Source organism: Nuphar pumila, chromosome 14 (assembly GCF_984573655.1).
Source record: "Nuphar pumila chromosome 14, dmNupPumi1.hap1.1, whole genome shotgun sequence".
In the NCBI taxonomy this organism is placed as follows: domain Eukaryota; kingdom Viridiplantae; phylum Streptophyta; class Magnoliopsida; order Nymphaeales; family Nymphaeaceae; genus Nuphar; species Nuphar pumila.
Window position 1 is genome coordinate 84879667 of NC_143262.1, and position 72089 is coordinate 84951755.

A 72089-nucleotide genomic window follows, 5' to 3' on the forward strand; every position below is an offset into this window, starting at 1 on the left:
GCCAAAACCTTAGTAATAATGTGGTAGAGTGCACTCATAACTGAAATCGGATGGAACCTCAAGATATCAGAGGTTGTCACGTCCTTCGGGATGAGAGAGACAATGGCTAAGTGCGTGTGAACCGGCAGCCGACAGTTGCGACGGAACTCAGCGAAGACATTGATAACGTCATGCTGAATACAAGACCAAAAGATACAGAAGAAATCCACAGGAAAGCCATTGTAGCCAAGAGCTTTCCATACTGAAAGACCATTGTTAGCCGAAATGATTTCAACATCAGCAAACTTAGATTGCATAGTTCTGGCTTGAGATTGATCAATAGCTCGTACAAGAAGAGGGCCAATAGTGTCATCGGCGGAGGTATGGGCAACATAAAGGGTCTTGAAATAGTGAGAAACCGCTGAAAGCATATTGTCGGCGGAGTAGCTGACTCCTCCAATGAAGATAGAGGAAATAATGTTCCTCCTGTGGCGGTGCAAAGTGTAGGAGTGAAAGAAGCTAGTATTGCAATCACCAGTCGTAAGCCAATGCACTCTCGACCGTTGTTTCCATCGAATTTCATCCTTGATCCGCCATGTTTGCAGACGCAAAGAAAGCTCAGTAGATTTGGCCTTTAAGCTTTGAATAGTCGAATTAGAAAGGGAGTCCGGGAAAGACATAGAATGATGAATGGTCAACATCTCTTGCTCTCAGGAATCCATTTGCTAGAATTTACTGATATTATGATTCAGAAGCCAAGCTTTGATGTCGCGGTTGAGGTGAAAAAGCTTCTCATGACACCAGACGGCGACCCTGACCGCAGTAGAAGGCTTGCTCCACGAATGGTAGACCACAGATTCGAAGTTCAGCTCCTTCAGGCACCACCTTTTAAAGACGAAAGTCCTTGCAGAGGTAAAACCTTCCCCCAATGAGTGACAACCTGGCTATGGTTCGAGACAGAATGAGGAAGCAGGTGATGTCAAGGAGGATCTCCAGCAGATCGGGGGAGACAAGCACTTGGTCGAGCAGCCTGTAGCACGGGCGAAACATTCTATTCAATCACGAGAAAGGCTTGCCGGTAGGAGAAACAGGGTAAAGTTGCTGCTATTGGACAAAATCCTGAAAACCCCGCATAGAGGTAGTCGGAGAAACGGGAGGATTTGAGTCATGAATAGACACCAAACAGTTAAAATCTCCCATAAGAAGGTGTAACTCTCCAAAAGAACCTATAATCCTACTCAAATCAGACCATAACGCTGGTAGAAGGAGAGGACGATTGGGGCCATAGACGATAGTGACCACCGCTGTATGGGTTCCCGCTTTCAAGGAAAGGGCAATCGAAAGAGAGAACAGGCCATCGTCGACTTGGGAGATACCCAGAGAAGGCTTTCCGAGAATAAGAATACCACCAGCGTAATGGACCGCAGGCTTAAAGAAAAAGTCTGCCCCTCTCCAAATTTCAAAAATGACAAAGCGAGAGACGTCTTCCATTTTTGTTTCACATAAGGCAATGAGATCTAGCTTTTTCTAGCGAATCCAGTTTGCCAGGAACAGATGCTTGTCAGGAGAATTCAGCCCTCTGATATTTTAGCATAGATCATTCATAACTGAAAGTCAGCAAAACTTTGAGGGGTGCGAGCTTTGGCTGAATGCCAAGGAGAACCACTAGCATGGGAGGCCGAGGGGTGCGGGTTGCAATGATGCCCTCGGCGGGCATAACAGGCCCCATCACCTGATTGATGGAACGAGCTGGTTGTCGGCATATGAAGAACGACTCTAGATTGGGTTGCCACAGAGGAAGGGAGAAGGTCGGAGACCGCAACAACAGATGCAAGCATGTCGCCTGAGATATGAAGCAGCTGTTGTGAGGAAAGAGAAACATCGAGAAGCCAGGCAACTTCATCAACTTCAATACCCAACGTAGAAAAGAGATAGCTTTGCCCTACTGTAGGATCATCACCCGCAGGAGATGAGTCTCTAGAGGTAAAACTAACCGACTCCTCAAACGAACCTTGGCCGACTGCCAGATGTGAAGGGTGACAAAACATGAAGTTCGCAGGAGGTAGGAGGAAAGGAGTCTACAAGTGGATCACCATGCAGTTGATAGCTCGATAGGATAGGGTATTGAAACTCATAACGTGAACCGCCAGGCCATCGAAATGCCTGCATGGGAAAAGGATGAAGTGCGAGTTCTCAAAAAACTGATGCTTATGAGAGACACACGTGTCTCCAGAAGCCGCCGCAAAATCGTATAAAATGGGAGCACGGGCGAAGGCATCGGCTGATAATGGCACAACGACCTTGACAATAGAGATATTGGAAATGTGAGCATGTAGAAACCGATGGTGGCAGACTGCTGGACATGAGTGTCATCATCATAGGTCGGATTCTCAAAAGTCTCGATAGTGCCAAACAAAGAGACTCTTTGCGGCTAAAAGGATCGAGAACTGAGAAACCACCTGCGTGGAAACACGAAGGATGGTGGATTTCAAAATAACGGGTTCTCGAGAGGAACACCAACATCACCATGTGCCGTCAAAGCACCTCTAGAAGGAGCGTCAAAAGAGCAGTTATCAGAGGTAGGATTTTCACAGTCTTCGAGAGCACCTACCAAAGACGATGATGGCGACAGAGAGGAGCAGGAAACGATTGGAGCACCGGGCAGGCTTGAGTGGCCACCGAAAATAGAAGATGACGAAGATGATGACGCCGCTGACTGCACGAAAACTTTTTTGGTAAACAACATGGGCAATGCAGGCGTCTGGTTGATCGAAACCCAAATATATCCGATTTTGAAAGCCTGAAAAGATTATTTGGGCTCATGCAGTTTGCCAACCTGCACCCAAGGAGAGAATGAGGCGTGGCGTCGGGACATCTGTGATCTTTCACTATCTTGACAAAAAAATCGACTTCTACTGTAAATACCGATTCGGGGGACTGTGGTACGCTTACTCTTCTAGATTGGATGTCGTTGAGAAATAAAAGAAGTGGCACAACGATGACATGCAACAGGCTTTCAAAAGTTAAGGAAGAAGCACTCGGCGCACCATCAGTCTCCGGGCTTCACGAGGTGCAGCTGAGCGCGAGAACAAAATTCAAAGAAAGAAAGTTGCCAAGAGAGCTTAACCTCCTGCCAACCTCGATCATCGCCCCCAATTAGGAGAAACCCGAAAGAAAAATAATGCTTAAAGCAACGTCTCCGTCGAGCAACACTGAAGAGGCTCCCTCCTTACAACACGGATGAAAAGCAGAAAAAAGCGAACTTGAAGTCACACGAGAAGAAAAAACGATCTAAAGAGAGAAGAACAGCTTGAACTAGGGCAACATGAAAACCCCATCGTAGGAAAGAACCCATCGTCAGAGAGAGAGAGAGAGAGAGAGAGAGAGAGAGATGCTTTCTTGTCCGAGAGCGGGAGGGGGTGGGCCGATCGATCGCCGTTCACCACCGCTCAACGTCTCTGATATCGTCTCTCTCTCCGGTGGTGGTGGAGTCGGTTATCCCAGTAAGGGATGGCGGAGGAAGAGGTGAGCAGCGCCATCAGCAGGCGGAGGGTCATCCTCATCTCCGCCGGAGCCAGCCACTCCGTCGCTCTCCTCTGTAACCTCAACCTCTCTCTCTCTGTTGTGGTGGCAATTGGGATTGTGTTCTTTTCGGCAGTGGTTTCGTTTCTTGTCGTTCTTTCTATGAAATGGTTACTAAAGAAGTAGTGTTGAGGGTGTGTAGAACGTGTTTGCTTTTGCTTTCTTTTTCTTTTTTTTTGGTCACGTACTGCTCAGTTAGGAGAAACGGTGGTGTTTTTGCGAATGTGGCGAGTTGGAATATCGCTTTTTTCTGTTTGATTTGATTTGGTGAGTTCTTGTTGGTTTCTTTGAGCTTGTGGGAGCGGAAACTTATCTGGAATTGATGGCGTATTGAATAATTTATTTGGTGGGTAGGGAAATTTGGGTGGGGATTGGTGTGTGAGATTTTCCATGGCTATCTCTGAATTCACTCTAATATACTCTAAATTTAGTTGAGATTATAGGATTGGTGCTTTCCGCATATGGTTAAGATAATGGCTAGCACTCCCACTACCTGTAGATGATTAAACTTTATCTGCAAGCAATGTGCAATTGGGTTTAGCCGTACATTGGAATTCCAATACCGATCACAATTCTGATGCTTGGATTGACTCAACATGCGGAATTTGCTTTCGAGCAGATTCCAATGCCCGAATCCAGGTTCCAACTTCGTAGGAAAGTAGGTCGGAATTCAAAAGCCAACTTGTTGTTATTGGGTTTTGTTTTTAGCAGTCCTACAATTATGACTTGGGACTTTTATTTTTCTTTTCGTTGTGCTTTCTATGGTTCAAATTTTGCTTTTTCTGCACTATATGAATTAGGAAATTCATTGTCAGCTTTGTAAGAAGTCTAGGGTCTTGATCTTGTGGATAATTTTCAGTTATTTACAACACCGATTGTAGTAAGAATAGTTTAATGATTGCAGCTGGTAATGTTGTGTGCTCTTGGGGTCGTGGTGAGGATGGTCAGTTAGGGCATGGTGGTGCTGAAGATCAACTTCTCCCAACTATTCTGAGTGCACTGGATGGCCATGAAATAGTGTCCGTTACTAGTGGAGCTGATCATACAACAGCCTATTCTGAATCATTATTGCAAGTATACAGCTGGGGATGGTAATCATTTTGCCATTTATGATTTATTCGCTGCATTAGTTTTTTTTTTCTTTTTCCCTACTGTGCAGTGCTATATTACATCGGTAATTCTATTAGGCCCTTCTACCAGTGTCGTATCCCTACCAGTAATGGGTACTCCTGGGTATTGGTCAACTAGATTTCAAACTTAACCCATTTTATCAATCTTATGATCCAATCAATGTGTAGTCTATGCCTGACATGAAAAGTATCTATTGCTAAATATATATTTGTTGGTCATTATTGATTAATTAACTGTCAGATTTAATTCTTTTTCTTCATGTTAATTTTGCAAAATCTTAGTATCTCCATCCAGTTTTTGCATCATCCAAAGGTGCAAAATATCATTTTATCTCTTCATTCCCAACTGTGGATTGAGGTGATGAAATTTAGATTAATAATTTGTGTTTTGAATGATGCCTTTTTTGTTTTGAAAGGAACATAGTTAGTTGAAATTATTGTAATGGCTTGAACTGGTGCTACATTGATCTGTACAACCTCCAATGAAGCTAAACTTCAGAGCAAGCACATGTATTTCAGAATGTTCATCTGTTTTGGATCTCAAGACACTGCTACTATTTACAACTATCTGTAAAGTTGTATATATTACACACACATACCTATATGTATACATAATCATGTATGTGTATGTATATAGTATATTTATTCTTATATATATTTTGTATATATTTTTTATAAACTATTTTTATTAAATTTTGTTTTTAATTTTTTATTGTAGCTAGGGCTACTAGCCATTAGGACTAGTCTAACGGCTAGTATTTCTAGCCGTTAGAATAGCCTAACGGCTAGTTTGGGCTGTTCCTTGTGTATATATAGGGGATTCTGACCCCTCTTGTATGATGCTTTCTTTGAGCATTTTACTCCCTTAATAAAATTAATTTTTCAAGTGTGTGTGTGCTCTCTTGTACCCTTAGTGGCTGTTGCTCTTGTGCTCTTGGTGGCCATTGTGCTTGTGCCCTAGTGGCTCATTTCTGCACTCTTGTGCTTGTGATTGTGACTTTGGTGCTGGTGGACTCATCTTATTGGTGCCGCTTCATTATACTATCTTCCTCCACAGCTTATATTCTTTTAATAATGCTTTAAGGCTTATATTTGGCTGTGTGATGAAAGCGACAATGTGTTGTGGCAGTGATGATGAATATTTGTAACTACTATTTGTGTTTTCAGGGGTGATTTTGGTAGACTCAGTCATGGTAACTCTAGTGATGTATTTATACCCTAACCTATCAAAGCATTACAGGGAATATAAATTAAGCAAATTGCCTGTGGAGATAGTCATTGCTTGGTAGTGACTGTACATGGTGAGGTCTAAAGGTAATCTTGCTGTATTGTCTTTCATGCTGCTAGAGATCGTTACTGTTTTATGTTTCAATCTTCTTATGTCAAAAAAAGCTTCTTATGCCAAATTTAGTTATGCTTTGTTTTCCAGTTTTTGGCATCATGAAATATTTTTGAAATATAATCTTTCTTATCAGTTGCATGTTTTTCAGCCAAACATGAATCTCTGAGGTTTTGACATGTTAAGTTTGTAAGAAGATGAGCTCCTTCAAGAATGTTCGCTAGATCACCAAGAATGGATACTCAAAGAGTTCCAACAAAAGTATCGAAATGAACACTCACATTCATATTCGAATAGGCTTATCACATGAGCATCAACTGAAAATTTTCATGTCCCATTTGAAACTCCACTTATGCATAAACTGAACATGCCAATAATATACAAAATATATCTTTTTTTTTTGTGCTTCTGCACCTAATGCTGCCCCCAGCCGAACAGCAGGTCGGCTGGGCCTGTTTCGCGACATAAACCAGTCCAGCCAAGTTCGACACAGAGTCCGACACTTGGACCGTGTCGAGTACCAAATCATGTTGGCGAAAGCTGTTATGTCTTAAACTGAAAAATTGGCTTGAGGCTTAAAAAATTAGTGCTAAGGTTAACCAGGATTGAGTGCAATTGCCGCCTGGGTTGTAACAGCTCGTGACCCTGCCCAGCCGAACAGTGGTTCGGCTGGGCTCATAGAACATGTTCGCAGGAACATAAAAACACAACATTTATACATTTTTTTTTTGAAAACTAGGCAAACTGGGCTGCCAGGCCTGCACCAGTCCAGCCAAGTGGCTGGATTGGGCCTGACAAAACCCAGTCTGGCCAGCCGAGCACTCGGCAGGGCTGCCAGGCTGCCCAACTGCAGTACACCTGCAATACTAAGTATATATAAATTTTTTTTTGAGCAACACTAAAAGTTCTTTTTTTTTGTAAAAACCTGCCCAAATACATGAGTCTTTTCAATTGAACACGTAGCTAAGAACGAATTCTAAATCAAGCATGCATACATGTACAAATTTATATTTAACATATGCATTCAACATGCATGTTTGCATTTAAATAAGCATGATGTGCAACCCTATACGAATTCAAAATCAGCTATGCTTATATGAATAACTTATATTCAGCTATGCCCCTATTCTTAACATACTTAGGTGGATATCTTTTTTTTTTGTTCAAAAACAAAGTATGGACATATGCATATTATACTTAGATGAATAGAAAGTATCATAAATATATGCAAATATGTACATACATGCATTTACAAGCTTCATGGCTTAATTATGCGTACTAGGGCATAATCATATTCATATATGCTCACCAAGAACAAATCAGAAAACACATGCATGCCATAAACATTTAGCTTACATGCATATGCTTATTCAATAACACATGCATATCCAGATTTCTCAACTACAACACCATTATACAAACTTTTAATGGAAATTGCATGCATACAATACTATTTCATCACATTTCTACATGCATCTAACGGTCCATAACATGGATCACCCATGGAAATCGATAATATCACAATGTAAACACATAACAAACTGTTTTTGCCATCAAATAAATTTTGTTTTAGCATAAAAATAGACATGTACAGAATTTTATTTTTGAAAAGATAAAAAAAAAATCAAGAACACATCCATGGAAGAGGATCCATGAATCCTCCTCCGTGTACTTTAGAGTAAACATCCATATTTACTCTGTTTTCATGGATTTTCTCAAAAACATTTCATGGAAATTGAATTCATGTTTTTTTTCTCATTCGAAACAAGAGAAAGACATGTACATTTACTGTAGATCGAAAAAGAAACAAAAACATTGGTGGAAAACGATAGATGATCGGAGAAGAAGCCTTCTTTTTCTTCCTCTTCCTCTCTTTTCCTCTCCTTCTCTCTCTTTTTCTCTCTCTTTCTTTTTTTTTTTTCTTATCTATTTATAGAGCTCTAGATGGGCTGGAGAAGAGAGTGCAACCCCAGCCAAACCTTTCTTCTCTCTTAGAGTTCCGAAAATTTTGAAACTCTTCAAGTGTTGACTTTTCAAATTTGAGTAATTTTTTTTAAATCTTTCTTAAAACTTCTAAGGCATGAACAAGGGCTCTATAAAGAGTCCTAAACTCTCTAAAAATAAATCTTGAAATTAATTAAAATTATTTATTTATTTATTATTTATTAATAAATAAATACCTAGAAGCTTCCAAAAATTATATTATTGAACTAGAACACTTCTAAAGTGATTTTATATGGGTTTAAGGGCTCTACTTAGAGTCCTAAACAATTATCAAATTAAATTCTTGGAATTACATTGAATTAATTAATTAATTAATTAATAAAATTCCAGAAGCTTCCAAAAATTACCAAATTAACTTGGGAAGCTTATTAACATTAAGTAACTCTAATTTAAAGGTTTTTGATGAAATTAAAGTTGGAAAAATTGTTGGGCATGAATTTGGATCTAGATCCAAATCCATCTAAAGAATCAAAATGGGTCTTCAGCTGGATTAAATACAGATTAATATGGGTCTTGGATAGAGTCCAAATCCATATTAGTTTGGATCAAATCCATCAGATCTGGTCCGATCCAAATCCGGATCTGAACCGACAAACTGCTCAATTTTTTAAAAAATACGATTTTCGAGCCAACTATTGCTCGAGTCATGGAAAATAAAATATTTTTACTCTCGAAATTTCGAGACGCATCCAACGATATATAACTCGTGTTTTGCTTTCGAAATTCGCTTGAAAATAACCCAAATTTTGCTTGGATTTAAAGGTAAAAAATAAAACTTTTTCTAACGTTTTAAGTGGCTCATTTTGGCCTTGGCAATGAGACCTGGGTTAAGCCCATACTCAAAAGCATCGGCCTAAAATCGAGAATCAAACGATTTTTCTTGTATAGTTAGCCAAATTTTTGAAAATCTCAAATTTAACTATGGGTGAAAATATGCGATATTACACCAACGGCTATTACTCCCCTTTGTAATCTATAAATAAGGGACTATTGTCCCCATTGTATTTCATCTTTTCAAGTGAGTTTCTCTCTCAATAATATTCAACATTCTTAGGCCTTAGTGCACTTTTTGATATTTGTGCCTTAGAGCACTTTGTGTTATTCTTGCCTTATTTGATGAGTGAATGTTCTTGTCAAGTTTTTTTTATAAACTTGATTATTTGTGAGGTTCTTTACACTTAAATCTGTAGATGTGATTTCAATCTGAAACACTGTTTTCTGTTATTATTAAATGGTTTATTTTGCTTTGTCAATTAGGATTTTCTATTTTTTTTCCTAGGCTGGTGATAGCTTACTACATGGCCATTGTTTTCCTGTTCTTTCATTGAAAAGTTTCTTCTTCATCATCTGTGTTTAACTGAACTTTTAACTAAATATTGAATATGTGGTGATCTGCTAACAAAACAGAAGTGAATTTTGTTGTCAACTAGTGTTATCTATAACTTGTTGGTTTAGTTGTTTCTGGTTGAAATTTCTGTTTTCTTTTAAGGAATATGGTTGTAAGTCCTGTTGATTCAATTTTCGCCATGTGGTGATTTTGTGCTTGTATGGACTCTGGAGAACTTTGTCAAAACAATTTATTTCTATTTTTTTTAAAAACAATACCAACAGAAATGAAGTCTTATGTTTATGTAGAAGTAAATCTTACCAAAATGGACAATGAAGCATTGTGAATTATATGTTTCTTTGATTTATAGCAATATAACATGAAGTTTCATATGTACTTTTCAAGTAAAATGACATAGCTTGTTTGATCATTGTGTTTTCTAACGAATAGATCATCTTAACAATTATACAGTTATTTCATGTTTTCCTTTTGAAGTGTTCCAATAACATCTTGGTTCTCCTCTGCAGGTATCTGGTGGTTGGCGACATACTATGGCTTTAACATCTAATGGAAGACTTTATGGTTGGTGATGGAATAAGGTCAGGAAGTTCTTGTTTCTCGTTATTATTATTAATTTCTTATTATTATTTTCTGAATCTGTTCATTCTTTTCTTATTCATCAGTTGATTTTATTTATTTGTTCTTATCTATGTCACATGGGTGCGCATGCGGGTGCGGGGATGCAACACTTTCAAAAAACTTGGGTGTGGGGGTGCGGCAAAAATATAAAAAAGTATATATATATATATATATATATATATAATTTGCATACATCTTCTTAGACAACTTATTGAGAGATATAGAGAGAGGGACAAAGATTTGCATATGATTTTTATTGATTTGGAGAAGGCATACGATAGAGTACCTAGGGATGTTCTCTGGTGGACCATGATAAAGAAAGGTGTTTCTCTCAAGTACATTAGTATAATTAAAGATATGTACGAAGGAGTAGTAACCAATGTTAACGGTTGGGTTATATCAAGGATCTGCATTAAGCCCTTTCCTATTTGCTATAGTGATGGATGAGCTTACGAGATCAATTCAAGAAAATGTGCCGTGGTGTATGTTGTTTGCTGATGATATTGTTTTGATTGATGAGTCTAGAGCTGGGGTTAATGCTAAGTTAGAATTATGGAGACAGACATTGGAAGCAAGAGGTTTTAAGTTGAGTAAGAGTAAGATAGAATATATGGAATGTCGGTTTAGTAAGCAACGAAGTAGTGATGGGAGTGTAGTGAAGCTTGGTGAGCAAGAAATACCGGTGGATGACTGTTTCAAATATTTGGGATCTATCATTCAAAAGTATGGAGAAATTGATGGAGATGTAAATCATAAGATAAATGTTGAGTGGATGAAATGAAAAAGTGCAACTGGAGTGTTGTGCGATCGTAGAATGTCATTGCGGTTGAAGGGAAAGTTTTATAGGACGACAATTAGGCCCGCTTTACTATATGGTACGGAATGTTGGGCTGCCAAGAGACATCATATTCAAAAAATGAGTGTAGCTGAGATGCGTATGCTTAGATGGATGTGTGGAAATACAATAAAAGATAAGATTCGAAACAAGGAGATACGTAAGAAGGTAGGCGTTGCATCCTTTGAAAATAAGATGAGAGAGAATCGTTTACGATGGTTTGGACATATTCGGCGAAGGCCTAATGATGCTCCAGTTAGAAGGATGGAGAAATGGGAAAATATATTAGTTAAAAGAGGTCGAGGTAGGCCTAAGACGACTTGGATGGAGATGATAGGAAAGGATATGAATGCTTTGAACCTCACCGAGGACATGGCATTGGATAGAAATGATTGGAGGAGAAGGATTCATGTGGAAGACCCAGAATGATTTTCTTTTTTGGTTCATATCGCCGACCCCAATTGTTTTGGGATGAAGGTGTAGTTGTTGTTGTTGTTGTATATATATAAGTTTTAAGTTTTAATAGTTAACCGCCTCGGCACCCTCGACCCTAAGGTCACCAGCAGCCTCCTCGTCTACATCGATCATGCCATCCACCTCGTCAAGTCCCAACAGGGAAGAGAAACAGACAGAGGGAGTGAGATTGAGCGAGAGAAGAGAGATGGAGAGATAGGGAGAGCAAGTGAGAGATAGAGAGAGCGATAGTGAGAGACAAAGAGAGTGAGAGACGGAGAGAAGAGAGACAGAGCGAGTGAGAGAGAGGATGTAGTGATACGTACCTGAGGAATGAGGATACCCTTCGCGGCTTCGACGGCTTTAGGTGGAGAGGTTGGGCGGAGAAGTCGTCGCCAGCGTCTGGGTCGGGAGGAGAGGTCGTCGGCGGTGGCGGCGGCGGCTTCAGGAGGAGAGGAAGGGAGGATTAGGGCAAAAAAAAAATTGCCCTAATCCTCCTCTCCTCAGACCATTTCATCAGGCATTTTTTTTAAGGTCCAAAAGTTGGACATAAATGACCCTGGGTGCATTGACTGCACCCAGGGTCGGGTTGACCCTGGGTGCCACACCCGCGTTGCGTTGCGTCGACACGTATGCGGCACCTGGTTGGCCGAATCCCTGTGACATAGGTTCTTATTTGAACCAAGGGAACTATGATGCTTTCTTAGACAGAATGCACCTTTGTAAATTCTTGCTCCTATTCACTTCTCTAATGCTTCTAATAATACTGCTACGAACTTGCCAACCATCCATAACATGTTTAATAATTATTCTAGAGTTTCCTCGCTCTGCATAATGGTTCCAAAATGCTTATTGACTTGACCCATAAACCTTTTTATGTCTGTATCTGATTTCTGCTTTTACTAGTGTTATTTCAAGAATGTGTTTTTGTGGATCTCTTGGTGGGTTTATTTTGTCAAAGACTCTTCTTTCTGGGTTCTTACTTCTTTCTAATCTTTCTCCTTAGTCATGGTTTTCTCAACTTTCTATAATACCACCTAGGCACCTCTTTTCTTTGATCTGCTTGATGGTCCCAACAGGCCTTCCCTTCCTTAGAAGCTTTCTAGAATTCTTACACATTTTATGTCATTTTTTTAGAACATAAGTAGAACCTACATGGTTGTGGTGTTAGAAAATCAAGGAAAGAATCAGGAGGAAGAAGGAAACGACAGAAAGGGAAGATGGGAATTGAGGTTCTATATACTGTTCATTTTTCATGCAATAAAGTCTCATGGGGTGGCTGTTTACTGAAATACCTTTGAAACTGTCATGTTTGACATGAAAAGTAGATTTGATTTGTACAAAAGTTTCACAAATGACCAAAATGCACTTCTCAATTACATAGTTTGATGATAGTGCCCCATAAACTTCTATTATTCAATTCTTCTATAATGTTCCACTTAAAAAATAACTACTGAGTATTACAAGAATACATAAACAAAATCATGCAATTTACAAAAATGCTACCAGATTGGCGCCACACATTTTACACCTTGTCTTTCACAATACTAAGCCTTCAATTATTTCTTATATAATCAAAATACATAGAATCCATATTGAACTTGAAATTGACATTTTTTATGGCCTAGCTATGGATGAACCTGGACTTTGATAGATTTAGTATTGTATGCTCAAGAATGCACTAGGTATCATATCCATCAATTAAGATACGGATTAATACTGCATACCTATTTGGTATTTCTTGATGACTGATGGCCACAAATGATTCTGTTGTTTTATACTTTCTAGTGCTTGTTCTGTTTTGCATGATAGTCTTGCTCGATAATGTGGATTTTTTGGCAACTATTTCATGATGGATGGTCATTTAACGTGCTTACAATTTCATATATTTTTTCCTTTTTTACAGTTTGGGCAGGTTGGTGTTGGTGACTTTGTTGATCATTGTTCTCCCCAGGAAGTCAAATTCCATCTGAACAGGTGCAATCTCTTTGATTTTTTTAACATGCCTGAGGTTTTTAAGTGAGTAGAATTATGTGTAGTTTGGTGCCTTATTTGTTCTGTGCTTTTCTTGTTTTCTCCTGTCAACAGAAAGTAATCCAGATCTCCTGTGGGTGGAGGCACACCTTAGCAATCACTAACGAAGGAAATGTATATTCTTGGGGTGTAGGGGTACGAGTGGTCAGCTTGGGTATGGTGATACCATTGACCGGTAATTTCAATTATCTTGAATAATGAGTTCTATGACCTGCCAATTATTTGACAGTCCATATCATCTTTTATGATTTGTTAGTTTAGTTTGTCCATAGGACTTATCTTGATCGACAAAAAATAGTTTACTGGTTGTCAATGCATAGTACTAGATGAATTGTACTTTATCAAGGCCTTTCTTTGGCCCATTATTTGATGCAGTTTATGTTGTCTACTGTTCAAGCAATCTGTTCAGATACTTTTATATGGCCAAGATGCTTCAATACATCTACTATTTCTTGGATGTCTGAATTTAATTGTGGTTTCTAAGAAGAAATTAGAACCTCTGTCCCATCAGGGCATGCTTGTTTATTCATTTGATTCACATTTCGTCATATCAAGATTTAACAGCTGGTATCTAATCTGCATAATGGTTCGATCAAGTTGCTTGAATTTAAGTAAACAAATTATGTAATTTTGATACACTACCTTACAGATTTTATGCTATTTGATTTGCTGTCTTTGAGATTAGAACCATAGGTGGCTATTCAATTGAAGAACACAGATAAGTTTCCTTACAGTAACTAGCTCCAGTGGGGCATGGTTGTGGTTCTTATTGAAGTTTTCAGTAAGAGAAGAAATTTACCATATAACTAGGTAAATATGGATGGTCTCTTCTCTTTTATTGAAAATTATCTGTAGTATCTTGCATATGTGAGACAATTACTCCTTTTCTCTTCTTCTTAGAGAATCTGATTGTTTCAATCAACTAAGGAGGTGGCACTCTGCTGTGGGAGAACCAGTTATGGATTGAGGGAACTATCCATAGGCCTTTGTTTGATTGAAGGCAAGTGTTGATTGAAATATGTGCACTGCTGAAGGTAAGATAGGTTTTTGTGAAAATATGCTCCTTTATCTCCGAAGATCTTCTACAAAAAGATGGTTAAGAGATTGGAAGGAGTGCATTAGCCAATTTGACAGTTCTTGGAGGTTGGATATTATTTTGTTGATGGAAGTTGGAAACTCTGTCCAAGATTTTGAATGCCCTTGATGTCTTCTTTATAATCGTTGTAATTTTTGAAAAGATTTTTATATGAAAAGCATGTGAAAACCAGACATCAAATAATAAAAACCGGTTCTCACTAGTGGATGAGACCGGGTCGAACTCAGGGAACGGGAATATGTTGTATTCAAGTACACAAGTCTAAACTAATCTTTATTGCCGAATTATGGAAATGTAAAATGTTCAGAAAAGTAAACACAACTAGCTATTACAACAAATGAATACCCTTCGCAGAGGGCGTAAAGTGCAATATTTACAAACCCAATTAAATTCCTAATTCTAAATTGAAAAGTAAAAAAAAACTTTATTCTTCGTACTTCGTGTCACGTAATCGTTTCCGCTCCAGTCTTGTGCAATCATGCACAATTCAAAGGAACACGAGCAGTACCACAGATAGAAAGAAAATTATACTAAACTGACTAAATGCTAAAAACATTGAAATATAGCATCAAAAGAAACTAATGAACATTAAAATGATATTAAACTAATGTTAATGAACTATGTAATTCTAAAATTAAGAGTAAAATAAAAGACACTAAGCAATTTTCACAAACCGAATTTACTGAACTAAAACTGAAAACATGAATCGGAATTGAAAGAAACAAAAACAACTAGAAATTACTTGAAATTGATTAAGAGAAACTGAAACATGAAATAAAGCAAAAACAGGAAATGAATATGTAAGAAAAACAGGAAAATTAAATTGTTGAAAAACAGAAATTAACTGCTAAAAGCTGGAAAATTAAAATGAACAAACAGGAATTCATTATTAAGAAAAACATGAAATGACTGAATGAGGAAAAACAAATTTATCAGAAAATAAAAATTCAGAAAGTAAACAAAAGAAACTCAGAATGTAAAAAGAATACAGGAAATGCATATTGTGAATCTAGAAACCTAACTAAATGAATCAACCTAGAATGACTGACTTCGAAACAGAAAATTCAGAACTTAGTTTGATGAATGCAAAGCATGAACTACCTAATGTAAAACAGTAAAATAGACAAGAAATTACAAAAGAAAATAGTAAATTCTTTGACACATTACTAAATTGAATTATATGAAACTGATTTGAAAAAAACAAAACAGAACATTACAGAGAAAGCACGGTTAATACAAAGACAGTCTATGCAATGACTCAAGCAAAATGCAGAAACAAGAAATAAAAACCTATGAAATTTACTTGCTAACAAATGAATTAACAAAATGACACAAAATCTAAAGAAAAATTCAACGAAATAACAGATCGGGCGATAAGAAAATTGAAATATAAACTATCTAATTTTTTTCTTTTCAGTTTTTTAGTTTTTCTTTTATTATGTTTGTTTTACAGACATAGCACAACCAATCATAAGAAGATTTGAAGAATAAGAAAGGAGAAGAAAAATAAGATTTATTGAAGAAGAAGAAGAAGTAAAAAAAAAACAAAAACAGATCGGAAGAAGAAATTGGATGAAGAACAAGAAGAGATGAAGGAGAAGAAGAAGAAGAAGAAGAAGAAGAGATTGAAAGAAGAAGATACAGAGAATGAAGAAGATTCGGATGAAGAAAAAGAACTGAAGAAGAATCCGATCAGAAGAAGAAGAAAAGAAAGATCTGAATCGGAAGAAGAAGAAGAAGAAGAAGATGAAAATCGGAGGAAGAAGAAGCTGAAGAAGAAGAAGAAGAACTGAAGAGAGGAGGAAGAAGAAGCTGAAGAAGAGGACTTACCGTGAAATGGAGGGAATCGGGGAAGAAGCGGCCTCCACCTTGTGCGCTGCTGCCGACTGAAGAAGCACCACCGGCTGAAGAAAAAGAAAAATAGGGAGAAAGGGAAGAAGAGGTAAGGAAGAACCGGTGGTGGAGAAGGGAAAGAAGAGAGGGAAGAAAAGGAAAAGAGGGGAAAAGAAATGGGTTAGGCGCACAGGGGAAGACGCCCCCCATTTCGTTTTTTCTGGGTTTTAAAAACAAGCAAACCGGTTCAAAACCGGTTTGCTGTTTGTTTTAACGAAATCCAAACCGGCTGGAACCGGTTTCTTTATTATAGTTTTAGTTTTCAGAAATGCAAACCGGTTCAAGCCGGTTTGTGTTATTATTTTTTTTTTCAAAAATTACAAACCATGTAATGGTTTGTTTTTATTAGTATATTTTTTTTTCTTTTCATTTTCAAAAATCAAGAAAACCGTATACATCGGTTTATTATGAAAATTTTCAAAAACAAAACTATTTATTTATAAAGAAACTTCAAAAATTAATCTAACTATATATTTTTTTCTTTTCTAAAAAAACAAACACTTAAAATGAATATAAAACTATTTTTCTCCATTTTTTATTTTTTTATTTTTATTTTTAATAAAAACTAAAACTAAACTACTATGACTTATAACAAAAACTAAAAAAATGTAAAATAAAACTATTTTTCATGCATTTTCTATTTTTAAATCATTTTAGCATATTTACTTGAAAACTATCATAAAATTGGGTTTTTGAAACATTATTTTATAAAATCATGCATATTTAAATGTTAATAAACCCTGAATTATATGCATGATCAAATACCCCCATGCTTATGTTTTGCTAGTCCTCGAGCAAACTAGAAAAATGCAAGAAATCAAACTATCACCTAACTCACTTTCGTAGGAATCACGGTTGCATTTAGCTCATGCAACAAGCCCTTTCAACCCCTGGGTTACCCCAGTGTACGAGTAAGGTCTCGTGAGGGTTTGCAGTGATGCTACCCACAAACATCTCTGTCATGTATGCATAATATTACACATTCTCACAAGCAGTAAGTAATTAAAGACTTTGTTTTCACAAATATTTCCTATTATTTCAAAATCGAAATATATTTAGAGTCTTTTATATACCACCACAGAAAAAGAATTTCTTTCACTTTTCTAACTATCACAATTATTTATGTTTTATTCTTAGAAAATCCAATAAAAACATATTATTATTTACTTATCCTCACTCATATGTTTTCTGCACAGGTTTTCTCAATCGCACTTCTAAGCACTGAACTTTTCTTTCTTTTTAAGTTCTTTTCTCTTTTTTTTTCTTTTCACATTTTTTTTTCTTTTTGCACACTTATTTTTCTCTTATAGCTTTCGTGTGGTCTGCTTTTATGCCTTGTGCGATGTTAATATCTTCTATACTTTTTCAATGTATACCAAAAGATATCAACTAAGACATAAAAGTGACTTCCTTCATTCACCTTTATAATGTGAGAGTCAAACATTTCAACTTGTATTTGTTCTCAGTTACTTAGGATCACGAAGTTTTCCACTCTCCTTTTCGAAAATGGAATTAAAAGTTTCAACTTACATCTAAGTTCCATCTACTAAGGATTGTGAAATTATCCAAACAACCTAACGCAGGCTTTTCTCACTTTTTGATCTCATTTTTATGCTTTTGTTCATTTGCTTAGTTTTTCAAAAATAAAACTGTGCATATTCATATTTATGATTCAAAATAAACTCTAACATGTATCTATCATCATTTCCTCGAAATCCACATAAACAACCATAATTTTTAGATCTATGTCAGAAAAAATTTTCGTGGGGCTTAAAAATCCTCTAAAAACATCAGATTTGAAATAACATTCATATAAGTTCAAACTCTTTCTTTAAAAATCTACTTTTCATGAGAGATGTGTAAACATGTGCAAGAACGTAAACAGAAATATCAAGGTGTGCAAACTACACCCTCCCCCATGCTTGAATGACACTGTCCCAGTGGCACTTCCCCATGCTTGAATGAAACTAAGTGAATGCACATGAGAGAAATAAATGAGGGAAAAGAGTAGAATGACCTAACATGAATTAAAAATGCACATTCTATGAATGTAATGAATGCAATGTATACATGACAAAACATGAAAACCATGAATGAAACAAAAACAACATGAAAAAGTAAAAACAAAATAAAATCTATAAATTCTAAGCAAATCTAATAATATACAAGATATGGGTTGCCTCCCATAAAGCGCTAAGTTTCACGTGCCCAGCCAGACGGATCCCTGGAAAAACCTTCATCGTCCATGAGATCAATGGACATGAAGTTAGGCTCAACCGGGCTCTATAAAGAAAAGAGTGTCATCTGTGACACTACGCACTTTGTTTCCATCCCTTCTACCTCCAAATTTAATATCATGACTCTCTTGACATGAAGAACGTAGATTAGTCTCATTTGAGAGACTGGTCAGGAAATGAGAGTCTAGGACCGACCAAGTATCAATGAATGCTACTTCAGACAAGTGGTGAATATGATCTAGCTTGACTTGGTCAAGCACCTTCTGCATCTGCACCTCTTGCTTACTCAAAACGATTGGTGATCCTAAAGGCTGAGGAAATGGGGCTTTATATGATGAAAATGTATGTTGTGAGTAAAGCCCTTCCTGCTGAGGTAATATGGAAATCGACTCGTCAGTAGAAGTGATATGGGGCTCATGAGTCGATTCTTGAGTGGAGTGACACGCCTTCCCATACTGAAGGGATGTAATAGATTTGACTTGCTCATGATGTGAATCAGTGGGTTGCAAGTCAAATGACATGGAATCCTCTCCCTTAGGGACAACAGATTGACTATGAAGGTTCCCCTGACTTTGCCTACTGAAAGTCTCAACCAATTGTCCCATTTGAGTCTCTAGCTTGGCTATTGACTGCGTATGGGAGCTCAAAACTTGTAATATCCTATCTTGGAAGGATTGACTAAATGAAGGCTCATGAGGATAGGATTGAGTATAAGCATGTTGGGCTGGGGGATAAACCTGTGGAAAAATAGGATGCGAGTAACCTTGTGAAGGGTTACTGGGTCTATATTGTGTCTGGGAGGGCTGATGGGATGGAAAAATAGACTGGTTTCGCCAAAATGAATCGGGCATGGGTTTAGCGAAACCTTGGGCAGCATTCACCTGCTCTTGAACGAATTCAGGATATAATGGTGCTGCCGGACAATCTGAAACACAGTGTGCAGGGCTAGCACATAGCTCGCACACTCTTTCTACTGGATTTCTCGAAGAATTGGCTAGGAATTGATCTAACTTCCTAGTCAATTGGTCAACCTTGGTACGCAATTCTAACTCGGACCCAACTTCAGAAATCCCAACTTTCCTAGGACCACTAGGCAGAGATGTAGTCCTATCGAACCGTGAAGACAAATTATGATGCATCGTGTTTTCACTCAAGGTCTCAAATAGAGACCACGCCTCATCTTCACTCTTGAGCATAAAAGTGCCCCCACAAGACGAATCAACCATTTGACGATGCTTTTCAGTAAGCCCGTCATAAAAATACTGCACCAACTGCCAACGAGGCACTTGGTGATGGGGACACTTGCGGAGAAGATCTTTCAATCTCTCCCAAGACTCGTGAAATTGTTCTCCCTCAATTTGAGAAAAACTGGTTATAGCTTTACGAAACTGATTCGTTTTGCCAATTGGGAAGTATTTTTTTTAAAATTCTCTTTGCATTCCTTCCCAAGTAGTAATACGAACCGTCTCAAGAGATTTTAACCAGTGCTTGGCTTTATCTTTGAGAGAGAACGGAAACAAGGTTAACCGCATAGCATCTTCTCCAAAATTATTGATTCGCACAGTCGAGCAAATCTCAAGGAATTCGTCGAGATGACGATATGGGTCCTCATTGCTAAGGCCATAAAACGAAGGTAACATTTGAATCACACTGACCTTAATCTCAAAATGGCTCGCTCCTACATCAGGTTTCATGATGCAGGAGGTGGGAGTATACGTATTTGGCATGAAGTACTCCCTCAAAGGACGGATCAATTGATGATCGTCAGCCATTGCATACACCTTGGAGTAGACCGGTGTAGCACACGTCCTAACTTTGGGTTTTCTACCTAACTAACGCACTAAGCGGCCAAACCACGCAAACCACAAAGTGAGTGAAAAAAAACAACAAAAACTAAACAAACACCACGCAGTTACACATAACAGAGATTATGCAAAGAAATATGAAATCTATGTGTACGGTACCAATCGTACACAGTCACCTCTAAGGGGATCCTAATAGGTGGGCTGTGCAGAAAAGTAAGCTCGTCTCTAAGATATGCACATACGTGGTTCTAAACCTAAATGCACACAAACACTAGGCAATAAAGTGAATACTAATATTACGCCGTTCCCCGGCAACGGCGCCAAAAATTTGATGTCTTCTTTATAATCGTTGTAATTTTTGAAAAGATTTTTATATGAAAAGCATGTGAAAACCAGACATCAAATAATAAAAACCGGTTCTCACTAGTGGATGAGACCGGGTCGAACTCAGGGAACGGGAATATGTTGTATTCAAGTACACAAGTCTAAACTAATCTTTATTGCCGAATTATGGAAATGTAAAATGTTCAGAAAAGTAAACACAACTAGCTATTACAACAAATGAATACCCTTCGCAGAGGGCGTAAAGTGCAATATTTACAAACCCAATTAAATTCCTAATTCTAAATTGAAAAGTAAAAAGAAACTTTATTCTTCGTACTTCGTGTCACGTAATCGTTTCCGCTCCAGTCTTGTGCAATCCTGCACAATTCAAAGGAACACGAGCAGTACCACAGATAGAAAGAAAATTATACTAAACTGACTAAATGCTAAAAACATTGAAATATAGCATCAAAAGAAACTAATGAACATTAAAATGATATTAAACTAATGTTAATGAACTATGTAATTCTAAAATTAAGAGTAAAATAAAAGACACTAAGCAATTTTCACAAACCGAATTTACTGAACTAAAACTGAAAACATGAATCGGAATTGAAAGAAACAAAAACAACTAGAAATTACTTGAAATTGATTAAGAGAAACTGAAACATGAAATAAAGCAAAAACAGGAAATGAATATGTAAGAAAAACAGGAAAATTAAATTGTTGAAAAACAGAAATTAACTGCTAAAAGCTGGAAAATTAAAATGAACAAACAGGAATTCATTATTAAGAAAAACATGAAATGACTGAATGAGGAAAAACAAATTTATCAGAAAATAAAAATTCAGAAAGTAAACAAAAGAAACTCAGAATGTAAAAAGAATACAGGAAATGCATATTGTGAATCTAGAAACCTAACTAAATGAATCAACCTAGAATGACTGACTTCGAAACAGAAAATTCAGAACTTAGTTTGATGAATGCAAAGCATGAACTACCTAATGTAAAACAGTAAAATAGACAAGAAATTACAAAAGAAAATAGTAAATTCTTTGACACATTACTAAATTGAATTATATGAAACTGATTTGAAAAAAACAAAACAGAACATTACAGAGAAAGCACGGTTAATACAAAGACAGTCTATGCAATGACTCAAGCAAAATGCAGAAACAAGAAATAAAAACCTATGAAATTTACTTGCTAACAAATGAATTAACAAAATGACACACAAAATCTAAAGAAAAATTCAACGAAATAACAGATCGGGCGATAAGAAAATTGAAATATAAACTATCTAATTTTTTTCTTTTCAGTTTTTTAGTTTTTCTTTTATTATGTTTGTTTTACAGACATAGCACAACCAATCAGAAGAAGATTTGAAGAATAAGAAAGGAGAAGAAAAATAGGATTTATTGAAGAAGAAGTAAAAAAAAACAAAAACAGATCGGAAGAAGAAATTGGATGAAGAACAAGAAGAGATGAAGGAGAAGAAGAAGAAGAAGAAGAGATTGAAAGAAGAAGATACAGAGAATGAAGAAGATTCGGATGAAGAAAAAGAACTGAAGAAGAATCCGATCAGAAGAAGAAGAAAAGAAAGATCTGAATCGGAAGAAGAAGAGGAAGAAGAAGAAGAAGAAGAAGAAGAAGAAGATGAAAATCGGAGGAAGAAGAAGCTGAAGAAGATGAAGAAGAAGAAGAAGAACTGAAGAGAGGAGGAAGAAGAAGCTGAAGAAGAGGACTTACCGTGAAATGGAGGGAATCGGGGAAGAAGCGGCCTCCACCTTGTGCGCTGCTGCCGACTGAAGAAGCACCACCGGCTGAAGAAAAAGAAAAATAGGGAGAAAGGGAAGAAGAGGTAAGGAAGAACCGGTGGTGGAGAAGGGAAAGAAGAGAGGGAAGAAAAGGAAAAGAGGGGAAAAGAAATGGGTTAGGCGCACAGGGGAAGACGCCCCCCATTTCGTTTTTTCTGGGTTTTAAAAACAAGCAAACCGGTTCAAAACCGGTTTGCTGTTTGTTTTAACGAAATCCAAACCGGCTGGAACCGGTTTCTTTATTATAGTTTTAGTTTTCAGAAATGCAAACCGGTTCAAGCCGGTTTGTGTTATTATTTTTTTTTCAAAAATTACAAACCATGTAATGGTTTGTTTTTATTAGTATATTTTTTTTTCTTTTCATTTTCAAAAATCAAGAAAACCGTATACATCGGTTTATTATGAAAATTTTCAAAAACAAAACTATTTATTTATAAAGAAACTTCAAAAATTAATCTAACTATATATTTTTTTCTTTTCTAAAAAAACAAACACTTAAAATGAATATAAAACTATTTTTCTCCATTTTTTATTTTTTTATTTTTATTTTTAATAAAAACTAAAACTAAACTACTATGACTTATAACAAAAACTAAAAAAATCTAAAATAAAACTATTTTTCATGCATTTTCTATTTTTAAATCATTTTAGCATATTTACTTGAAAACTATCATAAAATTGGGTTTTTGAAACATTATTTTATAAAATCATGCATATTTAAATGTTAATAAACCCTGAATTATATGCATGATCAGCCCTGCTCTCTGCTATGGAGAACCATCAAGTATTGTGGAAGAGGTAAAAAGTGAGGATGAGAAGGTTGTGGGCTGTGATAGTCATCCCACTCTATGTTTAGTTCTCATGAGAGACTTTTCTTTACTATATATTGTGATCATCATTTGAAAACTTGCCAAAATGCCCTTGATAAGATTACATACTACAGCAAAAACTTATGTCTTTACATGGATAAAGATCAGATATTACATGAATACCACAACCACTTTGACTAGAAGGCCCCTAATGCTGTGCATTGGTAAGGAACTATAGATAACTTGCCTTTAGATTCCAATGTCGTGCTGCAAATAATGCCTTAGAAAACAAGCCTGCTGCCTAATGTTCATTGAATAGATATAGTTTTCAGTTCTCTATATCAGTGTGTCCTGTTTTATTATGCTGAACTGAATTCATTGAAATAGACATTGCTCGCTCATTACTCTAGAACAAGTTTGAATGAGATACTTGCTGTCCAAGAGTGGTGATAGGTGTCTAATCCATGATCTCTATTGTGGCTAGTACCATGGAACGATATCCAGCCTTTGTATATATATATATATACTAGATGTCATCGATCTTAGGGACCCTTCATTTGAATACTTTACAAATGTCTCCAATAACTTTCTGAAAAACAATATCATCCACATTGGAGATTCATAGTTATTTGGAATCTTTATACGAGAACAAGGAATGATCAACTTGATTGTGAATAAAATCCTGGGCTCAAGTAATTTAATAACCACTTTCAGGCCATGCATGCCAGGCTTGTTTAGATCATTATAGCTTTTTGAGTCTATGGAACCTCTTCATCATATTTTGTTAGTTGTGCTATGTACACTTCGTCATGCAAGTGTTCATGGAGAAAGCACATTCTTGACATCTATTTGTTACCTGACCCATTTATATCCTACAGCTAATAATAAAACTATGTGAATGGTACACATCTTTATGACTAGACTATATCCATTATGTTGTGTTTGCAACCAGATTTTCCTTCTACATTCAGTGCTATCATAATAGCTATATTTTCCTTTCTAAACCCATTCAGAGCCAACTATATTATTGTTGGCTGGCTGGTCTCAACAATTTCCAGGGTGTCACACCAATCTGAGGCCTTAAATTTATAATCCATAGCTTCAACCCATCCATGGATAAATTTTTGTTCTTTTATTTCAGATGACCTCCTTGAAGTATCAACTATTGGAGGAATGACATTAGACGACCTGCCTTTTCTCTCCTTTTCATAAATAGGAAGGAATTATTTCTTGTTTAATTGTACAAATGTGGTTTTACATTCTTATCATTGTTTCATTACTGTCTGGAAACCAATTGAAAAGTCTCATAACCTGTCAATAGTCTTTTTACTTCTAGAAAAATGTGTCAGATTTGCGCTTAGCTTTGTGATGTCAGCAACACTGCAATAGGTAGATGTTTTAAGTACTTTGTGGCTGTTGTCACATGTTTTGAATTTCTGGACTTGTTTGATTCTCAAAGGTTCTTGGCATGAAAGGAAAGAAATAATCTCTCTATGTTAGTCAATAAATTCATGATGTAAAAAAATGAAATAAAAAATCCAACTCCTAATTCCTTGTTACTCTGTCAGGTATTTGTATTTCGTGCTGGCGTAACTGGTTTAGCATACATCTAACATCATACATGCATTGCAGAAATCTTCCCAAGGTTATTGAAGCTTTGAGCGTAGATGGATCTGGTTGTGAGCAGATGGAGTACTCAAGAGCTGATCCATTATCTGGTCTTACTATATTGAATTCTTTGGAAACTGCCTACTGGTTCCTGTACATGCTAAATTTGTACTTGATGTTGCATTTTCAGGCAAATTGGTGTCACCAACTCGATATGCAGTTGTCCCTGATGATAATGTATGCTTCATGGTTCTAGAACCACCTTCATTCCCCATTTTTTTCTTCTTTTTTCTCATATTATGGCTTGCTTTTATCTTTTCCATGTTCCAAATAGTATGAGAATTAAGACTCAACTAACTTGGTAGTTAGCTCCTAGCTGATATGGTAGGAATCTGATTTTTCGGGATGGCCTTCTATTCTATCAAGAATTTGACCAACCCAACTCTAGCACTCAAACCGTTCTCTTAGGCTGAGTTGCAACTTGCATTTGCTACAAGAGGTCCATCACTCTGTAAGCCAAGCATGAAAAACAAGTTGTTCAAGGCACCTTCAATTCCTAGCCACTCCCAGTAGGCCGACACTGCATCTGCTTTGGGTTCTTCCAGTGAAGTTTCTGTGCAAGTTACTAACTGCATTGCTTTATTCCTGTGCAGCGGACAGGATCACCATTCATGGAAAATAGGAGCACAGGTGGTGATGCTAGTGTCCCGGAGAGTGATGTAAAGCGAGTTCGAATATAGGGATGTTAGAGCTGCTATTCTCATAGATATGGTGGATTTCTTGTGTTTATTTTCTCCAAAACTCTCTTTTTGTATACCTAGAGTGGGCTGTCCATGTCAGCCTTAGTTCTCCCCTCATCATTCTTGGAATTGTGCTGATGACATGTAGTGGATAATGCAGGAGTGTTTTGTTCCGAATTCCCGGTTTACATGTAGAAATTTTCTTTTGTCTCTGTTAATCTGTTAGCAGGTTAGCCCTAAAGATCAGGTACATGTTGGGTGACGGTGTTCACAACCCAATTTGAACTACCTGGATGACTTTCCCAATGACCGTTATGATGTGGCCACATGATCCAAAAGGGTCATGTGAGTTCACTAATCCAGTGCATATTGCTTCTTCAAGATTCAAATTTTCACGTTGCCACTTCATCTTGGAAAGCAGTCTAGTACATTGGTTGTTTGTTGATGCATCAAGGTCAATGTTTTAATTATATCACCTATTTCTCACAAATTTTGGGTGATACCCAAAAACAACACAAGGGAAAAAGAGAAAAAGTAAGCTGTTCAAAAGGAAACCTCAAAGTAGAAGCACCGCTTGGATGTGATCTATGATTATTATAATCTTCAGATTATTCACTGTTTATAAAATAATAATTAAAAGATTTGAAACTCTTTTCCTCTGTTTTTTGTTCTGCATTTTTTATTTTGAGCTACAAGAACAGTAATTTCTCCAAAGTTGGTTCGCCAATTTATTGGTGCTTTCATGAGTGGTCCATATGATAAGAATAAGCTGTTGGTCTGAAATATCTTGGATAAAATTCGAACTCACCTATGGCTATTTAGAGATTGGATTTTGGCAGAATTTTAGATCGACATAGTTCCACATTCATGCTTGATGGTACAAAAATGATGTATGCCTGGATGTAATTACTGTTAATGTCAGATGTACTTGTAAATTATCACTTGAAAATCTCGGCCTTGATGATTTTTGTTTTCACATTTTCGGTGAAAATTTTAGCATAATTCTAGTTCCAATTTGAAAGTGAATTTTCCTAAAACTGAGTTTTTCAGACTGGTGACATTTCTCACTAAAACCTTTATTATATGTTTATTTGCTCTTCCATATTCTCCAATTGAAATGGTAAGAGTACAAGTTGGTCTTAGTTGTCTTAGCTAATCTTAACATGAGGCTGCTCAGCTTGTTACTATATTTTAACAATGCAAGGGCTAGAGCGGCACCAAGAATTACTGGAAAGAGTTTAGAGGGAGGCTACAAGACTAGAGGGTTTTTTTTGTTCCATTTATTACACGGATTCTCCGTGTTTGGGATCGGAGACCTGGCCACACTGGTCTTAGCCTGCCATACATGTGGTCACCATCTCGACAGTGTAATACTCCATGGACGCCCTCCTCAGGGAGCCTGCTGCTTGGCCTTGTGGGAGGGGGTGTCCATATGGAGAATCAAACTTTTTTTTTTGGAAGGCAAGCGGGGGTTAGGCAGACCCCTACCAGTTACCAGGGTTTTGAACCTGCAACATTCCAACGCAAGGTGACGTGCACTAGCTGATCCTACCAGACAAGCAGAGACCCCATTGGAGGAGAATCAAACTTGGGATAGGGGGAAGCTCCTTTTCTACAAGCCTATGGGCAACACTTTGGGGTCATATAGAGGTTGAGATTATCAACTGGGCTCTCTAATGTGTTATCTAAATGGTGCAGCTTGTTATTTGTAGGGATGGGAATGGGTTGGACTCAGGTCGGATCTATGCAATACTGAGTCTGACTTAATTAGATTTGTTTTAATTGGGTCTGGATTCAGATGATGAGATCAGCTAAACCCGAATCCAGATCTGACTATCTCAAAATCCGATACTTTCATGTTTTATGTAATATTTTGGTTCAAGGGATCTGAATGCTTGGACACTAGTTCTAGCTTTATTTAGAGGCAATAGGATCATTTATTAGTGAAACTTATTATTGGACATTTGTGGTTCAGTACCCAAGAGCCAGCCAATTTTGTGGGGCCCCTGTCATTCAGGAGATAGGGTGGCACATTTTTTTGTGCAATCACATTACACCTGATCTCTGAGGCACGTAGGAGAGATGACTTATTAAATAATGTACAAGTACAATTGCGTCTAACTTGGATGACATTGGCTAAGAGTTAGACAGTGATTGTAAGTACGGCAAGCAGAGCCAAGAGTGGATCTGTATCCAACTGAATAGGAGGGCCCCACCTGATTCAGACTGGCTCTAACCTAAAACATGATATAAAATGGGGAAAAATATGCTATGAAGAACTGATGCTGTAGGTGAACATTGAATGTAATTCTCTGATGTCTTGCGTACAAGTCTTATGTAAAAATATGCCATTCTACTTTTGGTAATTGGACGGTTTGATTTCACACAAATTGCTTTTATCAGATCCAGTGTACTTTGGTTCATTGATCAACGTGGCTTCAGATAATGATCTAAAGGTTGCTTTCTGAGTCAAACTTGAAAACTGAGCTGGATAAGAATTCCATTCTCGGCATCATAATAACAGCACATCTTGCAGATAATATGTGGAATCCCTAAACTTTTCCTATCCAAAGAGCATATGCAATAACATTGTGAGAGCATATGCAAGAACATTGTGAAAATAACTTTCGATGGCACTGCTTAAAGTTCAACAGATGTTAATTATGGAGCAACTCTCTCTCTCTCTCTCTCTTTCTCGATGGGTGACAACAAAATGCAAGTTGATGTGCCCAAGATAGAAAAAACTGTACCTCTCTCTCTCTCTCTCTCTAGATGGGTGACAAGTATTTTGGTAATGTTGAATGGTGAATGCTCTCTCTCTCTCTCTCTCTCGATGGGTGACAACAAAATGCAAGTTGATGTGCCCAAGATAGAAAAAACTGTACCTCTCTCTCTCTCTCTCGCTCTCGATAGGTGAGAACAAAGTGCAAGTTGATATGCCCATATAGAAAAAACTGCACATCCCCTTCAATGAATTCTTAAATGTACAAGAGTTTGCACGCCTCCATAAAGAGTGTATTTCGTGCTGATCTCCCTAAGAACACTTGTCTTTTCAACGTTGAACATGTTTACATGGTATATGAGAATGATGGAAGTATTTATGCCTAACCAAGTTTGCAGCATAAAAGTTCAAATAAAGTACACATTAAACGACAAGAAAAAGAATAATGGTACACCAAATTTTAATTTGGTTCTGAGCCTACGTCCTCTCTCTCTCTCTCTCTCAACACTCTTCGAGAAAGTCTTTCTCCATTGAATTTAAAGAGAGTACAAAACAGTTTTTGAAGGAAAATGTTCAATTCATTGGCATAAGAATAGTCATTACATGGCGTACATAGGAGACGATATGTCACCCTAAGGCCAAATAATACAAATAACAGAAAATTAAATCATGCCAAGGAGTACTCTTCATCGTCACGGCAGCCAAACTTTGGGACATCAATCCACTGCAAATCTGAATCAGACCATTTCAATTTACATCTTTGTCGTAACTCCCATTGAATCATGCCAAGAATGACCCCCATTGATTTGGAACATCCATTGAATGTCAGCATGTTTCTCTCCAACCAGATTGTCTTCCATGCTTTCAAAAGCTAACATGTAATACATCTAAAGGAGCACTTAGATGCTTAGGTCTAGGTCCTAGAGAGATATGTGGTACTAAGCATAACCAAGGTCTAGGGATGGTAACCGAGCTGAATGAGCCAAGCTTGAAGTGTTCAAGTTCGACTCATTCATGTAGCCAGGCAAGCCGAGTGCGAGCTCATAATGAGCTTGAATTAAACAAGCTGAGTTCGAGCTGGCTTGTTTTAAAAAAAAAAAACACTGTTTTAGAGCTGGAAAACTAGGTTTACAAAAAAAATACATGTAAAATATATCTAAAATATACTTTTTTACCATCTAATAAGCTTACATGTCGAGCCAAACTGAGTACCTGTTGTTCATATTCAGCTTTCTGAGCCTGTTTTATGAGTTAGAATGAGCTCTTTATGAGCTGAACATGAGCCAAGCTACGAGCGGCTCAGCTTTTTTCCCAGTTCATGAACTTCACTTCTTTCACTAGCATACCTTAATTTCATGGTGACCATATTCCACAAGATGCTGAATGCCCCCAAAAGAATTAGTTCGTATCCTGCTGTTCATAAATTGCACTAGAATGAATATGTTTCATAATTTTCCAAGTGAGGAATTTGATGCCCCAATTGGGGATAGGTAGGCCCTACCTTCTGGAATACTGCGGCGATTTGCTTCATGGCATGAACTTACTCAAGATCTCAATGAAGAACGAAATGTCTGCTTTCATTAAAGCAAGGGCATATATTCTTAACATTATGGTGGTACCGATAACCTAGCATAGAGCATAATTCCTTCTCATTTAAGTGTCTTTGGGGGTTAAGGGTTTTCATGAATGCAAAAAGATAACCCATCTGCTGTCAATGCCTTTTGCTTGCAGCTATTCTTTCAATTGGGAGGTTAAGAAAAGAACATCAATTAATGGGGATCACAGTATGCCATCGAATTTATGCAGATCATAGAGTTCCATTGTTGCAGGGACAGTCACTCCTAATTTCCATCATTCCCCTTTACAGGAAAAAAAATGTAAAGGTATTATCCAAATGCCACATCCCTTTTGTAAGAGTTTTTCTTGCCGGCCCCATATAAACAAGACAAGGGGTGACTAAGATCTCTCTCTGTAACGCCCCGAAATTTTTAACCCAAATTTATGTGATTTTTTTTTAATAACAGCGGAAAGGATAACCAATATAGGGTTAAGCATTTCGGAACATTACATTTGAGAGAAAACTCAACACAGGTATTTCATTTCATTATGACATGAACATTTAAATTACCAGAAACCCAAGGAATCACTGGAACAGTAAATCAACAATCGTGATTCAATGACTCATCCCGCAACCGCTCATAAATCTACTTGTTTACCTGAAAATGGTAAAAATTATAGGAATTAGACTACCACGTCTAAGTAGGACAAATGTAACTTTTAATGCAGGTATATCATGAATCTAGCATGTGATGTGGGTGTCAAAGGTGAATCTCAACATATGTCTAAATAAGTAAGCAGTTTATGCAAACGAAGCCAACATTCATATACATGGGTATGTAAACAGTTATACAACAACCATAACTGAGCAAGTACAGTGTGCAGTATTAATAAGCAAAAGAGGTATGGTATGCAACAGTCATAATAATAACAGAGTGTAACATTAATCAGTAAGTGAGATGTGTATTGCAACAATAATAGCATTAACATGTGCAACTCTCATATAGTTGTTCAACTACCTCTTATCTATACATTTCACAATTTTATATCATCACAAGCTCAAAATATAAAACATGTTAAAGAACATAAGCATATCTTCAGTATTTCCACTCACTGTGATACCTAACTGCACTAAATTGTGTTTAAATTATCTTACCCCGCGGGTACACACGGGCACAGGTGCCCATCTCAGAAGAGAACGTTTGGGGGTACATTATTCAAGAGTATTTTATTAACCCGAACATTCTAACTGAGACTGAATCCCCAAGGGAGCGACTAATAGCCGAGAGAATCTCCCAAGGGCTCCACTCAAGACAGGATGCATCCCTAACTTCTGCAGAAGATATGGAACTACCACCTAGGACACATAGGTAGTCCTGGTCCCTAACTCCGAGGACGGAGACCAACGAGCCGCTTCACGCTCGAAACACAACACAAGTCCTTAAAGTTTTGTACCACCTACCTTCTTCAAGGTAAGCCTCAAAAATTGGTTTCATTAGTTAATCGTTTTCCCAAAGTTCAGGACATTTCCCAACTTTCTTCTACTGCCATAGCAGTAGATCCCAACCTTAGTCCTTTTACCAAGGTGTATAAATCATCCATATTTTTTTTCCACATTGATTTCTTAATCTCACTCACAGTGCTCCGGTGCTTTTAAACTAGTCAAGCACACCATAATTACAAATAGGTTTTCATCACTCTGATTAACATAGCACGTAAGCCAATAACTCAAGTACCCACGTCGGGTAACTCATTCATATATTGCCCTCTTAGGCAAAGCACATATCCATATATCACTATATACTCCATCGTATGTGTGAAACCAATTTAACAACCTCATTCCTCAACACAACTAACATACAACATTCCAGCAGTTCAAATAATACATTTTCTGACAAAACAAAAAAAACAGTTTAAGCATATGGTATTTCATGTAGATCTGTCACGACACCAGAGAAGCCTGGCGAATGCAATTCACTGTTTAAACATATTACAAAGTCTGATCTGCTGTTTCAACCTTGAAAACATGCGAACTAGATTCTAGTTTTCTTGAAAGACATGTGGTATAATCACAGAACCACTATCTGAATGTATAGTTATTTAAATGCATAAGAGCCTAAGTCAATTCCAAAATCCGATACAGAGTTTTAACCTCATATGTATTTATAAATATCTATAAGTGTTTAGTTTATAATCCTCAAATCAATTTAACCAACCTATGAGGCATTTCAAACTCAAGTCATAATATATACTTTTGTCAAGGATATGCAGATCATTTTTAATCAGAAACTATCAATAAAGTCAGTTCGCGAGGCTGGTTGAATTGTACACCATTCTATTGACCTGAATTGAGCATAAGGATGCCATATTTTACAAGTGAAACAATCATGATTGGTTAGCATAAATTAATTTAACATGTTTATATTCTCAAAATGAACAAACGCAAGAATCGGTTAAGAGAATTTACTATAAGTAAGCTATACGTTCAAAATGAAACAGACACATTCGGCTAACCCAGAATTAACCTAGGGATAAAATGTGTTACAGAATAAAACTAACATGATCGACCAACCGAACTCACATCGACAGGGTATGTGTTATGTGATAAGACTGACATGATCAATCAACAGGAATTTCATCAACATGATATGCGTTATATAATAAAGCATACGAAAATTTCAACGTTTCTTCCACACAAAAACTGGAATGGACACCCCTAAATTATGTCATCTAACCCCAAGAATCAAACCCCCGAATCTGAGGTTATCATATACAAGAAATCAGAAACCTCACGACTGGGGCTATCCAGTGCTTTAGCCGAAACCCCAAATCGATCGGATTTGGGATTTTTCAGGTTAGGGTTATGCAAGAACCCACAAATTGATGGGATCGGATATTGTCGAGTTAGGGTTTGGCAAGAACCCACCCAAATTCAAGACTTAGGCTTTTCCGGCAGCCAAGAACCTCGTCTGACACTCGGTGCATGCCAACAACAGGGTTTCTCCTTGACCAGCTCAATCACACCCAGACTAATTCAATACCCAGCAAGAAGAGATACAGAAATCCTACCTTTTTCTCGCGCTCAGAAGTTGTTGTCGCAGAAGGAGGGTTGTCGGCTCCGGTGAGGGTTGCTGCTGCAGCGAGGAATCGAGAGTCGAGGAAGAGAGTGAGATACAGAGGGAACCCAAGAGGAAGGTGAGAAAGAGAGACTCATTTCCCCTCCCTTTATCGATCGTACCCCCTCCTTGCATCTTTGAGAATGACGGGCATAACCCCCTCCCCTTCTTGACTCTGTTTGCCAGAATTGTGCCCTCAGCACGATTCGTGTTTTATAAGCTTTTACATTCCTTGCTCGGTCCGGGTCCTGCGACCCACGATGTTGGATCCACTATCAAAGTGGATCTGGGTCGGTTCTCTAGTGCTGGATCCACAAGAAACGTGGATCCGAGTCGGAAGTGGATGGTGGATCCACAAGTTGGATCCATTTGGGTCAAACCCCAATTACTCAATTCTTTTATTCTTCACTTTTTAAATTATTCTTTTATTAAACATTATTATTACTTATATACCTTTAATACCCATATATATATATTTCCTTTTGGATCCGATTAACGGATCCTGGACCCAATATGAATAAAATCACTCGAATTTTACAGGTATTACACTCTCTCTCTCTCTCTCTCTCTCTCTCTATATATATATATATATATATATATATATATATATGTGTGTGTGTGTGTGTGTGTGTGTGTGTGTGTGAGAAATGAAAACCTACAAAATGGGCACTGTGATAAATGAAACATGATATTGGATTTCTTGTGTTAACATGACTGATTTTGTAGAAATCAACACTTGGATCATGCATTTTGGATAAAAAAATTGGTATTTAGAGCCTCAAAAGTTTATAAAAATTGTAGGCCATTGATTTTTGAAACCTTATAAAAACCTATCTATGCATTGGAATCAAAAGCTTCAAAAAGTTATTCTTAGAAAAACAAGTATATAAACCACATTTGTACAGTCAGAATTTAAAACAAAACACCAAAAATCCAATATCATGATTCATTTAGCATGGTGCCTAATATATATATATATATATATATATATATATATATATATATATATATATATATATATATATATATATACATATATATATATATATATATATATACATATATATATATATATATATATATATATATATGCTTCAAATAGAAACCATTGGTGTAGGCTGCATCTTCTCAATCAAACCCCATAGTGCATTCAATATAATTTGGTTGATAGGAATAGGACATGTTTTTTTTATGTAATAATATGATTTTTAAGTAATAAAATTTTGGTATATTCTAGGCTCTTGATCTTTGAAGAACCCAAAAAATCTATATGCATGTTGCAATCACATGATTTAAATTTTGTTTTTTCCTAATAATATATATTCTTAGGAAAAAACAAATTGTAAATCTATCATATCTGTTGGGCTCAATTGACAAAAACCTCAAATTTTATAAAAATTAATTGTTTCTCTTAGCTCAGTTGATGCATTGAATAGGAAGATTGCTCCTAATCTTCATGAAAGTTGATGCCCTAGTGTAGTTATGAACAAATTAACTAGAAATTTAATGCAAATAACAGAAATTTGCAAGCAAACAACTAAAATCATATTTACAGAGAATTGGAAGAAACTAACCCTAATCTTAGTTTGGATTTGAGATAGATCAGATCACAAACTATGATAAAAAAACAATAACTCCAACCAAATAATTATATAAAAAAACAATGATAAAAATGACTAAAACTGGTCATATGGCCTAGATTATATCCTACCCCCACTCCTGCATCATGAGCGAAGTTACACCCCATCCTTACTATATATATATGTGCTAGAAAACGGCCATCCTTACGAACGGGTCATGTACATACAGACACACACAAATCAAATATGATGAGTAAAAAAAAATAATACATAAACACACAAATCAAATATGATGAGTAAAAAAAAATAATACATAAACACACAAATCAAACATGAGTAAACCTTAATCTAGTAATAAGGATGTAAATGGTTCAAATTTGGGTCAGATGTAGCCAATACCATTTCCAACTAATTAAATGTTGGCTAGAAATTTTAATTTTAATTATGATTAGAACAAAAAGCTCACACCAGATCCAGTTTTTTACATGTAAACAGATTCAGATTTTTGTCAAATCGAGGTATTTGCCAGTTTCAATAGCAAAAAACAAAACCTTTATATCAAACAATCGGGCATGCCAAGTGCGTCTGATGTTTGTTCGAAAGTGAGAATAAACTATCTTTTTAGCCCTAAAAATGGGGAGATTAACGCACTACATGTGTCGTAAGCAACAAAATGACTGATGCATTCCTCCTAATTCTTGACATTTCAAAATTTCATGAATATATACAGTTTTACTTCCAAGTATATTTTGGCTTCAAAAGTGAGAATAAGTTGTCTTTCTTAGCTATATATGAAATCAGAATGAAAACCTACCCAATAGAAAACCTCACAAACCTGCCCACTAAGGAACATTTATCAGATTTTTGGTGTTTTTTTGAAATTCTGACCTTACAAAATTGATCTTTGTTTTTTCTGTATGATCTCTCCATCTAGAGAGAGAGAGAGAGAGAGAGAGAGAGAGAGAGAGTAATCTTTACTTTGCGTCTTAGCGTCATTTGATGCTAGTGATAATGCATGAAATGCATATCATTTTAAATCGTGAATTCATTCATTTATATGTTAAAAAGTGGTTTAAAACCCATGTTTGTGTTGTTTCAAAGTGCGAGAGAGCGGTGATTTGAATTTCATCCAAATCGAGCGAAAAATGGGTTTGGTAGAGCTATTTTAAGGTATTTGGAGTGAAACTCAAGAAGATCTGGGTCTAGACCCGACCCAAACCTTTAATAATGGATCTTGGAGTTGATTCACAACCTATCTAATCCAAGATCTGGTCGTCCTTAGTGCAAAAAGTCTAAAAAGCCCTCTTAGGTGGTGCCAATCTTGTTTTTAGAAATAGTTCTAGTTTTAGGTGATTTTTCAAAAATTGTTTTTTATAATGTAATGTTTTAATAAATCAGGACTAATTTGCAGTATAAATAAAAGAATTAGGGTTAGGGGATGGCGTCTTTTGCCTAGGAAAACCTGCCCCCTTCTTCCTTCTCCTCTTCAAGTTTTTTCACCGAAATTGTCTTCTTCCATCGTTTTTCTTCTTCTTATCCTTTATTCTTCCTCGTAGCTTCATCCTTTTTCATGGTATATCCTTGTATCTCTTCCCTCACACATGGAGCGACCTTGAAAGAGGCGTAGAGAGATGCACGTAGCAAGGTGAGATCGTTCTAGCCTGCCCAATCTATTCAGAAACTAGCTACCGTTAAGTTCCTTGTTCTACCCCTTTTTTACTTTTTTTTTGGACTTCTTGTATGTAGATCAGATTTTATTTTATTTTTCTTGCCTATTTAGATCTACTCTTTATGATTTTTGTATATTATGATTGTTTAGGATCGTTTAGACTAATTATTTTATTTTTTAAAATTTTTATTTTGGCCAAAAAAACTTTTTTCTTCATCGGCCAAATTTTGTGTGAGGCCTGAATTTTTTTAGTTTGATAAATAGACTGTTATGGCTGTTCCAGAAGAGGTTTAAGACTAAAATTTTAGTATGTGTTATCTGTATGTGTCTAATGTATTCCTTCCAAAATTCAGCTCAATCCGATCAGGGGTTGAGATTTTACAACCATTTTACCAAAATTGGTTGCTGGTTTTTCAGAAATCCGACTTTCAATTCTGGTTTTAATTTAGTTTAATTCAAATAACCTTTTGTTGGTTTGTGCCATTTGTCTTTAGTAAATCAGTAATTAGAAGCAATTTAGGTTTGTTTATTTATGTTTGTCAATAGGTTAAATTAATTTTCAGCAAGTTATTCTATTGTTTTAGGAATTAATTAGTTAAGGTTTGGTTAAATAGTATTAGTTTAATCAATAGATTTAAATTATGTTTCTCATGCATTGTTTAGCATAGTTTTTGGCTGAATTTTGTCCAGGTATAAGATGGGCACATGATTTTAGTGTCTCAGCTAAATTCTTACCGAATTTGGTTGAATTTTGGTGTGATTTGGCATTTCCCATTTGTTGTCCAAGACCGACAAGTTTTGCCAAGTAGTTTAGGGTTTTATTGTTAATTGGGTAGGATAATTTAGTAATTCCTCTTAGTTCTATGTATACTTTAGTATTTACTTTTGAATTTTAGTTTAATTAAGATCATTAGGATATGTTATATTATGTTTTTTATCAGAAAAACATAGGATTTGATTTGTTTTAATTTAGTTTAATTAAGCCATTTTTCAAGCATAATTAATAGCATAGTTTAAGTTGCTTTTTGTTTTAGTTTAAAGTAGTTTAAATTATATTGTTTATTGCATTTATTTACTATTACTTGTTTTTTAATTGAATTAAATCAGTAATTTGTTAGTTTTATATTTGGTTTAGAATTAGTTTATTTCATTGCATTAGTTTTATTTCGATAAGTTAATATAGATAGTTAGATAATATAGTTGAGTATAGTGTTTATTTTTAAGATTCTTTTAGTTTGATTTGAGTTAACTAACAAGGTGTTTACATAATTCGGTTGATTCTCGTATTTTAGTTTTTACAGGTGTTGACTGGCGAGGCGACCCTTGGTGGAAAGCGAAAAGACTAGGTAAAGTAATTGAAGATATTCTAAGCTAATGGTTGAAGTTAGGCGAGCTCGAGCACTAGAAGATTGTTTTTGGTTTTCTTTAGAATAAGGCATTAGGTAATATTTATTTTATTTCGGATTGTATAATTTTTATTTATGTTCAAACTATTGTAATAGATTTTTACGCTTTTGTTTACCGTTCTTTGATTTTATTCAAGGCAATAAAGGTGTTCTTTGTTTGGATTACAAAGGTTTTTATCTTGTTCCATGTGTTCGACCCAGACTTCACCACTAGTGTGAGCCGATATTTATAATTTGGTGCACGGTTATGTTTTCATTAAAAATATCTTTCAAAAATACTTTTAAGAAAAGTGCTATCAGATAGCCCATTGAATGATATGGTTTTTTTTTTGTATATATATATATATATATATATATATATATATATATATATATATATATATATAGAGAGAGAGAGAGAGAGAGAGAGAGGGAGAGAGAGATTTATTTCAAAGTTGATAAATAAACTACACTTGATTTGAATGATGAAAGACGACACTATGTGACGTGGGCGAGCATCTGGATCCATGATAGCAATTACAGGACAGACCAGAAGCCTCTGCATCAAGAGTCACACCTCATGGATGCTTGAGAAGGATATATTGTCCTGTTGCTACGTATGCCTTACAAGAGCAACTTGGTCTTGGGGGTTTCTTTTGCATTTGACAATGAATTCATGCAGCCACTTGCAAATGGCCTTCTTTTGTTTGCACCTTTATCAGAAAAATGGTAAGAATATTGTGGGGCTCTTGATAGTGAAAGAGGGGGTCTACTCTTAATAGTGACAAAAAACCATTGGACCATTTAAACTTTTTTTGTTGTTGGGTCACCCTCCATAAGCCAACCTACAAGACCAAGTTAGTCGGTTCGCTGCATCCCATCACAGTGAAGGCAACAGCATCCAGGTAGGCAACAACCCCAATCACCTACAATTAAGCCCCCAAAGAAATAAATAAATCGTGATTACATTAGCAGTGTGATCATGTACTCTGGGCAAACCCATAATGTGGACCATACGATCCAGAAATAGGTATGTCCTCAATATGTCAAGCTTTTGTGGACAATGTTCTCCCTGAGGTCGAGGGGTAGGCCCTCGGACTTTTACGCCGAGATGGACAGAGACCATAAGTATGGTAGGCTGAGCCAGCGCGACTTCTCTGTGTCTAGGGTGGTTTCTCCAAGTAAAAAAAAAGCATGTGTAATCTCCACCATGCATCTATGTAGCATATCATTTTTTTTATTTTTAGTGGTTACCATTAGATATGTTGATGGTTCAGATTTGGGGCAGATATATGGCTAAATCCGAATCTGTTTAGCCAGGTTCAGTAGAGTAAAGAGGATCCATTGACAATCAGATTTGGATTCGGCTTGGGGTTTTACATCTGAATCTGAATCCAACCGGTTATTTGTAAGTGTATCTGATTAGCTATTTTATGCTGGTTGGATTCAGTTTCCATAGTGCTCCTTTCATCTAAATCCAAATCCATGTCCGTATCCAATTAGCTAAAGGCCGATTATGGCGGATTCAGTAAATCCTACACCGGAACTGAATCCAATTCATTTACATCCTTAATCAATCTTACTATTGTGAGACTATCCAAGCCACATAAATGTTATTGTTCACACATGCCCAAAAAGACAAGAGAAGCTTTGATTGTATAGAGCATTATTTACCCTTTCTTTAAGGTTGCTTGATCATCTTATCATCCCTACGCATAAGTCCGTGTTGCAGCCACTTGCTTTGCATCCACCTTTTCTTACTTCTATAGCTTATTTCCCTTGCCATCACACATTTTTGTAATGAAAGATGCGTCCAATGACCAGATACTGATAGGATCCGTGACGATAGACTCAAAAGGACCAAGACAATTTAGTGGGACCATAGATAAATAGGGTAAGGATCGCTCCATAGTTTAATTCACAACAAACAAATGGCATTATATATATATATATATATATATATATATTGCATAAAGGTGATCATCCAACCAAAGGAAGGTCCAAAATCTATAACCGATGATAATCGATGGCATTCTTTTTCTAATGATCGAGTTTTTCATCGATCGGACTTTACATAATGAATTTTTATCATTCATTTAGTGAACGACATGGTTTGGATTATGAACTTTCAATGTTTAGATATGTTTTTGAAAGCGCTAAAATTCAATGGCCCAAAGGCCTGGCAAAGGAGCCAAACAAGCAGAACTTTAAGTGTTCAGGATTGGCTCATTCTTGCATTGAGCCAAGCTGAGTTTGAATTCATAGAACAAGTTGAGCTCTAGCTTGTTTACAAAAGAATTACTTCCTTTCAGTGTTACATGCAACAAGATTATATAAGATTTGATCTGTAAATGTATTACTTGCATGCCAAATACTTTATTTGCTCCACACTATATTATATGACAAAAAAAAACTAGAGTACATTTATTTAACAAGCCTATATGAGCTGAACCGAACCCCTATTCGTTTATGTTTGTCTTGCCGAGTTTATTTTAAAAGTTTAAACATGTTCTTTATGAGTCTGAATACGAACCGAGTCACAAGCAGCTCGTCTTGTTTCCAGCCCTACTTATAAGCTATGTGAATACATGTTTTTTTTTTTTTTACTTGGAGAAACCGCTCCAGATGTAGAGACCTCGCATGCCCTGGCTCAGCCTACATACTTACGATCTCTATCCATGTCAGCATAAAACTCTGAGGGCTTACCCTTCGACCTCAGAGAATCGTAAAACTCCGAGGGCTTACCCCTCGACCTCAGGGAGTCGTAAAACTCTGAGAGCTTACTCCTCAACCCTAAGGTGACGCCCATGGGATTTGAACCTAGACTGCCAGTCAAACGGTCTAGGCCCCATCCCACTACGTCAAACCCCTTGGGTCTATGTGAATATGATACAGATATTTGATCTCATTTTGGAAGGTAGTATTGGAACTTGGAAGACTATTATGATTACAAAAAGAAAGTTTGATACAAGGCATTGAACATTACAAGATTCTATATTATGTGGCTCTACTAAGTTTGCATGGTATAGAAAATTGCTATCCATCTTAGACCATCTACAAGTAGTGGCCATGTGTGCCCCAGCAAAGGTTATTTTGAGGGCTGGGACAACTCTAGTAGGTACTCTTAAAGGGCTTATAGATCTTGAGGTCCAGGACCACCCCTGCCAAAGACCCAGCAGCAGCAGCAATGGAGATAATGAGGCAAGCCAAGCTAAGTATTTGCAGGCACACCCATCTAGAGCTCCACTTTGGTATCTTCTTCTGTGATATGTACATCTCCACTGGGAAGTAGACAGTCAGAGGCCAGAAACCGAATGCGCCCAGGATGCCGACGACGTCGTTGAAGAAGGGGAGAAGCATGGAGATGACCGTCGTCAAGATCACGAAGATGGTTCGCCAAACAAGGCGAAAGAGGTTCAGGTTGAAGGTCTTGAAGGTGCAGGGGATGTGAATTTGGATATCCTTGGTGATGAAGGTGCTCTCTGGCCACTTCTGCTGTGCCCACTTCTCTACAAAGGCAAAGAGAGGCTGGCAGAAGACTTGGTAGGCACCAATTAGGTGAATCACAATGGCTGCATTGGCTATGTCAAGAAGCCAGTAAGGGTTGTAGAACCCAAACCCAGTGAGTAGGTTGGAGGGTGCATTGTCTCCAAATGCAGCATAGCCCATACAACCACACAGCATGTAGAAGATGGTAGTCACTGCCACACTTAGAAGTGTCGCTTTTCTCATGGTCTTGGCTTCTGAAGGGGGAGATTTCACTGTGTCCTGCATATAACAAAAAGATAAATTAATGTGATGCACTTGTTTGTCTAATGGATCTACCATAAGAAAGATAATCATACCAAGTACATGGGAAGCAAGCAAGGTTTCCACTCAACACATGTTACCATACTAGCTCTTATACTGTAAGATATGCAGATATAACATGGAAATTATGGCAAAAGTCCTTAAATTTGAAGAATTTTGTCTGTAATTAAAACAAATTGATTTATTGTACCTTAGGTGGTGCAGATCAATACAAGATTGTCCATTATTCTTGAGAAAAGTTTGGGGATAACAAAAAGGTGTAGTCCATGGGCTTTTTGGACGTTAATGAGTTCAATATATATATATATATATATATATATATATATATATATATATATATATATATATATATATATATATATATATATATATATATATATATATATATATATATATATATACGGTTTACTGCCCCAGAAGAAATTCATATGCATACACAAGAGTTCAATAATAATGGAAAAAGTTCTACACACTACTCTTCAGCTCTGACCTAGTGAATTATGCAAGTGCTTATACAGAAAATGTCTTAGTTGCTTACAAAATTATAAACCGCGTACGGAGCATATGCTGCCACTTGGCTATATAATTGAGTGGACAGTTTGCATCTCACAACAGTAGAATTCAGAAAGGCACCATACCACTGCAGAAGTAATAAAAACTGAAAGTTACCAAGGGTCTAGTTTTTACCTGAATCTCAATCAAGATGATGGAGTAGGAGTAGGCAAAGGCTATGTCACCAAAAGCCTGCAAACTTCTCCATATCTTTTGAGCCTGAGACACTGTGCCTATGCTGACTCCTGTCAGACTACCTGCAAGCTTTCCATGTTCTGAAGAACAGGCAGACAGAGAGAGGGATTAGGCCTAACCTCAAGCCTTGGAGTAACAATAAAATTAACAAAGCCATAGAAGTGGTAAAACACCTGCTACTTTGCCAATGCCCAAGGACAGGCCCACTGTGGAGTATGTGAATGACATGATTGCTGCAAGAATGGACAGCCACCAGATCTGGTCAAAGTCTGGGATTTGGGACAATAATATTTCAGCAACACCAAAAATGATCATGTATGGGTTGCTTGACATATGACATGGGTTTTTTCCTCCACTCTCATGGAAGCAATTGGACTTCTTGATTGCCCTGCAAGAGACAAAACCATTCACACATATATGGTGTCAGTGATGATTTTATTAGCATGAGGTAAAAAACCAAAAAACATATTGACCAGGGATAATAAGATAAACATGAAACTGAAAGAAGACCAAGTACTCACATCATACTAATGGATGCTGCAATTGTGTACCCAATTGCTACTCCAAAAAGATTCAAGTATTGAATCCACCCACAGATCTTAACTTGAACACCACCTACAAATTTTCATGACAGTAAGTGTCAGCCTCTTGTGCTGGTCACAAATTAATCTCTCTCTCTCTCTCTCTCTCTCTCTCTCTCTCTCTCTCTCTCTCTCTCTCTCTCTCTCTCTCTCTCTCTCTCTCTCTCTCTCTCTCTCTCTGCTGCAAAAAAACATACCTAAGTTAGCCTTGACTGCATCCATGTAAGTATAGTTTCTCTTGCCATATACAGGGTCACCAGATCTATAACAGTCTGAGAGCAGGGTGGAAGTATAGTAGATAACAAAGGCGAACAAGAACATCACAGTAGGGCCTGCAACCCATCCCAATTGAGCAATGGCCCATGCTAATGATAGCACTCCAGACCCAATCACAGCTGTGATTATGTGAGCACTGGCAGTCCAAACATTGCCTGCAGAAACAGAAACAGAGCAAAAATATATCATCTTAGAACCACAACTCTTTCCATAAGCAATATCACAGTAATTCTACTCAAACTTCTGCTCTCTCTCACCTGTCCTCTTGAGGCGCCCATCATCATCAAAGCATTTGGATGGGCCTTGTTGCGGCACATCAATGGCAAAATCCACTTGTAGGTAGTGCTTTGGCACACCCATATTCATGTTCTCACCCATCCCTAACCAATTTGGTTACAAGTTACAACACCAAGAAACCACAAAATAAGTGCTGGAAGAAAGGGAGAAGGATGATAGGCTGTGTTTATTGCTGAACCAGAAATATGTGAATTAAGAGAGCTTTTGTGCCTACTCTACTGACACAGGCAAGATAACATTCCTCAAGACTCACAGACACCCAAAAAAACCAGATGGGAATTGGGAAACAGGGCCCCTAGCTCTCTATCGGGTGATCTTCTGAAGAAAACCAAGGACCAACTTGGGATAGGGAACAGGAAGAAGAAGAGCAATTGGCTACGAAGCAATCAGACGGGCGGTCGTAGGTATAAATAGTGTTTTTGGAGGGAGAAAAGGCTATAGAGCCACGTGGCAGAAAGGTCACAGGTCACTGCCATGTCAACGCCGACCACGGAACTCTCACTTTCTCTCTCTAGAATTGATGATAAATGCTATGCCTTCACCAAACCATCAAGAGTAAAGGACAAGGCTAACCATCTCTTTGTTAACTAGCATTCAAGACGCCCCATTCAAAATATTAAACAAAAACGTGAAATTAATTGTTTTTTAAGTTAATAAACTAAGCCCAAGAAAGGTTTGGCGCAGTGGGATGGGTCCTAGGCCGTTAGGTCTAGGTTAACGTCACCCCTTGCACAAGCTGAAGTGTGGTGACTCTAGGAGGGCAAGGGGTAAGCTCACGAAGTTTTAAACTTCCAAGACAACGAAGCAAAACCAACACAGCTAGGTCTATGATCTTTAGGGTGGTTTTTCATGTAGACATAAAAAAAGTTAATAAAATAAAGATGCTTCTATAATAATACTTTACACACTTGATTTACATAGATCTTAGCTCCTAATGCAAAATATATCGATCGAAATTTTATTATTTTTGTGTTAAAGTTGACTGAATTATGATGTTTTATACTATTTTTTAATCACCTTTATTTTCATGAATTGTGAATTGTTGATTTTCACCGTCTCACAAATAAAATCTTATGATGCTTTAAACATGATAAAGCCTTATAATATACTAAATAAATCATGCTAAACATAGGTTTACCATTTGGTAGCTAGATATGCAAATAAGAGTCCACCATTGTACGTATGATATCATGGTACAAAACTACCATATATTTTTCCATAACTAAGACCAAACTCATTCGCATTTTTATCACTCTCAATTAACAGTGTCTTGGTTTTCTAACTTTCCACAGCCACCTAAAAATACTAAAAAAGGATTATAAGTTTACATTCTTTAGGCCCAAATGAGTCTGTTTTTACCATTCATAAGCAAAATCAGGTTGAAGCTCAGTGACTAGAGAGTGATAGGAAATGACATGTAGTTTAAAAGGAGTTGGAGAAAATGATGGTAAACAACTCACAAGGAGCCATTTGTTTCTTACCTATTTATCACACTCCTCTGTTCTTCTTTCTTCTTGCCTAGTGTGGTAAGAGTATGGATTGAGATGGCACTTCCCCACAAGTTACAACAAACTCGATCTGGTAACTTAGCTTTGTTCTTTCTTCTTTTTATAGGCCTAGTAGAAGCATTAAAATAGTGACATTTGTATTTTTTATTACTGTTTTTTAGCTTTATATGATATTTTTTATAACCAAAATTTTATCACACGTGTTGGCAGTCAACCTCGCACATGTGTGGCCTTTCGTCCATCCATGTTTGGAAGAGAATAGGGTTCCCTACCTACCTACCTTTCTCGAGAAAGGTCAAGATATAGATCGAGTATCTTCCTTAGTTGCCCAGTCAAATTACATAGTTCTGCTGGAAATTTTATGGTGATGACACTTGTATCCTACATTGGTTATTTCAGCAAAATAAAACAATTTCATTTTTTTTTTATTCTCATGAATGCTTAATTAATGAACTCAAAAGCATGAGGGAGCACAAGGGTTTTACCAACCGGAAGCCAGCCAATGTGTTGTCTGTAATGGGAGGCTTTTCCCTTGAATTATCTAAAAAAAAAAGCTTAAGTAATGAACACAGAATCTAGGGTGCCATTATCTCTTCTAAACCAACACCTACCAACCATCTTAAACTTGTTTGTTATACTTTACAATTGTATCTGCAGGAAATTAGAGTCCTATTTGCTATATGGTAAGCATTACAGAGGCTCCGCTTCTGGGTTTGGATGCTGTTGAGGGTGGTGACCATGGCTTGGCAGGACTTTCCAATACTGTAGGTTTTTCGACGCAGAACCGGTTTCGCGGCCTAATAAAAAAAAAAGAATTCTCAGGCCAAGAGTTGGTATTTTGTTCTAATAACCAGTGCCACTCACAAGACACAGGAAAAGTAGGGAAAGAAAGGGCGTAGAACCAACAATGGGGCCAATTGGTGATTTAGGGGAAGTCAAAAAAGAAGTTTGAATCATACTCAACCTTTATTCCACCAAGCAACACCATTCACTCTAGTTTTGTGCATAAAAGAAGACCAACATGATTGAAGAGAGCACCATGCCTTTAAAAAAAAAATCATCATTATGTGCAAGATAAATCATCACAAAGTACTTGTTATTTTTGCTCCCAAAGACCAAGGAAAAAAATTATCATGGGTATCTTTGAAGCTGATTCCCTTTTGTAGTTATTTATCATATCAACCTCTTTATGATCATATCATGGACGTTTACACGTGGTTCTCTGATTAACACAGATTGAAAAGATAATTGATGATATATTACTTTTTAAAAATAAGGTATGGTTCTAGTTAGGATAATGTAGGCATATTAAGAAATCATATCCCATGATAGTCATTCCTCAGAATTCGCTTAGGCTGACACTTGGTAGCTAGGTTGCTGTTAGCTACAGCACCCCAAGTTGGGAAGAAGTAAAAAATGCAACATTTAGCGTAGATGTTTGATTAATCCAGACCCTATCTTTTGTCTAATGAGGACAATAACATAATAGATAATGATCATCTCAATCATGCAGTCACAAGCACATCTAAGAGTGGAATTATTTTTTCAAGATAAAAACAAAAATGGTTAGCAGCTAAGGCATTATTTTGTGTTCAAAATGGAAAAATATGTTTCTACCATGCGTGCAAGAATGAGTCTGTGTACTGCAAGGGACAGTAAAAATACCCCAACATATATCTTTTTTTTATTTTTTACTCAGAAAAAACGCTCTGTCCATGTCAGTGTAAAACTCTGAGAGAGTCATCAAGCTTCACCTTAAGCAAGAAGGTGACGCCCATAGGATTTGAACCTAGACTGCCCTTCACATGGTCTAAGCCCCATCCCACTACGCCAAACTCATTGAGTCTACCACCAGCATATATCTCTTGTGAAGGTGACCTAAAGCTTTAGTTATTATAATAAAACACGGCAACGCTTAGTCACACAACGCCACCTCAAGGCCCCATACTTAATTTTGTAAGTATATCGTTGCGAATCAGTGCCTGCATCGATTGACCGATTCACAATTGGCCAAAAAATCGATACGCAACCAAGCCGATTCAGCTTGTTTTAAATTTTTTTTTTAAATAGTTTAAATTATTGTTTGAATATTTTAAATATTTTGTAACACGTGTCATTGTTTGGTTACAAATTGGCCAGTTCAGTTCGGTTCGGTTCGGTTCGGTTCAGAAAACTTGCAAATGTCACCAAGTTGGCAAGACATCACAAGTTTGAAACCCACTGCTGGCATCCCTTGCCTTGAGCTCGAATCTGAGTGTATTACTTAGTGGGCAGAGGGGATGTCAAGGGTTTTTACCAATCGGAGGCCAGCTAATGTGCAGTGAGTGATTTTAAGAATGTAGAATTCCTGCAAACTGATCTACTCATTTTACTCTTCTGGCATCAAATGGTGTCAAGTGGTCAACAAATGACAGTCATAATATCAAAAAGAAAAAATCTTAAACAAAAAAATAGTGCTGCAGACTCCTAGAAGGCTTATATATTAGAATGTCCTTTGATATTATACCAATAGTTTTGTTAGGTATTTGCCTCATATTGCCACACCAGTATAATGGAGAAGGGCCCAAACCCAGCTTGCCTATCAAAAAAAAAATGAATGTTGAGAGAGAGAGAGCCGAAAAGCGATCAACATTACTTAAAAGTGAAACTCAACAAAACGTTGAGTCCCACAAGCACAAATACAACAGCACTACATGAAAACACCATTTACACAAAAATAGAAAAACGCGAACACAAAACAGAAAACTCATCAAGGACCACGACATCTAGATGAGGATTGGTTGGAGGCAGAGGCAGGTCTTTGAGATATATGTGTAAGATAGCATACACATCAGCTAAGACCCTATGAGTCAAACGGTTAAGGTTGAACGGGACATCCCGAAAAGTAGCATCATTTCTGGCCATCCATATGAACCACCACACTGTAAATAACCAGACTCTCCAAATAATCCTCCACTTTTTTTCGCGTCTAATTATATCAGGGCCGAGGATAAGATCTAACGCAAAGCAGCCCTCCCGCACAATAACTGATGGAGCCTTCCAAGTTTTAGAAAACAATTCCCGAAACACTTCACACGACCAGAGAGAGAGAGAGAGAGAGAGTTTTCATGTTGAGTCCACTGGCTTGGGAGGTAAACCTCGAGTCGGGTTACCGACACCAAAGCTCTTATGAAGCCCACCAATTAAAGGCACCCGCACACTTGATGAGAGTTCAACTTGGGGGCGAAGGAGTCAGCACCTTCTTCCTAAGCCCACCCCCACTGGGGCGACCTGGTGGGTGGGTGGGGGGGGGTTGTCTTCTTTGAAATATGCAACAATAATTTAGTTGATACCTGATATTTACTTTTGATATCCACCTCTCTTTCTTCTCCCTCTTCGAGTGGTATACCCTTAAAGGTGACCTCTGGGCAGGTCCCACTTTTACCCAACTTGCCCGTTATCATCTCTGTCTTATGTTACAACAAAATTTATAATATCTCACTTCCCACGTTTTTTCACCCTGATCATCAGCCCTCTCACGGGTTTATTTGGAAGCACCTGGTGATTTTTGCTGGTTCATAATAATATTTCTTTCATTTATTTATTTTTAAAGGAAGCTAGGGTTAGGTAGACCCTCACCAGGTATTATACCGCTGGGTTTTGAACCTGCAACTTCCCACCACAAGGAGACGTGCACTGACAGCTCCTACCAACCACTCGGCGTTGGTACATTCTTTTCATTTATTTTTGTCCACCAAATCACCAACTAATAACTTTGCTAGAAAAAAAAAATAAAAAGAAAAATAAATAACACTTTCATTTGTTTGGTGATTCTTGTTTAGTTTTTATCCATGTGAGAATAGTCTCGAAAAATCAATTCAGGGAATCTGGTGATTTCGATTCGGGCCTGAATCGAACTGAATCGGCCAATTTTTAACCACAAAAGGACTAGTGTCGCAAAAAAGATAAAAAAACCTAATCTTGATCAATTTTAAGATTTATTTGATAATAAGCCAGTTTAATTCAGTTTTGTGTCGATAAAAAATGTAAATATCTTTATATTTTCAAAGCTGTCTTTTGATAACGGGGTTCAAAACCCAATGGTATAGTTGTATAACTGGCACCACTTGTCTGGTAGGAGCAGCTAGTGCACGTCACCTTGTGTTGGGACGGTGCAGGTTCAAAACCCAATAGTATAGTTGTATAACTGGTAAGGGTCTGCCTAACCTTGCTTGCCTTTAAATAAAAAAACAGTTGTATAACTGGCAGGGGTCTGCCCATAGTGACAAACGTTAAAAATGGCAAAATCTCATTTTTCAAAAAACTCGTGAGAATTTGAAACATTTTCATAAATCTCGCATTTTTTGGCAAAATCTCGGCAATAAAAAATAAATTAAAAATATATAATTTATTTTTTATAATAAAATATTAATAAATTTTTAAAAATAAAAATAAACTGATTTTTTAGGATAAATAGCTGTTTAAAACGTAAATATCGCATTTAAATCACAGTATTTATGGTTTTTCATAAATCTCATGATATTTTGAAAATCTTGCAAGAGATTTTCATAAACTTTCAGGCAATTTCTCATGAGATTTTCATAAATCTCGCGATATTTGTCACTATGGGTCTTCCTAACCCCAGCTTGCCTATAAAAAAAAAACGACTGCATTAGGAAATGTGTTCAGTTAGTAGTAACGCTAGTATAATTGCTTATTGACATAAGCTTCCAGTTAACTAGCTCTTCAAGCTTGGTTTTGACTTTTATAAAAAAAAAAAAACAAGAACAATATGAAAGAATCCTGGCAATTTCTTTCTAAAGTTGTGATAATTATGACCAAACTCTTGATAAGGTACTGGCAATGCAGATTAAAAGTAGTTTCGAGTAGTACAAATAAACTTTTTATAAAGCGATTTTTACAGATCAAGTAAGACAGGTGGCAGTGGCGGCGCCGGGTGCCGCCGGTAATAAAGGTGTTAGACAGAAAACAACCCACTAAAATGAGGATTTTTTAATGAAGATTAATTAGTACAGTTCAAGCTTGCTTTTCTAACAAAGTGGCTGCTTAAAGGGGGAACATTTTTCTTTCAATTGTGGTCTCAACAAGCTAATCATCTTTATAATATAATTCAGATGCCTATGGAATCAGTTGGGTGAATCTTTTAGTTGCAATATATCTGGTCCAGTGGTTTAGAAGATCTGTGGTCATGATGGTCAGTTGAACGATCATGTGCCACAAGAATCACTAGGTTGTTCTTCACAAAGTGTAGGTCAAGCACTTTTCACTACCTAGAGATGGATAGGTGGCAACCAAAACACAAATGATAAATAAATTAATATTATAGAAACTGGACCAGCATTATGCATGAGGTTGATCTCCAATATCAAAGGAATATGTTACTGTATGGTAATCAAATGTATAGTATTAAAGGATTGCTTGGTGAATTTAGGTGACCCTAAAGCTATGGCATCTATGCTTGGTGAAGTCTTTGTCTACTGTTTAACCTTTAATCAGTTGTTTCATGCACCATATTATTTTTAAATCAGGCATTTGTTGTTGATAAAAGTGGAGTAAGGAAAAGCATTCAGCTGTGGGTATCACAGTGACAAAAGTTAAAAAATGGCAAAATATCGGCAGTCAAATACTCGGGAGATTTTGAATTTTTTCACAAATCTTGCATTTTTTTGGCAAAATCTTGGCAATAAAAAATAAATTTAAAAAATTTAAAAAAATAATTTTTATAAGAAAATATAAATAAAATACATTTGAAAATAAATTTTATCGGGGTTTTCATGATAAATATCTGTTAAAAATGCAAATCTCGCGATATTTGCCACGCTTTGAAAATTTTATGAGAAATTGCCATTTTAAACTTTCAAACAATTTCTTGCGATATTATCACGAGATTTTTATAATCTCACGATATTTGTCATAGAGGTCTCTCTCTCTCTCTCTCTCTCTATATATATATATATATATATATATACTAGGGCGGGGTTTGCGGCAAGGGTGCCCCCTATCACTTTTGTTGTTCAATGCAGTTGCTGAGGGTCTTGTGGTCTTGCTTAAGCGGGTTGTTGTATCGGGTTTCATTGATCCTTTGCAGGTTTCCGACTTTCCGGGTCATATTCTTACTTATGCTGATGATATGATCATTTTTGGTCGTGCAAATGTTCAACAGATGCTCAGGTTCAAGCTTATCATTCAGTTCTTTCTCTCCATGTCTGGGCTTTCTCTAAATGAGACCAAATGCTCTATTACCATGTTCAATGTTAATGCCAATATGCTTGCAGCTGGAAAGAGAATTTTTAATTGCACTACTTCTAACTTGCCTATTATGTACCTTGGCTTGCCGTTACAAGTGAAGCCTCTATCTTCAGCGGCTTGGGCTCCGACGCTTCAAAAAGTGAAGCGCAAATTGCTTTCGTGGGAGTCGTCTTATCTCTCTAGCGCTGGACGTCTAACCTTAGTCAGACATGTTCTTTCAACTATTCCAGAATTTTTCATGTCTCTGTTTGTGATGCCTGTGGGAGTAGAGAAGCAGCTGACGCGCTTGCTGGCAGACTTTCTTTGGTCTGGGTGTAAACTCACAGGTAAGCGTCACTTGATTGGTTGGTGTTCGGTGGTTCTACCTCGGCGTATGGGTGGTTTAGGCATCCCGGTGCCCAGACTGCGAAGCATTGTTCTTGTCGCCAAGCAATGTTGGTTGGCCCACCAACCGGATAACCCTTGTGCTAGTTTTCTTCTTGCTAAATATGGGGATCCAACTCTTATTCCGGTTCGTCTGGGAACCCGAGGTTTGGCGCTCTCGCACTTGCGTAAATCGTGGTTGAGGGCTTTAGCCTGCTTTAGAGACCATTTTGAGGTCTCCGGAAATTTTGGTCAGTGGTTGCAGTGGGCGTTGGCACCAAGCGGAGAGTTTCTCACCAAAAAAGTCTATAGATCGTTGCTACCGCCAGGGGCTGATTGGTTGCCCGAGGATGTGCTTTGGGCGAAGGGTCCTTCCCCCCGTTCGCGAGTCCTGGCTTGGTTAATTTTGCACGATAGGATCCAGACCCACAGTAATTTAAAGAAGTGGGGCATTCAACTACTGAGTTGGTGCGTGCTTTGTCAAGCTGCAGAAGAATCTACGTTTCACTTGTTCTGGTCTTGCCCAATATTTATGGAAATCTTTAGTAGAACCTGGAGGCATCCGGAAGTATTTGTTAAGGAGGAGTCATTTGCGCTAGATCTGATATTGGGGCCGGTTTGTATTAGGCGCAGCAAGAGGTGGAGGTTCATCTGGCGGACGTGGTTGCTTACCTCTTGGTGGTTTGTTTGGATGGCACGTAACGATGCTCATTTTCGTCATATTTGAGTTAACATTCAAAACCTGGTGCATAAAATTTTGGTAGATGTTTATGCGATCTTGCGTATGCATCTTAGTGATCTTCCACTCCCTCCTGCTGATGCTACCTATCCTTTGTCACAATCTGGGCACGCGGCTATGGCGTGAGCCCATTTTATCTGTCTAATGTTCTTTTCTCTTGTGCTTTCTTTATTTGTTTTGGCTTTTGTTCTTGTTCAGTTCATGGGTTCAACATTTTGTTGATCTTCATGAGTGGTAATGTTGAATTACTTTCGGCTCTCTCTCTCTCTCTCTCTCTCTCTATATATATATATATATATATATATATATATATATATATATATATATATATATATATATGATTTCTAGCCATCAGTCTACTGTAAGCAAACAGGTATTTTTGGATTGTTTTTCTCAAATCTGACCCTGCAGATGTCTCTAGCGTGATGAATTTGCTAGAAAAATGACACTTAAATCATGTATTTTTATAAAAATATAATTTTTAAGTCTTTTGAATATTTGTGAAAATTTTAGACCATCGATAAATATTATAAAAACCTACCTACATGTTCGAATCAGATGATCCTAGAGTCTATTCATATAAAGTCAACCCTGCAATCACATCAGATTTAAGAAAACATAAAAAACTTCAAAAACCTGGTAGGTGGATACCATATATATATATATATATATATATATATAGAGAGAGAGAGAGAGAGAGAGAGAGTAATGGGTAGGTGATAAATGAAATATGCTAAAATGAGTTTTTTCAGGGTTTTTTTTTACCGTATAGATGTGATCTATGTACTTTATTTTCTTGAAGTATTTGATTCTGACACATGGGTGGGTTTATATAAGGTTTGAAAAATCAACAGTCCAAAATTGTTGTACATTTTCAAGACTCCAAATATCATTTTTTTCATTCAGAACACATGATCTAACTGTAGATTCCCCGTAAATCAACCATGCCCAACACATTTATAGGGTTGAAACTGAAAAAAAAGACTGAAAGAACAGAAAAAACCATTTAGCATATTTCATTTAGCACCTACCCATTTCTCTCTCTCTCTCTCTCACACACACATATATATATATATAGAGAGAGAGAGAGATTAGTCTATCCTAACCAACTTAGGTGCATGTAGATTTGCTACAATCATTTGCAGGTACAGTAAATTAGCAAACTTCTTTTACTTTTTTTTAGGCAAACTAACCCCTCGAATGTGATCTATATACTTCCTTTTAGTAGGAACCAGCTTTTGAATTGCCGGAATCCGACCATTGTACAGTTTTTTGTTTTAGGGACACAAAAATCAATGGTTATAAATGAACCCAACTAAAAAGACATGTTTTTTGTTGAGGAAAACATGATCTAAGGCCAGCTGAATACATTTACAAGATTAGAGTGGATCAAAACAACTTGTATAATTAGATTACAACTAGATTGCAATGCACTCGACTTGGTACATTGGCCATAGGCCCAAGCGATGACTCAATTTAGGCCTTGTTTTGATGACAGGGGTCAAAACTTAGGTTTGAGAAACCCAAGTTTTGCTTAAAATCAAGTTTTGTTGGCAAACTTAGTTTGTCGAAAACCAGCCTTATAGGGATGTTTAGGTGAAAATCAGGTTTTTGATATATTAAAAAAGAATAGCTGAGAAATGCTCAGCTATCGTCTGATCAAAATGGCCTGGTCGGTTCAGGTTTGCTCAGAACCTAGTTTGATATATAGCATCCAAACAGCCACCCAACCAGATTTTTTTTTTGCTAAAACTTGGTTTGCCACCCAAAACCCAACGTGGTTTTGAGGGTCATTCACAATGGGTCGGGTTTACCTGGACCAAACCTTATAGGTCCGTGTATGGTGACAAATAAGAAGACCCAATTATGACCTAGGTCCAGACCCAAAAGTTCGATTAATACATGAACCCGGTATAGTTTGTGAAATTTTATACCAGACCCGGGATCAACCGATTAAGACCCACAATTTTTCAATGTAAAAATAAAAAAAAAATTTATTTTATCGGGTATGGTCTGGGTCTGGTTCGATAATTCTTATCGGACCAGGTATGATTTCTCTTATCCCAAACCCAATTAAGCCCGATTCCGGAGACAATATCATACCAAAAAATCTGATCCAAGTCTAATTTCACCTGGGTCTGAACCAAACCCGCCCCGTTGACACCCCCTGGCCATCCAGACGGTACTTAGCGATGTTGCAGGCACCAAAACAACAAAGATATTTTTTACAGTGTGATTATTGAAAAAGGAAAGGGCAGACTTGGCCTACACCGCCCAAAAAGGGATTCCAAAATATCTCGCCTGCCTCGTGCTCGGTAGATTTGATGGCACGTGTCAACTTCAGTTCCAGCTCAAAACACGTGTGGGGGACTACCAGGTGCCAAGTTGACTGTCTTGTCCAGTCATTCCTGCACTGAGACTCTTTGAGGTCAACACAGAGTTAGGGACAATATTTAAAAAGCAAAAGTCAAAAAGTAAGAGGGTGGGTGTTTGCTTTATTGAATGAAGCTCATGTAGCACACAATGTTGGAAGATAGAGGATTGCTCTCGATCTCAAACGTAACGGTCTTGAGATTTCAAAAGAAAATTTCACCCAAACCCACTGAGCAGACTTTACTTTTTTCAGTTTCTTTCGCCCTTTTGGAGGTTTGGAACACCCATAAGTTCATCTTTTCATGGTGTCTATAAGTCGTATGATAAAGAAGGTACTGAGAAATTGGTTTCATTGTTTCTCTCTCTCAAAAAAAAAAAAAATGAAATCGCTATCGTTGATAGTTCAATAATTTTGCTCAAAACAAAAAAAAAACTATGGGGTTCTAAATTTTCTTAGAATTTAATCAATCAACTTTTTAAAATGTTTAATAATAGAATTGAAAATTGGATAACTATATCTAGTTGATAATAATGCAAACCTATATCTAGTTGATAATAATGCCTTGTTGGTCCTTCATTCAATCAATCAAAAGCAAAAATCCATGGTTGAGTGCAATTAAATGGTAGTTGATAATTTCATTGGGCTTGAGAACATTATTCCTCATTTTAGCACATGCTTCAACCCTTACACGGTGCAGTACAATATATATTGAATAATGATTCTTTTAAGTGTTAAAAGAGTAGTTGCTTTCTTCCTATCATTACCAAATCCCTATCTCCATTGGTACCAAACTTTTAAAAGGTATCCATATCCAAATCTAATGGGTCCTACTAAATCCTTTATCATCATATCACCCTAACGTGTAACAGGCAACAGTTTATAATACAAAATGTGAAAGTCTTGGAGCTTAGATGTAGTTAAAGAAAAGCTCTAATGGATATGGAACAAGATAAAAGGACTCTTATCTAAGTTCTTTCTTATCTATTATTGATCTTATACTCAAGTATCATGAACATGTATTGCCTAAATCCATTGGCTCGGCATCCACATAGTCATCTCATTCCTTATCTCAAACATCCAATATAACTGACCAGTATTTATTTGTCATGGAGAGACCATGCGTATCAGTGGGCTTGTTGATGAAATGGATAATGGCAGCTTCACTTTTTACATGCCATATGGATTATTGGAACTTATTTCCAGGCCACAAAATTTGTGTGTTATTTCATACGTTATTGATTGACACATGTATACAGAGAGAGAGAGAGAGAGAGAGAGAGAGAGAGAGAGAGAGAGAGAGAGAGTAATGTATTTCTTAGGCCCCTTTTTTCATTAGGACTAGTTACGTCCCTTTAAAAATTATTGTTTTAAGTATTTTTTCTCATGTCTAATACTATAGATGTGATCTATACTTTTCTTTAAGCGGACAGCTTTTGGATCGCCAGAATCCTGCCTGTATACAGGTTTTTTCGGTGATCCAAAATCAATGGCTGTGAAGGTACCAGTTTTTTCCGGCCCAGAAAAATATGTTTTTCTTCAAAAAACATGATTCAAGGATCAATTCCCACTAAATAGAGCATGTTAAACACATCTGATGGCTCAGATCTATCATAAAACACTTAAAACCTATGGGGCAGAACATAGCAGAACGAAAAATGGGGCCTAATATGTTCAGTCCTCACATATATATATATATATATATATATATATATATATATATATATATATATATATATATATATATATATATATATATATATATACATATATATATATAGGTGCATGATCACTTTCGAACATGACAAAAATGAACTCGGCGTGCGATGGATGCTCTGCGCTTGTTTCCGCCGAACAAGGGCTTTAGCGACCACAAAAGTCACCGCTAAAGGTCTCAGACCTTTAGCAGCGACTTTTGTCACTGTTAAAAATCTCGTACAAGACATTTTGCGGCAACAAAAGGTCGCCACTAAAGGTCCAATTCGCCATTAAAGGTCTTCTTCGGTGAAACACGCATGGAATGTCCATCCCGCAGGCAATGGATGCTTCGCGTGAGTTCGTTTTCATCATTTTCGAAAGTGATCATGCACCTACGACTTGTTATATATATATATATATATATATATATATATATATATATATATATATATATATATATATATATATATATATATATATATATATCCAAGTCACAAGCTAAATATCCAAAAACACTGCTAGAAGAAAATGGAAGTTTGATATCACTTTGTCTACCCACATTACCTACCTACCAAGTAAATCAAGCTATCCTTCTACAATGAATTTGGATCAGGTGCAATCACATTGCACAAATTGCATGTGCCGCTGCACTTGACCACCACCCATTAGTTGTTGGGCCACATTCATTCGCTACCTTAAAAATTTTAACAAAAGGGTCAGACTCCCATGTCTGCGTAAGAAGCATTATATTTATATGTTGTACTCAATGTCTTGTGTACAAATATGTGCAACAGTTACAGTTATTACAATTATAAAATTTCATGTAAATATAACTTGCTAAGAAGGAAAATTCTATTGAGACAGACATGCTTTCTACTTTACTATGAAACAATGTAAAAGTACCAGATACATGCTCATTCTTACAAGCATTACTTGTTTTCTATAATTTCTAAGATCTAAGACAAGGATTACAAACTGTTCTGAGAAGCTATAAGAAAAATATATAACTTTTATGTTTATCTTTCACTTACCTTAGGGGATGCACAGACATTCGACATCATATCGGACTGAGACCATACAACGGTCTATTATTTAATAACCTGTATGACTAGCCGTACGGATATCCAAAAGGGACGGTCTGTGACTAAGAGAGAACTCCTCAGTGGCTAGAACAAGAATTAGGATGCACCCTGTAACTTCTGCAGAAGACTTGGATCTCCCACCTAGGACTCATTGGTAGTCCTGACCCCCTAACTCTGTGCACTGGGGACCAGGTGAGACCACTAGCTCTTACAAAAACTCAATTGTCCTACGGAGCTTGTACCATCTACCCTACCCTCTCCAAGGTAGACCACGGGTCCGGTAACATACATCGTCTTTAAGGTGTACCTAGAGCCCAGATAATCCGGTAACATATGTCATCTTTCAGGTATACCCAGAGTCTCGCAATTTTATATGTATGCATACATTTATATTTTTTTTCTTGTGTGAGCCATCTCACCATGATGGATTTCCAAAATCTCGAACCCTTTTTACTGGGTTCAAACACATTGTATGCATCTTATCACTTGGGTGTCATAAGCACGGCCTTGTCAACTTCCCCAACCATTCCACATGCCTTGTCAATCTGCAGCTTGTGCGCTACCCATCTGCAGCTTTATAGGGACAACATGGTTACATGCACAAGTAATGCAGACCGCACTAGCGGGGTCAGCGCCTGCTGCCCTGCGATGTGGGTTACAACCCTTCTCAGTTGAAGCAGACCCTCCTGACCACCCCGGCCAGACTCTAATGGGTAGTTTGCACAGTTGGATGAGTCAGGGTAACGTATATTACGTCTTCATGTGATAGATTCACAATCTAAAGTCCAGCATAAATGACCCATAATTATCCAAAAATGATAAAACATCCCATTCATCATGTGGTAGAGCTTGAAATTTGTCATATAACACTACAAGAAAATTGTTAATTAGCGACGGATTTTTTCCGTCGCTACTTAGCGACATATTAGCTAGAGATAGAATCTGTCGCTAATTCGCGACAGATTAGCGAAGAAACGACTTTTATTGCTAATCTGTCGCTACTTAGCGACGGATTCGCGACTGCATGTTTTTGTCGCTACTTTTTATTACAAGAACACCATTTTAGCGATGGATTTAGAGAGGGAACTCTGTCGTCGCTAATCCGTCGCTAATTAGCGACGGCATAGCGACATAATATATTCCGTCGCTTTTTTGGTATTTTGGTTTAGCGACGGCTTAGCGACGGAAACATTCCGTCGCTAAGCCGTCGCTAAATGTCGCGTAAATCCCTAATCCCATCCCTCTTTCTCTTTTCCCTGTTTCGCTGTATTGCTCCCTCCCGCCGCCCGTCGGCTCTCGCCACCGTCCGGCCGCCGCCGCTCGCCAGCCGCCGCTCCCCGTCCACCGCTCGCCAGCCGGCGCTCGCCAGCTACCGCTCCCCGTCAACCTCCCGCCACCGTCCGACGACGTGCAGGTAATCTTCTTCTTCTTCTTCTTCTTCTTCACGTTGTACGCCCCTTCCCTGCCGGAAACGCAGGGGGTTTAACCCCCTGTCGTGCTTTCCGGCAGGGGGGGTCGACCCCCTGCGTTTCCGGCAAGGGGGGTCGACCCCCTGCCGGAAAGGCATGGGGGGTCGACCCCCTGTCGGAAACGCAGGGGGTTGACCCCCCCTGTCGTAAAGGCACGGCAGGGGGTCAACCCCCCATGCCGGAACTGCCTTTCCGGCAGGGGGTTCAACCCCCTTCCCTGCCGGAAAGGCAGGGGGTTTAACCCCCTATCGTGCTTTCCGGTAGGGGGGGTCGACCCCCTGCGTTTCCGGCAGGGGGGGTCGACCCCCTGTCGGAAAGGCACGGCAGGGGGTCAACCCCCCATGCCGGAACTGCCTTTCCGGCAGGGGGTTTAACCCCCTTCCCTGCCGGAAAGGCAGTTTCGACATCTAGTTAGAGTAGTTCATAAATTTTTATCAATTTGTTAGTTTGTTAATGTCTACTGGTAGTTAGTTTTACTTCAATTTGTTTTCTTGAAATCTGGTTAGTTAGAGTATTTCAATCTATTAGTCTTTTATAATTATATTTTTCTTAGATAGATTGGTATTTAATGTTCTCACAATCAGTTAGTTAGATTAGGGCTATTTGAATTCTTTATGATAGTGGTGGTTAAACGGAGTTCACATCTTTTCTAGTAAACTAATTGATTGATTTACTATTCATTTGCTAAGTAGTTCAGATTAGAAATTGTCTATGACTTTATGTTAGTCGACTGGTTCAACATGTTATAGCTGGTTTGTTAAATTAGCATCTTCTAGTTAGATTTGGCTTAACATATATACTATTTTTCTTTTCTCTTCTTTCAATTAGTTAGAGTTGTTTTAATTTGTTTTAATTTTTTTAGTTAGTGTTTCATCTTGTTTCATGATTAGTTAGTTTGTTACTTAATTTGTTTTGTTTTTGTGCAGATTTTTCAACGGAACCAACTCGTGCTCGGCCACCTGTGGTAAGTAAATGACAAAAACAATGCAAATCGGGTAAATACCCGTGGTGAGTAAGTGATGCAAACGTATCACATGTTATTTAATTTATTGAATGCAACACTTTATTGTTCACACACTCACTTAGTTGTTGATATCTAGGACTACTTTGTTGGAGTTCGGAGATCATGCTGAGCATGATTTTAACGTAGGAATATGGAAGTGTTCTTATTTTTGGAGTACGGAGTCCATGCTAAGAATGGTAGTAGTTAGTGAGATATTGAAGTGTGTTTGCTGCAGGTACATGTTTGCCATTTATTTGATATGAATGATTATGATGTATTGCAATGTTTGATGTAATTGTATCCATGCTTGCATGTAGTTACTTTCAATTTGATTTTGACTTCCATGTGAAATTTTATAATAAAAGCATGCTTCAAATGATTGTATCGTGTCATTAATAGTTTGCACATGAAAATATTAAGTTATCAATGCATGCATCAAAATTCTTGTTATTGTTTGACATAGTATATTGCATGATAAATTTGATATTTTCTTCATCGTAGCATTCTGATTGTTTTTTTCTTAATTCGTTAGGATACTATTTGTAACATCATACGACAGAATGACTGCAAACCGTGAATGGATGTACCGTAGGATATTGGACAATGAGTTATCGCATGAATATATGGATGGTGTCGATAGTTTTATTGAATTTGCAACGGCGAGTGTCAGTACGGTAGATCCCACAGGTCGGATTAGGTGTCCCTGCAAGATTTGTAAGAATAATCGATTTGTAGAACCTCATGGCGTTAGACATCACCTATACAGGAAGGGTTTTGTGAGTGATTATCAGAACTGGACGTTTCATGGAGAAGAATTTAGAAACGATTTTGATGCACGGGTGAATGTGGTTCACGATAATCCATATACGAATTTGAAATTTGATGCTACAGGAACAGAACTGGGTTCTGCTATGAGTTCTAGTGATGTAAGAACTGTCGTAGATGAAGAATCACCAAACGATGCAGCTAGTAGATTTTATGATTTACTTAAAGATGCTGATGAGCCACTTTGGAACGGTTGTGAGAGTCACACTATCTTGTCTGCAGTTCTTCAACTAATGAATTTGAAGTCCGAGTATAATTTGAGTCAATCATGTTTTGACCGTTTGTGCATGATTGTGAAGAGTATGTTGCCTAAAGATGAGAAATTGCCACAAAATTTCTATCGTGTGAAAGTTATGGTCAACGCTCTAGGTATGGGTTACAAAAAGATTGATGCTTGTCCAAATCACTGTATGTTGTATTTCAAGGAGTAGGAAAACGACATATCATGCCCGTCATGTGGGCATCCTCGGTTCAAGCCAAAGACAAGAGGCAATGGTAGCACGAGATCAAAGGAAGTTTCATACAAGTCGCTCCGCTACTTTCCTATCACTCCTAGATTGCAGCGATTGTATATGTCTTCAAAGACAGCTAAACACATGAGATGGCATGCAAATAAAGTTTGACACGATGAAAACAAGATCACGCATCCTGTTGACGCTGAAGCTTGGAAGCACTTTGATCGTACTCATCAGAACTTCGCAATGGAAGTGCGAAATGTTAGACTCGGTCTATGTACAGATGGATTTAATCCATTTGGGGGTAGATGAACTCCATACTCATGTTGTCCAGTATTTGTAACTCTATACAACCTTCCACCAAGCTTGTGTATGAAACGTCCAAATCTTTTCTTGTCTCTGTTGATCCCTGGTCCGACCTCACCTGGCCAAAATCTTGATGTATATCTAAGGCCATTGATTGATGAATTAAAAGTACTGTGGGATGACGGTGTTACCACGTATGATGCCCACAAAAAACAAAATTTCAACATGAAGGTCGTTGTTCTATGGACAATCAGTGACTTCCCTGCATATGGTATGTTATCTGGTTGGAGCACACATGAGAGGTTGGCTTGTCCGTACTGCATGGAGGATTCCAAAGCTTTTAGATTGAGGCATGGAAGGAAGCCTTGCTGGTTTGATTGCCATCGTCGATTTCTACCCAGCGATCATTCGTTCCGACGTCAAAAGAATGCATTTACAGCAGGCACAACTGAAACGGAAGGTCCATCTTCAAGATTGTCTGGCATAGAGATTTTAAGAAGATTGCGATACTTTCCAGATGTATTAACAGATGCCCGCAGTCCTACACCCTTTCGTGGATTTGGGAAGGAACACAATTGGACGAAAAAATCTATTTTTTGGGAACTACCGTATTGGCCGACCTTATTGATACGACATAATTTGGATGTGATGCATGTAGAGAAAAATGTGTTTGATAATGTGTTCAATACAGTAATGAATATTAAAGGAAAAACGAAGGATAATCCGAAGGCCCGTATGGATTTAAAATTAATATGTAAAAGACCAGAATTGGAACTCAAAGAGTATAATGGCAAAGTACTGAAACCAAAGGCGAAGTACGTGCTCGGACCTGATCAAATAAAACATATATAGAGGAATGTGATCCAAATGTTGCGCATGATATGCATGTCATATCTCCATTGGCTGATGAAACATTCATAAAGGAATGTGATCCAAATGATGTACCAAGTGGATGGGCAAACAATGAAGAAGAAGAAGAAGAAGAAAGTCAAACTAGTGACGAGGAAGAATTCTCAAGCTAGTGAGCAAAATCTTATACTACAAACCTCTATTTAAATGCATTGTAATACTTGATGTGAGTTGTATTGCAATACTGGGTGTGAATGATTAAAAATTTTATTTGAATGTATTATAATACTTGATACGAATGATTCGAATGCATTGTAATACTTGATGTGAATGATTTCAATTATCTGAATGTATTATAATTTATGAAATTAACGAATGATTTGAATTAGTGCAATACTTGATGTCAATGATTTGAATTATTTGAATGCATTGCAATGCTTGATGTGAATGAATTGAATGCATTGTAATACTTGATGTGAATTATTTGAATGTATTGTATGACATATGTTATTTGTTAGAATATGGTTCGTGGAGGTTATAGTGGTCGCTCATCCAGTAGTAGTCAGGCTCAACCTTCATCTTCACGGGCTCCTGTGATAGGTATATCATATAACTAATTAGATGCTTGATTAGTTCAAATGCACATTCTGAGAATTTTTAATGTATTTTTTTACAGATGATGTTGCGCCTGTACACGACCCACCTACACCAGTTGATCGCACAAGTCAACAGCCAACACAGGAAACAGGGTCTTCTCAGGCTGGCACAAGAAGACTCATTCGAATAGTGTATATCGATAATCGACCGTAAGTATTTTGTTTTCAATTATTGCATATCTTTTAAATATTTTATATTGATATTTACTGTGTAACAATTCATGTGCAGCACGAGGTTTGAGCCACAAGAAGTAGTACGGGAGATTAGGAATTCACTTCTTCAACATCTACCAGGACCAGTTGCTCAATGGAAAGAGTACCCAAAGGAGGTGTTAGACAGATTGTGGTCATCATTCATGGTATACAGTTGTTCCTCATAGTTAATGTGTTTCATATTTAATTTATTTAAGCAATGTCTACTAACTTTCTGAAAATATTTGTAGGCTTCAAATCGCTTTGCAACTACGGTGGAAGAAAATGATGCAAGGAAGGTGTGGCAGAAGGTGGCTGCCAATCGATTTGCAGACATGCTGCACACTATGAAGACTGCAGCAAAAAAAACATCTGGCGTAGTAGATGATCCATTACTGTGGAAGGGCCATGGTCCTATTACTATCAGGAGAGATTACTGGGATGAAATGTGCGATAAGTGGGCGGGAGATGCATTTAAAAATCGCTCTGCGAAGGCTTCACAAAATCGATCGAAGATGGCCGAAGCCCATCTACACACAGGTGGATCTAAGACATTTGGGAGCCACCTAAAGAAAATGGTAACTCATCAATATATAATATTAATTTTATAAGTATTGTTGCAAACTTGTGTACTAAATCTTTTGTCATTCAACTTCGCAGGAAGCAGAAAAAGGAGGCAGTGTACCATATAAGGATGTGTTTGTAGAAACACATAAACGGAAGACCACGGGAGTCTTCGTATCAGAGAAGGCGAGAACGACAACGGTATGTATTAATTCTATTAATAATCATTGCAATATATATGCAAGTTATCATAATGTTATCATTAATTATTAATGAATACTTTAAACATTATTTTGTAGGAGGCATATGAGCAACAGATGGTAGAGCGATATGGCGAAGACGCTACTCAGCATCCATCATTTGATCCTACAGCATGGGTGACTGCAGCAGGTGAACCCAAAAAAGGTCGTGTGTTCGGGTTTGGGAGTAATATGAACACTTCACCAGTTATTGGTTCTTCCAGTTACGGCTCACCGACTTCTTGCGCCGACATAAGCTCCAAGCAGCCGACTATTCTTTCTGGTGATGATGTACGCGAGATCATTAATGAATCACTGAATAACTACTTACAATACACCGTCGCCCCCTTTCTTCGAAATGAGATCAAGGCCGCTGTTCAGGATAGGGGATCTTCGATTCCAGGTCCCTCTCAGGTATAATCACATATATAGTTTTTTTGACTATCTTAAAGCACATCTGAGCATGGTAGAATCACATATAGAGTTTTTCTAGATGCCTTAGAACACATATGAACATGCTATAATCACATATTCAATTTTTTTACTGCCTTAGCACACATATGAGCATGATAGAATTATATATATATATATATATATATATATATATATATATATATATATATATATATATATATATATATATAACTTTTTGTCTGCCTTAGAGCACATATGAGCATGATAGAATCACATATAAAGTTTTTTTGATTGCATTAGAACACATATGAGCATGCTATAATCACATATTCAGTTTTTTGACTGCCTAAGAACACATATGAGCATATTATAATCACATATTCAGTTTTTTGACTGCCTTAGCACACATATGAGCATGCTATAATAACATATAGAGTTTTTTAACTGCCTTAGAACACATATGAACATGTTATATATCATTTATGATAGAATCACATATAAAATTTTTGGCTTTGCCTGCCTTAGAGCACATATGAGCATGCTATATTCACATATTCAATTTTTTTACTGCCTTAGCACGCATACGAGCATGATCGAATCACATATATAGTTTTTTGCCTGCCTTAAAGCACATCTGAGCATGATAGAATCACATATAGAGTTTTTTTAGATGCCTTAGAACACATATGAACATGCTATAATCACATATTCAATTTTTTGACTGCCTTAGCACACATATGAGCATGATAGAATCACATATAGAGTTTTTTTATTGCCTTAGATCACACATGAGCACATGATAGAATCACATATAGTGTGTAATTTATTTCATTATATTTTGTTTATCAATACTGACTGTTCTTTTCTTATGTAGGCTGCTAGCGATAATCAGGGTAGTGGAGCTGAAGGGACAGATAAAGACAATGAATAAGAAGACGCACAAAATCTTGGCGATGATTAGAGGACTGTGTTGAAGAAGTTCTATTTTTTTTATTTTTCCTAAATGTAATTGTTGAATTGTAAATAATTAAACTTCTTAATTTTAAGGTGGAACGATTAATTATTGTAGATACTTGTTATATGAATTTTTTTGTGTGGTTTGTTTTTTATTTACAGGAAATATAAATTGTACAGGAAATAGAAATTGTACAGTTCTCGGTAATTAATTTTTAAATAATTTTTTTTTGATTTTTTTTTGTGTTTGCGACGGATTAGCGACGGATGATTTCGTCGCTATTCATATTAATCTAGCGACGGCATAGCGACGGAACCATCCGTCGCTATTCATATTAATCTAGCGACGGCATAGCGACGGAATTAAATCCGTCGCCAAGCCGTGGTCGCCGTTTAGTACCGGCGGATTGGCGACGGAATATAGCGCTCGTTATTCCGTCGCAATTAGCGACGAACCTGGCGACGGAATAATTCTGTCGCCAGTTAGCGTCGAAATATTCGCGACGTAAGCATACTGTCGCCTCGTTGTCGCTAATCCGTCGCTAACTATGTTAGCGACGGAATGTGGTTGTCGCTAATCTACTGCTTTGTTGTAGTGTAATGCACGCGGTAGCTTATTTTAACTCTGCATGTACAAGTAAGGAAAATTGATAGACAAGATAAGCAATGCAGTCCATTGAAGGTAGGTCAACCAACTATCAATCCAGTACAATTGCAAGAAGATACACATGAGAACAAGCAACGATATTGGATGGTCTAGAATTATCCAAATGGCCTTGTATGTTTTTTTTTTATAGTTTGACCATTGATTAATGTGTCCATCCTTGCGCTACTTCACATGGATGTGAACATGATAGCTTTCCACCACATGCAGGTGATAACTGCTGGTAAGCATTTAAAACTTACCATAGGAATCAACAATATTGTGATTGGGATTAGCTCATAGGTAAGCCCAAGTGCGCTACATATGATTATTAAAGGAATAGTATGTCCTTGAATTGCAATCAGGGTCTCTTGGTAATTCCACTCAAAGTCTTGGGTGGACAAAAAAAAATGGCACCAACGTGGACCAGTGGATGAGATAAAGACCCCCACCCCAGGTTGTTGGTTGAGTGTGACATAGCTTAAAGCTTCAATAGTCAATCACAGCCAGAAGTGTATGTAATGTATTGGGTTTCTTTACATGGTGTCATATACCTAGACATACATATATTAGCAGTGTATGTAATGTATTGGGTTTCTTTACACGGTGTCATATACCTAGACATACATATTTTTTTTTGTTCTACTGTGTAGGTTTAGTCCTAGATTCAGATCTAAGTTTAACAAGATGCATAGAGATAAATGTAAATGTGCTAATCTTTTTAATATGTAGGTGCACATATAATCAATGATCTTAGCAAACAGCTGGAAGTAGCTGAAACATGCGGGAGGTCCAAAATGAAATTTTGGAATGTTGTTTTACTACATCATCGTCATGTAGGTAATGTATATATTTTTTTCTTTTGTAGTGACGCACAAGATCGTGTGGTTGCATCACACGGTCCCTACAATCATCAAGCTGAGATTGTTGGTTGAACTTTCGTAGTTCGCCATCTAGGTGAACTGAAAGGTTTGGCTCACACCCAATCATGCTTTATGACGACGACTACTACCCGAGTCTATAGTGATGTTCAGCCTTAGATCGACGGCACTGCAGCATATTTGTGCCACAAGATATCGAACATGCATATATAAAGTCAAATACTCCTTACCTTTTTGGAGCTTCGAGATGGCAAGCTTCTTCTTTTCGATGGAGCAACACGTTGTCACGAAGAGGAAGACCTTCACCATCCAGTAATGGTGGTCGAGCACAAGAGAGAGAGAGAGAGAGCTAGTGTAGGGTTTTAAAAAATCGTGTTTTCACGATTTCTAAAACCTCTTCCTATTTTATCTCCACCTTCTTAGGTGGAGTTTTAAATCTCAAATCAATTGAGCCCCCTCCCAAAAAAAATTCCCACTATTTTTTTGTGGTATCTCACCTCCTTCCTATAATGCCCCTCACTCCCTTTTATTAGTTTTTTTTAACTTCCACAAATTTTCCCTATTTGCGGTACCCCTCATCCCATCCATCATGGGATTCTCCTCCTTTTTTGGTAAAGTGAGACTCCTCTCACGTTTTTGGTGGAGAGAGGCCAACAATATAGGGTTTAAATTTGAGCCCACGTTTTACCCTTTTCATTAGGGTAAAAACTATAGGTATTTTGTGCAAAAAGGACTCCGATCACAGAGGGGTTTCGAACCATGGACATCCACTGGAGTTGCAACGAACCCCACCACTTGTGTTGTCTTCAATTCTGTTGCAAAGAGTGTGAAATTAACTGCATTTAACCTATTTGGTTTAACTCTGATTTCCATGTAAAAAGGAGAAAACATTTTCCTTTTCTACCACACCTGGGCACACAGTGGGTTTTGAAATGGGGTTGTGACTTTACACAACCGTGCGTCCTACCTCAACACCACTTCACCACTTGTTGTTTGATTTTGCATAATTAATTCTTATATGCTTACTCTAGATGTTTCCCTATTCGGAGGATTTTTGCGTTTCCACTTGGGCTTTCTCGATTCTTCTTGTCTCTGTACTAACTTACATGTAATATGCTTCGTATCTCACGCTATATTTCTGGAGTATTTGAATTCTTCAAAATAACCCCGCAAACTGGGTCGGATCTTCGGATCTCACTAAAGTCTGAATCTGAGTCCAAATTTGAGTGTTCTTTATCGGATTCGCACTAACTAACTCGTATGTATTGGAATCGCATTGAATTTGACAAAATCATATTATTTCACACAAATGCACATTTTTATTTTATTGAGAATTCCTTAAAATTCATGGGTTTTACAGCAGCAATCATAGACCGATATTCGGCCTCTTCGGATGTTCTTGACACAGTAGGTTGTTTTTTAGTCTTCCAAGAAAGTGGGTTATTTCCCAATATAGTAAAATAGCTAGTTGTGGACCTTCGAATCATAGGGTAGATTGCCTAGTCAAAGTCATAATATGCTATCAATTGAATATTATTGTGAGAGAATAAGAGGATGCCTTTTCCAAGAGTGAATTTCAGATATCGTAAGACCTGAATGGTTGCATCACAATGAGGGATACATGGTTGGTGTATAAATTGACTAAGAATATGAACTAAATAATATCAGGTTTTGTGACTGTGAGATATATCAATTTGGCCACTAAGCAACGATACCGTGTTGGATCTTCCAATAGTTCGCCTTGATCAACAGTCAATCAAAGTTTTTGGTTCATTGGAAAATCTGTGGGTCGAGCTCCAAGAAAGCCCACATCGTCCAAGATGTGCAAAGTATATTTTTGTCGGCTTAAAAATATGCCCTCAGAGGCACGTGCAACTTCGATTCCCAAAAAATATTTCAAGTTTTCAAGGTCTTTGAGATGCAATTGTGTGTGTAGAAATTTCTTCAATTTGGCAATCAATGGTTCATCATTGCCTGTGATGACGATATCATCAACATACACCAGAACTGCTAAAAATCGAGTCCCTGTTTTGTGAGTAAAGAGAGAATAGTCCACCTTGGATTGTAAAAACCCAATAGTTTTTAATGCAAGAGACAACTTTCTAAACCAATTGCAGGATGACTGTTTCAAGTCGTAGATCAATTTTCATAGTCGGCACACTTGGTTCTCCCCCTCACTTCGAAATTCTAGTGGGAGTTACATATATACTTTCTCATCAAGGTCTCCATGTAAAAATGTGTTGCTTACGTCAAGTTGACGTAAATTTCAGCATTTGATGACAGCACATGCTAGTAAACAACGCATAGTAACAAGTTTTGCCATTGGAAAAAATGTCTCATGATAGTCAAATCCCTCGGTTTAGGTGTAACCTTTGGGCGCCAAGTGAACTTTGTACCACTTGACGGATGCATTCGCCCGATGTTTCACCTTATAGACCCATTTGCACCCAATGGGTCATTTATCTAGTAGTAGAGACATAATTGTCCAAGTGTCATTTCTTTTGAGGGCTTTGATTTCTACAAACATTACATTTTTTCAATGTGAACTCTTTACCACTACGTTGTAGTTGCGAGCTTCTCTTAGAATGGATAGCACAAATGAATGCAAAATGAAAAAGAGTAAATTTGTGAGTAAGTAAAAACTTAGCAATGGGGTATGGTGTACCTGAAGAGAGCTGACCATTAGAGTCGGGTAAAGTACACATGGGCTGGGTATAGGCATATGAACACACATATTCGGAGAGATAGTTGGGACGCTGGTGTGTTTGAATAGATATGCGTGCGATAACAGGTTGTGGTGTAGGACTTGGACTAGGAATAAGTGAAGTTGGTGGAATTATGTCATCGTGGGTCAGGTGGTGGATGGAAATCAGTGATGGGTGTCATAACTGGTACGAGTATGACAGGTTCTTTTGCAGGTTGATTGGGAATAGACGTTTGAAATAGAAACACATCCTCATGAAAAGTAACGTCACGACTAGTGAAAATGTTATGATTGTCCAGGTCACAAAGGTGATATTCACGCTGCTCAAATAGATATCCAACAAAAATACAACATTTGGCTCTTGAGAAAAATTTGTCCTTGGATGCATTCAAATTGTGAGCATAACATAGATATCCGAAAACACGCAAGTGATTATATTTTGGTTTGTTTTGAAAAATAGTTTCATAGGGTGTTTTATTGTGCAAAATGTGAGCAGGCATGTGATTAATAAGGTAAGTGGCAGTGAAAACGCATTCTCCCCAAAAGGAAATAGGTAAGTTGGCATGAAATTGCAATGCCCGTGCAACTTCAAGGAGGTGACAGTGTTTGCGTTCAGCTCTAGTATTTTGTTGGGGGATTCCAACACAAGTTCGTTGATGGTCTATACCATTTTGGTGAAAATAATTTTTAGTTACATGTAAAAGAAATTCTACTCTGTTGTCGATGCAAATTTTTCTTTATTTATGTGTTGAATTGGGTTTTGACCATGACAATGAATTTGGTTAGAAAATAATATGTTTTTGATTTGTACCTCATTAAATAAGTCCAAGTACAACGCGAAAAATCATCTACTATGGTAAGAATATAATGTGCATTGTGTGTGATGGTGTACCATAACCACACCATATGTCATAATGAATCAAATCAAAAGGTGAATCACTTTTATTTGTGCTAACTAAAAATGATAAACAAATTTGTTTTGCTCTATGAAATGCATCACAAAATTGTTTAGAATAGGGAGTGATATTAGAGTCAACACATGATAATGGAAGAATATAATCTTTGGTTGGGTGTCCAAGTCTTATATGCCAAATGTGAGAGTCAAAGAAAGATCCAGCATAGAGGACTTGAGAGTCAGAGAGAGATCCAGCATAGAGGGCTCAGCTATGTGGGACATTTAAAAGATGGTATAACTCATCATGCACTCTACCCGCTCCAATCAACTTCTTTGATGAAAGGTCTTCAAAAACACATAAAGTTAAAAAAAATATTGCAACACATTGCAACGATTCAGCTAGTTTACTTATGAAAAAAAGATTGAAATGAAACTTTGATATGCAAAGGACCTTTGAAAGTTTGAGATTGGGTGACATCAAGGTATTACCTATATGAGAAACCATCAAACTTTGACCATTTGGAAGGTTAACCAGTTTTGCTTTTGCAAGAGTCTTCACATTACTCAAAGAATGAAGATGAAAGGTCATGTGATCAGAAGCACCGGTGTCTATGATCCAAGAGATCATATTGTTAACAGAATTGAGAGAGACATTACCTGCAAGATTAGCAGAAAGTAATGTAGAGTTCCTATTGATGAAAGCAAGGAACTGCTTGAATTGCTCATCGGATATCTGTGACATATTGTGGTCAGTATTAGATATAGATGTAGCACATTGTGTCGACCCATTGGTAGTAGCAAAAGGAGATCCAAACATTTGATCAGTTGCATTGGATTCTTGTTTTGGTCCTTGAATAAGTGCCGCATTGGATGAACTTCTTCCTTTAGGATGATTTGGAGAATAACCATGTAGTACATAACATTTGGATTTGTAATGTCCAAGCATACCACAATGATCACATTTGGGCCGATTTAGGTTTTTTCTTTCAGGGTTGTAGCCATTAGAGATGAACTTGATTTGAGTCTGAGAATTACCTTTGATATATAACGTTGTAGATTCAAATGGATTACTCACAGGTTAAAGTAAACGTTGTTTTTCTTCTTAAAGAACCATGGAATACACCTTACTGATGTTTGGTAAGGATTGAATGGTGAGAATTTGACTTCAAATATTGGTGAAACTTTCATTCAAACCCATGAGAATCTCTTGTTGTTGGGCGATGCTTTGTTCTTTGGACGCACCACATGTGTGTATGAAAACTCGAGAGTAGGATGTAAGCTCATCCCATAAGGCTTTTAGGCCGATGAAATAGGTAGACAAGGACAATTGTTTTTGTTGATGTTCCACAATCAATTTCTTTAAATGAAATATACGGGTAGCATTACCTTGAGAGAACCTCTCCTCAAGATCGACCCATACGTCTCTTGTTGTTTCGGCATAGATGACATTGCTTGCAATGTCTTTTATTAATGCATTTAGGAGCAATGACAAGATCATGTCATTACAGCGACTCAATTATGGTCATTCAGGAGAGGACGTGGGGGGTTGAAAGATGCTTTCATCTACAAATTCATACTTATTTTTTGCGCTTGATGTTATTTTCATTGCTTGCTTCCACGTTGTAACGCTTGGGAAAAA

At 37.3% G+C, this 72089-nt stretch overlaps 1 protein-coding gene and 1 long non-coding RNA gene across 2 annotated transcripts; one reads left to right on the plus strand and one right to left on the minus strand.

The window, feature by feature from the left end:
* Nucleotides 1–9888: 9888 nt before the first annotated feature.
* LOC149817197 (uncharacterized) lies at nt 9889–25828 on the plus strand. The gene is made up of 6 exons (XR_016427663.1): nt 9889–9960; nt 13195–13265; nt 13377–13497; nt 24936–25021; nt 25102–25148; nt 25565–25828. It is a non-coding gene; the product is annotated as an uncharacterized LOC149817197 (long non-coding RNA).
* Nucleotides 25829–40660: 14832 nt separating this feature from the next.
* LOC149817198 (amino acid permease 3-like) lies at nt 40661–43450 on the minus strand. Its single transcript, XM_089987561.1, has 6 exons — nt 43352–43450; nt 43016–43249; nt 42759–42852; nt 42411–42625; nt 42178–42317; nt 40661–41448 (listed from the first exon to the last, which is right to left on the minus strand). Exons 2-6 carry the CDS (start codon nt 43137–43139, stop codon nt 40792–40794), a joined length of 1230 nt encoding a protein of 409 aa, XP_089843687.1. The 5' UTR covers nt 43140–43249; nt 43352–43450; the 3' UTR covers nt 40661–40791.
* Nucleotides 43451–72089: the final 28639 nt, after the last annotated feature.

What these genes read in the sequence shown, in the direction of transcription:
- LOC149817198 (XM_089987561.1), bottom strand. Translation starts at nt 43,139, where the DNA reads ATGTTCTTGTTCGCCTTTGTTATCTACTATACTTCCACCCTGCTCTCA. An exon ending in TGCAGTCAAGGCTAACTTAG is followed by an intron (nt 42,853 to 43,015) that starts GTATGTTTTTTT and finishes GAAAATTTGTAG; the next exon opens with GTGGTGTTCAAGTTAAGATC. An exon ending in TCATCTTGATTGAGATTCAG is followed by an intron (nt 41,449 to 42,177) that starts GTAAAAACTAGA and finishes TGTTATATGCAG; the next exon opens with GACACAGTGAAATCTCCCCC.